The sequence below is a fragment of the Seriola dumerili genome, unplaced genomic scaffold (assembly GCF_002260705.1).
Source record: "Seriola dumerili isolate Sdu_G_001 unplaced genomic scaffold, Sdu_1.0 BDQW01000086.1, whole genome shotgun sequence".
NCBI lineage: Eukaryota > Metazoa > Chordata > Actinopteri > Carangiformes > Carangidae > Seriola > Seriola dumerili.
In genome coordinates this window covers 1,124,718-1,191,253 of record NW_019174341.1, presented here as the reverse complement: position 1 = coordinate 1,191,253, position 66,536 = coordinate 1,124,718, and the positions used below count along the sequence as shown (strand labels likewise).

The following is a 66,536-nucleotide window of genomic DNA, read 5'->3' as shown; positions in this document are numbered from 1 at the left end:
CCACAGAGACCGGACCACTGAGACCGGACCACTGAGACCGGACCACTGAGAGAGACTGGACCACTGAGACTGGACCACAGAGACCGGACCACAGAGACTGGACCACAGAAACTGGACCAAAGAGAACAGACGGTCTGGAACTTCAGGAAATCCTTGTGGNCCACACACACACACACACACACACAGTTTACAGAGTTACTGTAACCCAGTGCGACCTGATTTAGCGGCTCTTCAAAAAGTGAATATTATCTCTTTCACAGCTTCTTGAAAAGTTTCCCTAATTTAACGTCACATCGCGAGGAGGACAGGTGACACAGTGCAGACGTCATTAGTTCTTGTAATATGGGAAAAAAAAGTGAAGTCATGTTACTGACGAGATCCGGTTGATGTGTCCGGACTGACAGTAGGACTCGGTCTCAGGGGGAAGGTGCCGGTGGAGGAGAGGAGCACTGAGTCTTTAGGATGTTTTAACCAGCGTATTAAAGCCGACGTTTACATGATTTTAACATCAGTTTTTATTCATCTTCACAGATGTTTTCATTCTAACAGAACAGAATAGAGAAGCATATTTTAGAAAACAACAGAGTAGACGTCTGGTCTTACGTCTTTGGACTCCATGATGCCGAGGACGGGGAAAAGGATGGTCGGCAGCAGCGCCGTCACCGCCAGCGGCAGCACCTCAGTACACCAGTACACCGCCATGAGGACTATGACGTAAGCACAGGCTGCCTCCTGTGTTCACACACACACACACACACACACACACACACACACACACACACACACACACACACACACACGATAAAGTTTAAGTTGACCTCTATACTCTGGAATAATAATATGGAACAATATATAAAGTGTAAAAACAAAAGGGAGAAACAGGAGAAGTGTTGATACAGACTCATGTGGTGTAAACCCAGAGACTCCAGGATCCAGCTGTTAGACTGACACATCTGTGTGTGTGTGTGTGTGTGTGTGTGTGTGTGTGTGTGTGTGTGTGTGTGTGTGTGTGTGTGTGAGAGAGGATTCAGTCAGTTCACAGACTGCTGTGCACATATTGTATATTACAACAGAATTGGGACAAACTGCATGTACAGAACAAACTACACTGAATTGGTATATTCTTATTGTATTTAGAATTTCTATTTTATCTTATTTATTTTAGATTCTGTTTCTTTTCTTATTTTATTTCTTATTACATTTTTCCTTTGTGCTACTGTGTCAAATCTGAATTTCCTCTACGGGGATCAATAAAGGTTCATCTCATCTTATACTTTACTTTTCTAAAAAGACAGAATTTTATTTGATTTTTCCAGATTTCTCTGATGAGAGAAAGACGCACCTTCTGCTATAAAAGAAACAAATCATTAACTCTTTACATGGATCTTCTGTTCATCATCACCAGTCTATAAAGATAATAACCGGTTTCTAATCAGGTCTGATGTTCATTAATGTATTAGTAGACAGATTGTGAACAATGACAATAAAACAACTGGAACAATGATAGAAAATATGAACATTAATAAACCTTTTAAATGACTTCAACCTCCAAACAGCTTCATAATGTTTCTAATACGTCTAACAGCTGCAGCTTCATTTAGTTTAACCAGTTTTATAATGTTGTTGTTTAGATATTTATTATATTTATATGTTTGTTTTATATTATTTACACAAACATGATGAATGACTGAGCACATGACATCTTTAGGGTTTTTACTAAATGTTTTTCATTAGACTGTTTCCACTCTTGAAGCAGCCGTCTGAGGAAAAGATGGCCGCCGCCTCTCTACGACTGTTTGTGTTTGAAGTGACGTTGTGAAGAACTCGTGACGCGTAATAGACACACACACACACACACACACACACACACACACACACACACACACACACACACACACACACACACACACACACAGACACACACACACACACACACACACACACACACACACACACACACACAGAGACACACACACACACACACACACACACACACACACACACACACACACACACACACACACACACACACACACACACACACACACACAGACACACACACACACACACACACACACACACACACACACACACACACACACACACACACACACACACACACACACACACACACACACACATTGAAGAGTGGGATTCTGGGAAACGTTACTGGAGCCTTCAGGGACAGAGTCTGAACCAGACCAGATCCCAGTTTCAGTCCTGGAGGTAAATATATCAGTTCTCAACATGTTCTGTATTAATCTGTGGAGGTAAATACATGATACATACTCACTATGAAACCTCTGATAGGTTATTGATATGGTATTGATAGATTATTGTTACTGTGGCAACAGAGGAATCAGTGTGAGTAAAGATCAGCTGTGACGTGTTTCCACTGAATTAACTTCAACTGTGAATCTTCAAACAGCCTCAGCTCAGTTTGTCAATGACTGACAGAACACTGTGACCTGTTCCACTGAGAACCACACAGAACCAGAGAACTACAGACAACCACAAAGAACTACAGAGAACAGAGAACAACAGAGAACCACTGAGAACCAGAGAACTACAAAGAACCAGAGAACCAGAGAGAACAAGAGAACCACAGAGAACTAGAGAAAACAAGAGAACCACACAGAACTACAGAGAAAACAAGAGAACCAGAGAGAACCAGAGAACTACAGAGAACCAGAAAGAACAAGAGAACCACAGAGAACAGAGAACCACAGAAAACAAGAGAACCACAGAGAACCAGAGAGGACAAGAGAAGAACAGAGAATCACAAAGAACAAGAGAACCAAAGAGAACCACAGAACCACAGAGAACCAGAGAGAACAGAGAAGAGAACCAGAGAGAATCACAGAGAACCACAGAACAACAGACAACTAAAGAGAACTACAGAGAAGAAGAGAACCAGAGAGAATCACAGAGAACCAGAAAGAACCACAGCAAATCACACAGAACCACAGATAACAAGAGAACCAGAGAACTACGGAGAACCAGAAAGAACAAGAGAACCACAGAGAACCAGAGAACAAAGAACCAGAGAACTACAGAGAACCAGAGAACCACAGAGAACCACAGAGAACCAGAGAACCACAGAGAACCACAGTTAACAGGTATATTTCAAATGCACTGGTTCATCTAAGTGGTTGGACATTAACAGCTTGTAACTGGTTTGTGTAGCTGGTTTAATTATGATGTCATTCATCAGTAAACTGGTTATTTAACTGGTCTCACCGTGGTGCTGACAGCGAGCGGCAGCAGGAGGAACGGGCTGCACACGAGGACGACGATGCCCTTCAACCTCCAGACCTGCTGCAACATTTTCACCCGCAGAGGAAGAACCGACATGGGTGAAGATGAAGATGAAGATGATGATGAAGAATAAGTCTATATGACTGTCAGAGAACAGCTGTATCGATGAGACTCGTCTCTTCACTGCTCACACTCCGTCTGCTGCTCTCTCTCTCTCTCCAACACACTTGTGAAGCGTTTCACCGTCGACACTACATATTAACTTTACTACACACACACACACACACACACACACACACACACACACACACACACACACACACACACACACACACACACACACAGTGTCCCTGCAGACTTTATCCAAACTCTCACCAGAGTAAACACAGAAGAGGAAATCAGATCAGTTTACGTCAGACTGGACTTACCTTTTATCTTCCTGCACAGATTCATTTACCGCTCTTTATCTGCACCACGACAAACACACTTCAAACTTTAAACCTTTCTAACAAAGTCACAAGTGAGTTTCAAGCCTGGCTCTAGAAATCATGTCCTGAAGTTTTGTAGTTTTATTTAAAACAGGTCGTCACGTTCTCTTTGATCTCTCTGTGACTTCTTCTTCTGTTTTTTCCTCTCGCAGCTCCAAACAGAGCTCTGTGCAAACTGTGATACCATCATCCTAAAATCACACAGTTGATAAGTTTATATCTTTGTGCTTCAGACGTTTTATTATGACAACCTGACTGATATTATGAAAAGTTAAACATCTTCTCCTGGGGCCGTAACACTGGGCAGGAAGTCTGATTCAATCTAATCCACTCCAACTAAAGTTAAGGTGAGATTAATTAGTGCATCTTTCCCTCTCTCTTCTCCTCTCTCTCGCCCTGATGTTGCTCTTCCTCTCTCTTTCTTCTCTCTTACCTTTGCTCAGTCTCTTCTCCATGTTTGTTCTCTTCCTCCTGTTGTGTTTGGACACGACCGAGTCTCACTGCAACCAGCTGAGTCTGACAAAGTCCCTCTGTCAGAGAGCTCATCTGCAGATCCTGCAATTTGGATATTTCAGTCACAAACCAATAATAATGTGAAAATATACAGTCACTTTCATGTCTCAGGACATTTTAACAAGGCTGCGACGGCTGTGGCAGAAAAGATTCAAGTAGCTGTAGCAATTCAAGAAGAAAATGTTATAATTGTTATATAATATGTTATAAATCACTTTAAAGACAGTTTCAACCAGCCCTGTGTTTAATCCTAAGTAAAGAAAAACATAAAATACAGTTTTTTACAGTTATTAATCCCAAAGGAAATTTTTGTGCCAAAATTACTTGAAATTGTGAAATTAATACTTTATACACAGTAAAAAAAAAATACTGTCTCTACAGACAGTACATTGTTAAATGATATATAATTGAATAAATTCAAATAAACTCAAATATATTGGAATTAAATATAGTACATTAAGTAGCAACACATTAATGGAGGTGCTGGTCACAATGCTACAAATACAACTGATTACAAACGGACGCTATTGATCACTTTACTACACACATTACAAATTAAAAAGCATAAAAATATAAAGAATGAACTGAAATTGAACTGAGGGAGTGATCACACTGCAAAACAGGATAAACACAGTAACAGTGGAAGAGTTTGATAACTGTCCATGATAGTAATCCTTGTGTGTTCCCACTGTCAACACCCAGTAATAAGAGAGGAGGTTAGTAACCAGTTGTTTCTAGTTGTTAGTACAGTTTTGAGGTACTTATACTTTACTTGAGCATTTCGATTTAATGCAGCTTTACACTTCTACTCCACTGTATTTCAGACCCCTCAGATTTACCTGGTGACCCTCTGGAGGGGCCCGACCCCAGTTTGGAGAATCAGAGATCAATCACAGATACAAATAGTATTACTTTTGAAAATACTAATGTGCTTTCACGTGTATCTGCTTTTGAATGCAGTGCTTTACTTGTAGTGAAGTATTTCTAAGTTCTATTGGTACTTTTACCAAAGTAGTTTTGAGTTCTCCCACCTCTCACATACTGTAGCCTGCGCACCGACTGTGAAGACGGACTCCTGAAATCACCTGATGCTTCCTGTAGCTGCTCCGCCGACGCCATCTTGGCTAATTCAAAAACGGCTAAAGAGGTCGGGTGTGTGTGGAGCATAGACTGTAAATAAAGATGGACGTAGTCTGTGTGACGTCACCCTTAGGTTACAAAAGAGCGGATTTGAAGCTGAGAGTAGGCAGGCCATGACGTCGCCATCTTGCCGGTACCTGACTCTGCCGAACTCCCGGTTAATTCAAAAACGGCCAGAAAGGAGGGGCTTGTGTGTAGCCGGGACTTCGGCGGAAACCCGTTTGTGACAAGCATACGTCCCCGTTAGCATCGTTAGCACAGCTTAATTCCTGGGCGTCTTGCTAGAAAGGCTAACCCGAGGCTAATTCGTTTGCTGGCTAATTAGCTAGTTAACGAGCTAAGCTAACAAGCCAGGTATGGTGAGCGCAGGCACCGATAGCTGCTAATCAGTGCTAATATATAAATACAGTAAAAGAAGAATTTCACTCACCTCACCTCATCAGAGGAACTGCAGCTTTTGTGTCTTCCGGTTTGACTGTTAATCACCACGGTTTATGTATTCATTGTATGTTTTATTTACTTATATTCTCTTTATGTACCTGCTTTGACAACATGTTCTCTGATTCAAACGAAACGTCATCATCACTGAATGGATCAAAGGAAATGTACAGTAATTCAAGTAACATTAAAGCAGAACTTAAAGAAACATAAAAGGAATGAAAATGTAAAATAAATTCCATTAAAAGAAAAAAATAGCACAGGGGAACATAAACACACAAAAATGTACTTATTCAGTTGGAGGCAACAGGGAAAAAGTTTCCATAATTTTCCAAAAGCTTATTGCTCTTTTTAAATATACTTTTTAAATATAACGTATTTAATATTTTTAAATTTAATAAAATAAGTGACTTGAGAAGAGAATTTAGTTCTAGGAGAAAAGGTGATTTCTGTTATCACTGAATGGAAATGAATGAGGAGAGATACCAAAGGTGACATCACACCCTGTCAAATATGCTTTTAGTTTGTATGGAGCTCATATCAGAGAAAAGACAGTGTGTTCATTTGGGGTCAAGCTCTGAAGTCGAACTTCTCTCCTCTCATTCCTTTGATGCTTAGAATAAAAATAATTGTTTTCTTCAGTTGACATTTCAGGGATCAGTACTTGCTGTATTTATTAGTGATTGATCCATATTGACAGATGTGTTGGTTCTTCACTGACAGTCCAGTGATGTGAGACTTCAGTTTATCCTCTGCTGCCCCCCAGTGGACACTTACTCACCTGCACGCATTTCAGAATGAAGGCTGGTTAACGCTTCAGCTTTTGGTCTGATTTTTATTGATCATGTATAAAACACAGGTTGAAAATAATTGAAGTCACTATTTGATGAGCAACATACGAGTCAAACGTCACCTCAAATAAACCAAGCAGCTTCTTGAGTCTGAGTAGATGTTACAAACTGCTTAACAATGAAAACAGCTGCAACAGAAGAACCAGCCAGACTGACGAAGACACAGGAAGTGAGGGTTAAAATAAAAGTTTTAAAATTATGAGTCGTCTGGTTTCAGAGTCACTGAGTGAGAAAGAGGATCTTCTATCCCCAAATGAAAAGCACAGTGTTTTCTATTGAAGACCCACATGTAGACAGCAGTAATGGGACAGGGTTTGTTCAGTCAAAATGGTGACATCTGCTGGCAAGTCGTTGCTATTACATTGGTATGGAACTGACTCCATAATGACCTCACTGATTGTTACGCCCTCTGGCATTTATTCACAGCTGTACTTCTTTTTTTAAATTTTTTTTATTAAGACAACAAAGAGTTCATTGTTCAAAAGATGAATCCTCCTCTGGGTAGATTTTACTCCGACAGAAGATTTTAAAACTGAAGGAATGAATCCATCTTGGACAAGGCGGCTTGCTATTGGTCAAGAGCACAAAATCCTGGGTCAAAGATCAGCAAAGTTGAACTCAACATGAAAAATTCCAGATTTTCTTTTCCCCCTGAGTGACTCCATCACTTGTGATGATCTGATTGGAACTGATTGATTGAACGTGGTTGGTGTGACCAGGTCTTTATTAAACCCTTAAGACTTTTCTGCCTCTGACAATTAAACCTGAAGGTGGCTAAACGTATGTTGGTTCTCTGACTTGTCTGCTGACTCAACACTGGTTTACAGAGTGAGGGTACGTGTATGAATGTGTGTGTCTGTGTGTGCGCTGTTGGCAAAATCTGACTGTTTTTACTGGAAGTCAGGCAGCAGAGTGTGTGGGAGGAGCTGGATCTTTTTTCTTTCTTTCATTAACACTGTGAGAGCACAGCAAGTTCCCTGCTTTTACCTTAACTTTAACCACCATGTAAAACTACACATCATCATCTGGTGCGACAAAGCCAGGAGTCGAGCAGACGTGTTTAGTCCCGCAGAAGCTCTGAACTCTCGGCTCTTCTGTCTGTTGAATGTGTATTGGAACAGGACATCATCTGAGTAAATAAACAGATTCATCGTAGTGTGGACGCCGCCAGATTTCAGACTGACATGCTTCACAGTGCGTCTCAGGGACTGTTGGGGTTCTGTGTTGAAACCGGGAGGATCAAAGTGAACCAAGGTGGAGGAAGGACCCTGTTTGTGCATTGTGGGGGCGTAAAGCTGGAACCAGGCAGTCTGAACAGGACAAATACACACCCACTCTCTCTGCTGAATGTATGTGTAGAGTCCCCTGAAGGCTCAGTGCACAAAACATTTACTCACTTTCAGTCCGCTGTGAAACTGCTTTTATTTTGTTTACGTCAGCTTTGGTTTCTAGTTGAGTTTAGATTTGTTTGGTTGATTTGTTTTGTGTAGTTTCATTAGTTTTGTTATCAATCTTACTCACAGGTTTAGTGTGGAAGTTTGTGTCCAACAGTAAAACTGATGAAAAATTAACAGGGAGCACTAAGATTTCAATTTTCATACATGATTTTGTTGTATTTAAGTCGTAACTACAATCTCGAACTAGCTGGGTCAAGATTTCAAGGCATCACATCAAATGTCTGCCATAATAAACACATTCTCATTACTAAACTATATAGTGATTATAAATATAATCTAGATTAATAGATGGTCTTATAAATTATGTTACTAAATCTAATTAATAATTGTAGTTTGTAATTGAAGTAGAGATTATAAATTGTATGTTTGACTTTGTCCTGACTGAGATACAGAGGAGACTTTTTGTCTCCTAACTTGACATCAGTTTGTTTGTTTTGCTGACAGGAGTGGGCCTCTGGCTATTTGAGTAACAAGGAGACAGAGTGTTCCTTTAAGTGAGCTGACTCTGTATTTTGGGGTAAACAGTTTGGCTAAAGACAGTTTATTGTGTTGTAGTATCTGATCAGTGATGGGAGTTATAGCTAATGAATCCATTCAGTTGTAGCTAATTCTCCAATGTGGCTTCACCACCAGGTATTTAGATGGTGAAACCAAAGCCGTTGACCATAGAAACAGTCTAACAGGCAGCCTGTCTCTTTATTTTTACATTGTGTAGTGACCAGCGACACAGCCATGATCCATCCAGGGTGGATTATTAACCAGCCAACAGGGGGGCGGCGGTGGTTGAGTCCAGGCACTACGTGGTCCAGCCTAGAGAAGACTGGCCATATCTGTCTTTACTCTTATTTTTTTCATCTCCTCTTTTAATCCCTTTTGTTCCTCATCGTCTGTCACCACGTCAGACACAGGCCAGGTGAGTTTGGATCGTCTTTCATTTCAGCAAAACCTTCTTCCACCGCATTCTGAGTCTCTGCAGAGAAAATTTGCTGCCAGTCATTTGCAGCGCTGCTTAAATAATCTGTAATTTACACAAATACAGTGATTCATAGAGAAAGTTTAGAGCTGCACTCAGACAGTGATAATGCAACTCCTTCAAGCCATAGGTGCAGTACGTTTATATATATATATATATATACATATACATATATATGAGCATGAAGCTTATCTCTTGTATACAGTGGTGTTGGACTCATATAGTTCATGTAGTTCAGTGAATTGTGTGCTCTGTGTATTCAGTGTATTACAGCTCAGCCAAAAAAAGGCTCTGAAACAGTAACCTTTAGTCTCCCGGTAAACACAGCAGCCATATCTGAAACCTCAAGTGACTCTAAACCTACTGACAGACACCATTACAATGACAGATTATACAGTATTATTGTACAGAAGTCAAATATCAGCTGCTCTGGAGGTTTTTACCAGAGTGGTGGAACTGTACGTTTTGATCCAGACCAAAATATCTTGACAAATATTGGATGGATGGTCATGAAATTTGGTGTAGACACTCCTGACCCCCAGAGGAGGAATCCTACTAACAATGGCGACCAAATGACTTTTCCTCTAGCAGCACCAACAGGGGAAAATCCTACTTATTCACCATTAAAGTTCATGACGAGATACCTACTTTGAGATTAATGCTAGCATACCATGCTAACATGCTAATATAAGTGTGCTAAAATTTTAGGATGTCCTCATGTGCACGTATTGTATTGGTTCGTGTTATGTTGTTGGACTAAATTTGGGCGACTCAACCCTTATTTCCCCAAAACTTTCCAGTTAGGAAATCTAGTTGTGGCTGTCATCATGGAATACCTGTATCCAGGTGGTTGTCACTCATGAAAAGAGCCATTTTCCAATTGAATTTGAGGATAAGTCACAATCTGAGTTGCTCCAGAGTCCTCAGACACAACCAATGAAAAAGTCCCTGCAGGGTGTAGATAACAGAAGTTTGATTAAACCTAAGATTTGCACTTTGGTTGCTGGTTGCCAAAGACAAATTTCCATTATCAACCATGTAGTGGACAAAAGAGCTCCATCTCATCATTAGATAAAAACATGTAATGTGTTTCAGCCTCCATGCTACAATGGACGATGATGTCTCTCTGTGTTTTTCAGGCTGGTTGTTTGGAAATGAAGCTGTGTCTTCTTCTTCTCTTGTTTTGTCTCTGCCACCTGGGACTGACTGTAAGAAGAACCTCAGTCTAGTAAACTAACTTTTTAAGCACTAAAGGGGAATTCTTTATTTGGTCTTTCTCTTTAATGTCTCTGTGTTCTTGAGAACCTGATCCCTGTCTGTCCCTCTGTCTTCAGGAGGAGCCCAGTCCAGGAGCTCCTGATGTTTCCGATTCTGTAGATGAAGAGGAGGAAACGGTTCATGGCTGTAGCGGAGGGAAGGTGTTCAGCCGTGAGGAACACCGGGTGATAGGGGGCGCCATAGAGCGACTGGGTTTACAGCTCCTGGAAAATCTTCCAATTGGTCCAAAGCAGCCAAATGTCATCCTATCACCTCTCAGCCTGGCCTTTGCCCTCGCTCAGCTCACCTTAGGTCAGTCTGAGTTTAATTTTAGTCTTTCATCAGAATCAAGAGTTAGCGTCAAGAGTAAGCAGCTTTGATTTCCAGGTCCAAATTCAGCAGCGTCCAGGACTGAATGTGCACCTGCTGGTAGCGCTAGAGAATTGTAAGGGATCACCAAAATCATTAGGATTTGTCCTTTGGTTACCACCAATGTCTGTACCAGATTTCAGTGCAATCCATTCAATTGTTAAAACATTACAGTCTGGACCAAAATGGTGGACTGAGCAACCAACCACGGGTAGTGTGGCAAAAAACATATTAAATACGAGTTGTTGACTTGTACTGCTAGTTAGAAGCTAGTCAAAATATCTTGACAGATTAGTGTTGTCTCAAATCAAACATGGCATTACTTACCGAAAATAACAATAGCAACACATGGCCGTGCTTGTTGCCCGCTAAGATATCTGCCGGATGCCTTCTGTACGTGATTTAAAAAAAAGGTTAAAAATGTTTTACTTTCCTGTGTTTGCCTCCTGATTCGCACAACATTGAAATGACATCGGCATCACTGCCAAGTACACGTCCTCCTTCCTTGGCCACCATTTTCACAAGTTTGAAAATATGGTGGGGGTCCCTCCTCTTTCATTACATTGACAAGATGGCGACTGTTGAGGCTGAGAAGAGTCCTGTGTTTCCGTATTAATTGCTTGACTGATTATACTTAAAGTGCAATGAATGTAAAAATACGCAAATTGAGACACAGCATGTAGTCGGTCACCTTACCTTTCATCTATGACTACCAACAAGTCAACATTGCAGCATTGTAAGCTAGCTCAAGCATGGCTACAGATCTTTAGTGTCATATTACCTAATTGGAAAAGAAGCTCTACATCAAGAAATCTTTGCACATGTAAAGTCATGTGGAGCTGTTCATGTTGGTGTTTGTTCCATGTGTATTCCTGTACATTCTTCACAACCAATTTGCTCAGGTGGAATTTTTTTCTTAGGCGCTCGCAATGAGACGGAGAAGCTGCTGCTGAAGAGCCTTCATGCCCACGGTGTGCCGTGTTACCATCATATACTAGGAAGCCTTGTACCTCATTTCAGCAAGACGTCGTTGGATGTGGCAACACGCATGTACCTGAGACCAGGTGTGTGCTGACGAGTGTTGAACTTGAGACGGTTTATAAGATGTTTTGTGTAAAACTCATCTTACCCACCTTTTCTGTTTTCTCTCTTTTCTTATATCTCTTCAGGATTTGATGTGAAGTTGTCTTTTGTTGAGGATTCTCTGGCCAGGTATCAACTACAATCATGTCATAAACACTGAATGCAGAGGTAGATGTTGAAGTAGACATGTAGAGTTTGGATGTCCCAATGAATGACAATGTCAAAGGTTTATCACAGAGTTTGGTCAAAACTGTCTTTATTCATTTCAAGCAAGGGTTGGGAACTACAGATCAGAACCAAAATGGTAAACATGTGTTCAAAAGGCTAAAGGCGGGCAGCTGGTCAAACAAGCTAAGACAGGCAGATAAGATTAAAGGTTGGTTCACCACAGTTGGTAAGCAATGACAAACTAGTGAGTGAGGAAGAGCTGAGCTGTAAATACTGGGGAGATGATTGCTAAATGGACAACAGCTGTGGTGGCTTGGGTGGGAAAGCTCTGCAGTGACGGCTGCTGGTCATGTGGGGAATGGCATGGTCTGAAAAGACAGTACAGGTAGTAAGTAGCAAGTTTTTACTTCGTTTATACCAACTGATAGACTCTTTTTTGTTGTCTGATGTTTATATGTGCCATGAATGTTATGGAAGTAAAAAGGTGTGATTTTTTTTCAGGTACCGATCACAGCCCGTCCCTCTGGTCTCTGTGGAAGAAGTCAACCAATGGGTCGAGAATGTCACCAATGGTCACATCCCCAACTTCCTGGAAAGTATTCCACATGATGTGGTGCTTATGCTCATGAACGCTGTGTACTTCAAAGGTGAATCCTTCGACCCCAAAACATCTGTGTATATTGGTTCAGATTTCATAATGAAACAATCCCCATTGCAGTAAGTGTATGCTGACTGTTGAAGTCCTCCATGTGAGGAGCTTGTTGTCCACCAACTGGGCTGAGCAGTATCATTACTGGGGGAAGAACCTTGGTTTCATGCTGGGGAACAATCTTCACAGTTGCTACAAATGCTTTCATTGCGCATTGGAGACCATGGTCCAAGCCAGAAAGTCAACATCATCATGCCACTTTCATATGACCAAACCAGAGACTCTCCAGACGAGTGCAGCTCCTTCAATGAAGTGCTACTTGGCCTCTTCAAATGCAAACTCAGTGGAAGTTCGCTCATGAATTCAGGTTGTTCAAAACAAATTCCTCCTTCAACTTCCTAATGATTCCCTCTTGCTCCTCTCTGTGTTTGTCAGGTGAATGGAAGACTCGATTTGACCCCCAAGTGACCTCAAAGGGAGCGTTCTACCTGGACAGCCAGAACTCAGTGTCGGTGGACATGATGAAGTCTGTCCATTACCCTTTACGCCTGCTGGATGATCCAGAGCTGGAGGCACAGGTAACACCGGCATTCCTGGACACATCAGAGATGGTTCAGATACTGTCTGTTTTCACAAGCGGAGCGATGACCACCATCAAGGCTTTCAAACACTAATCTCCCCTACAAATCAATTTCACTTGAAAATGAGTTCATAAGCATCCTGGATTTAATCTTTTTGGACATTTTTGATCTTAAACCATTGTCACTTAACACAGACAAAAACAGAAGCTATATCGCAATTGTCAGTTGGCCTTCCAATGTTCAGACCCCCAGTTGCAGTTGTGAGCTTTGGACATTGTAAGAAAGGTACAAGCAGCCAAAATGAGTTTCCTTTGCAGGGTAGCTGGTCTCTCCCCTAGAGGAGATTTTGGGATTCTGTTGACATCAGATCAGGATCAGGTTTTCTGGTCACGTCTAACTGGGAAGAGACCTGGGGCTCTGAGAGTTTTCCTCACCCCAACTTCAGATCCCATCTTGAGAGCTAACTTACCTTACTTAGCCTGCTGCCCCTGTTAACTAGATTTCACCATACAGTCAATCATAAACAAGTGTTTTCAGTGGCCATGGTTTAAATAAGTAATGTGTCTACTTTATGACTCATACCATAATTTCTTTATTGTATTTTCATTTAATTTCTTCCTTTTCTCCTGCACCTTTTAACCACTATGTGTTCCTATTGTCAATGTGTTGAGAATTTGTCCATATGAAAGATCAAAACAAAATAAGAGAAAGTCTTTCTCTCTTGTCCAGGTTGCCAGTTTTCCGTTCAAGGGAAACACCAGTTTCTTAATTGTCCTGCCCTTGCCAGGCAGAGAAAACGTGTCGTCAGTGCTTCCCAAACTCAACATTTCCGACCTCTATAGACGTCTACCTCAAGAGAAAACAATGCAAGTCAACTTACCGAAGGTGAAGCTGCAGTACCGCCAGGAGCTCCAGGAGGCGCTGACCAGCATGGGTGAGAATATTATCTTCTTTGAGTCAGAATGGATGTCTGGAAGAAATGACATGGACGCCGTGGTGGTGATTATCTCACTTTCAAGCAGCCTAGTGCCATCATACACGATGTAGTATCATATGATTTGACCTTAGATTACCATGAATGTGCCGATCAGGGGAATGTATCTGGCACTTCAGTCTAACTCTCGCATCTCTCTGGGTCTCTCCATCAGGCCTCGGCTCTCTGTTTTCGGGTCCTGACCTCTCTGGGATTTCTGACCAGCCTCTGAGGGTGACGGGCGTCCGCCACGCCAGCACCGTAGAGCTCAGTGAGGAAGGCGTGGAGGCGTCCGCCACCACGGTTGTGACCTCCATGCGCTCCGTCTCCCTCTTCTCAGTCACCTCCCCCTTCATCTTTGCCCTTGTCGATGACGCCTCCTTGGCCCCTCTCTTCATGGGCATCGTCACAAACCCCGCCCCTGACAACGACCCCATGCTCAACGATGGTCCCCTTGGCAACAGCACCATGAGCGACCAACCTACGACAGACAGTGACAGGGAAAGAGACATAAACAGCAAACAAAGCAGCAAGACAGAGTCAGCAGAAGGCAGCAGCATGGCGTCGTGCAGCGCCCCCTTTGGTGAGAGAGAGCAGCCACACAGTCTAAATGAACTGGAGGGCGGCAACGAGCAGAAGAAGACAGAAGACAGATCCTGCTCTAAACCAGATGACTCTGTCCCTGCCTGAAGAGTGAAATCTTATTCGTTAAGGGAATAGTTTGACATTTTGGGAAATAACGTTTGTTCTCCTTCTTGTTCAGATTGATCCCACTCTCATGTCTGTGCGTGAAATACGAAGCTAAAGCCAGCAACTGATTAGCTTAGCTTAGCATAAAGACTGGAAACAGAGGCAGAGACAGCTAGCCTGGCTCTATCCAAAGGTAACAAAGCTCACTAATTAACTCGTTATATCTCATTTGTTTAGTCTCATCTAATCTCTGCGAGAAAGTGAATAAGCAAATTTCCCAAATGGTCAAACGTTTCCTGGAAAGTAAATTCAGTCGTAGGACAGAGGACGAACCCCTTGGTCTTGTGTTGCTCAGAAGGCATTGTAGTTTAAACATGGGAAAATACAAATGCACTGCAATTATAGTGATCAGTATTCAGTTTTATATGAAAGACTCAACAATTTGAAAAACTAAAACCTCGGGTTTACCAGATTGGTGATGTTTTATGAACCTATCAACTTTCTGATGTGATAAAAGTATTAATATACAGTGTTCAGTGAGTGTGTATAAAGGATATATGAGGCCTGTCAATGAATTTCAGGCTTTATGCTGATGCAAGAACTACACTGTACATATACTGAGAAAACATAAGACTGTGCCATAAACAAAAGCAGTATTCCTCCCAACAAGTTGTGTGCTATGATGTGATGATGATGTCTTTTTTTTTCTTGGAAGATGTTTTATCAACAATGTGATGATTTTAATTTCATATTCAGCCAGGGAAAATAAAGTGTTGACACAAGAGTGTGTTTGTATTGCGGGAAAGAGAGTTACAGTAATTACTTTGGATTTGTTTGGAGGACTTCAGGCTCTCATGTGGATTCACTTGGAGAAGAAAATCCAGCTCTTCTCAGAAATTAAACCCCTTTGTTTTGTATCCTTAGATACCGCTAAACTGTTCCTCTGTTCATATGAGACCTATTTCCAGACTAACATACACCAGTCAAAGGTTCAGTCAAGGTGTTACTGAGATATCGTGTCCATGAGAATGAGACGGACGTACAAATGGACGGACAACCCTAAAACAAAGCCATCATGATTGTTCTGCTACTTTAGGCTCCTTTGCCCTGAGTTTTACCTGCTCAGGCTGTGTACAAACCTTACCTCTTCTGCTAGGACGTCTCAAAATACTGTCTTAATCTAATTCTTATTACCTAAAACCTCAACCCTTTGACTGGTTGGAGCTTGTTTAGAGCCAGCACACAGTCAAGGAGGTGAGTGCTGCCTGACAGGCAAAGATCAGGGTTAACAAGTTGGATAATTTCACAAATTCTTTATTTCTGTGAAGAGGTCCTTGTGGGGGCTCAAGTTGTCCATACAGTAGATCCATGGGTCCCTCAGGGACCTCCAGAGGTCCTTAGGAGGCTACCAGCGGGAGGTTGGCATCCTAATATGTGGGATAAGCAGTTCTAACGGGTTTCCATGGGTGGTCTCAGTAGACCTTAGGAAGTCTCAGATGACACTGTACAGACTCCACAGGTCGAACAGAGGTTCCATTAGACCCACACAGAGCTCCTGGGTTCCCTGCTGTGGTTCCAGTGTTGTAGGGGTTTCTTTGGGGGTTTCTAGGGATCTCTGTGGGGTTCTGAGGCAAAACCAATTAAGGATCTTTTAGGAGGTTCCAGGGGACATTTGGGGTTCCTGGAGACCACCAGGGTACTCCAGAATTACAATGTGTCTTTAGAGGATCTTGACATGTCTTCAGGATTTCTTAGGTGGTTCCACATTAAGGACAGCTACCAGGGAAATGCACCTGGAACCTGATAAATCAGAGTTATATAGGAGGTCCAGGGGGTCCCAGGGACCCCTGTAGGGCTCCACCATCAGGACCAGTTTCTTTTAAATGTTTAAAACGCTGCAGAGGAAAAATAATGAAACGATCTCCCTGACCTGAGTCTCAGGTTTAATGTTTAATCCGCTCACATCAACCTAAATATTGACACATGGGATTAAAAATTATCAGATGAGGGGCATGTGAGCACGTGATGCTCTGCCTGGTCCAAAACCTGGGAGAAGAATCGGTAGAAGTTCTGGTTCAATTAAACCTCAAGATCAGATCAGACGAGATCAGATAAGATCAGATCAGATCAGATCAGATCAGATCAGATCAGATCTTCTGACTGTATTCAGACTATATTCAGCAGCTTCTGTCTCACTTGCGCGCTCCCGACGCTCTGCTGGCAGCAGCTGGAAGCGCGCCGCTGTGGGCGCAGAGCCAGGAGGCGTCGGCCGGGCGAAGTCTCGTCTCATCTGCAGAGAGACAGAGACACAGAGAGACAGAGACACAGAGAGACGTGGACCGTCGCGAGCAGAGGAGAGGTGAGTGACTTCCTCACTAACTTTTAACTTTTGCTTCTTGTGTTTTGTGCCAGTAACTGAATGAACGCAGCTACAGTTAGTTCAGTGCTGCAGCTCTTTGTCTCATCAGGTTGATGTGTCGCCATTAAAACCCTCACAGCTCCTGAGACACGGACTCTGTCTGTTTCTACTGTAATAAACACGTTGTGTTCGGACTGATCCCGGTTCTGGTTCCAGGCTGTGAACCAGCTTCAGTCCAGTTCAGCTCAGTCTGCGTCTCTGCGCCGAGAAGCTCGGTCCCAGCTGGAGCTTTTCCACTGAGCTTTATATAAGAGGTTTCACAGCAGCTCAGAGCTCCGTCACATTAATAACCACCACATTATTCCATTGGTGTGAAATCAACCTGGTGAACAGGTGAAGTGTGTTTGACTTTTTAACTCAGTTTCCTCTGAGGTCATTAGAGGCTGTAGAGAGTTTGGAGCCAAGATCAACAGTCTGCAGTGCTGTGGAATAATCTCAGGGTCGTGACCTCCACTTTTGATCCCTGATGTGATCTGAGAGCAGCCAATGAGAAACATTCCTGGTAGACAAGTTCCTGCAGGACACATGTGAGCTGCTCATCTGCAGGACTCTGCAGGTCTCCATCAGTCCTGTTCACTCTTTAAAACCTCACAGATGAAGAGACAGACGAGGAGTCCACATTTCACAGTCATCACTTTACCGTTACCGTGGTTACACGTTGATTTTACTGTGGCTTTTGTCTCATTTCACTTGTGTGTATTTCTTCATCTAACGTGTGTCACCTGCACCTTTGTGTGTATTTCTTCATATTTCCACACAGTGAGTGACACATGATGATGATGATGATGATGATGATGATGATGATGATGAGGAAGAGGAGGAAGCAGAATCAGAGTGAAGTCGTCATTAATCTTCATCCTCTGAACTTTCTCTTTTCAATGACGTGAAATAATCGAGACACTTTGGAAAGAAACTGAAGCTCTGAGGTTTCTGGACGACACAGTCTGGGTTTCCCATCAGGCATGTGGTGTGTGTGTGTGTGTGTGTGGTCTGGGAACCAGGTCCAGATGTGTTCAGAAGAACAAAGGAAACTTTGTGTTTCTGTGACAGTGAGTGAAGCTGCTGCTGAGGTTGTGATTCTCTCATCCTCCTCACTGTGTTTGTCTTTCAGGATGAAGCTAACCACTGTCCTGCTGGTGTTTGGAGTCGTGCTGAGCGTCTGTCAGGCTCAGGTATCCACGTCACCTGTCTCCACATGTTGTGACTGATCCACAGAGAGAGCCAGTGTTTCCTACTGAAGACGTAAATCTTCACAGATGTGAAGATTTATTTAAAGGCTCGGTAACAACACAGCTGCTCACTGCTGGTTCACCTTTGCTGCGTGTCAACAGTTAGTTAACTTCGCCTGAAGCATCTGTGCTGTTGCTATGGTTACCTGCAGGTCAATACACATTGATCTGGAACAGTGTTTGAACTGTTGACCTGGACTTTGTTTGATGTGTCCACACAGCCACTCAGAGGCATCCAGTCAGCCAATCAGAGGCCAGTATTTTTTTTTCTAGTATTTGATTTAACAGGGACAGTTTCATAAACACTATTACCCAGAATGCTATTTTCATCTGTCGTCCCTGGACAGATGTTACAAAGTGTCCTAAACAAGAAGGAGAATATGATCAAGTTATTGAAGAGAATATGATAAAAACATCATCAGACATAAAAGTGTTATGACAAGATTTACAACACACACAAACAGAAGAATAAAACAGATTAAACTGGAGAATAAAAGCTACAGTGCAGAGAATGAAATGAATTAAAAGTCACAAACTTCACTTCATGAAAAGCAGCAACTAAACATACTGAGTTGTAGAAAAGGTTTTCTGGATGTTTGTTCAGATCCCTGGAGAATAAAAACTGAAAGCTGCTTCTCCAGGTTTTACTTTGACTCTGGGAATAGTAAACAAAGCAGAACCAGACCACCTGACAGGTCTGGGTGGTTCAGGATGTAGCAGCAAATCAGAAATGTATTTTGGACCTAAACCCTGCAGGGCTTTATAAACCAGCAGCAGTATTTGACTGGTCTCACTGGTTTTCCTGACGCACAGGACTCCAGCACAGAATCACTTGATACCGGATTCAGTAAAAACAGCTGGATCTCTGTAGCTGTGCTAACACGTTTAGCGGGTCTGCTGACTGTTGTCTCTGTTGATCGGTTGCAGTCGGACACCGGAGGCGAGGAAACCGGTGGCGAGGAGGAACATGTGGAGCTCTTCACCACACCGACGGCTAAGATGGCCGCCGCCACCTCGGACTTCGGCTACAACCTGTTCCGTGCTCTGGCGAGCCGCGAGGCTGCGACCAACATCTTCCTGGCCCCCATCAGTGTGTCTGCGGCGCTGACTCAGCTGTCCATGGGTGAAGACACAAACACACGACAAACTAAAACCCAAATGGTGCTTTTGGCTTTAGCCGCCACGGTGTGTACGGGCCCCTCGGCCAAACCGGTCGAAATTTATTCCAGATTTGTTTCCTGCTCCGCAAAAGAACCCCACAGGTATCAGGTGGTCAGTGGCGTCACATTGTTAGTTGTTTCACATGTGGTGTGTGTCAGAATGACAGCAGAAGAAAATTATACACAGACTCTAAGTTTAACCCCGTTTTTCATGATTACTGACTAAAGATTCAGACTGGGTCTTTCTCAAGGGTTGGGTCCTTGCAGAAGGTGTTTAGAACGGATTTTAATGTCAGAGGTTTGTGTTTTTCCACTTCTTTTCCACTTCCACTGTGACTTCTAAGTGAAAAACTACAAAATGTATTTACATATTAGACCTGGTTCCTCAGTTTGCCTCAGCCAGAAAACAGATTTTGACTTGGAAGAAAGAAAAAATCACCATGCACATGAAAATATGTAACGGGAATTTTGCCAGAAATTTTCAGTTTATGTAATATGATCACTCCTCTCCCACAGGAGGGTCTGAGCGTGCTGAACAGCAGCTGTTCAGGGCTCTAAGGTACCACACCCTGCAGGATCCTCAGCTCCACACCACCCTGAAAAACCTGCTGGCTTCAGTCAGGACGCCTGGAAAAGGCCTGAGCACCGCCGCACGCATCTACCTGGCACGACGTGAGTTCATGTGGGTTGGGCCATGGGAAAAATCACATGTAATTATGTCTCTCAATTATAGTGAAGACTTTTTTCCAACTAAAAACATGGCTGACTTCCATTGCTTTCTCCTAGTGAAAAAAAAACAGACATATAAATAATGTTGGATATAAGAGGAAACTGAATGTATCTCGCAGTCAGCATCTGCAATAAAGGCGTTGAAGACATCGTGGAATATTTCAAGTTATTTTCTGTGGCTAATGACAAAATGATGGACAATTTAAAAAGGTCAAACATAAAGTGACACTGTTGAGAGTCAGAGTTTTTGTTTTCATTATTTTCATTAATGTTTTGATCAGCTGAACTCCAGATATAATTATTCTGTGGGTGAGAGCTGCTCCAGCTCAGAAAAACTCGAGGGCTCAGGCCGCTCACTGTGTGATACTAAGCAGTTCGTTTGATGTGTCATCCAGCTACATCGAAATGTTAAAGTATTTCCACCTGTTCCAGGCACGCTCGAAGGTCGGCTGAAAAGTCCGGTGTCATACAAAGAGGAACAAGATGCGATAATGCTATTACTTTTTTATTTACTACTAATTTGCCAAAACCTGAATCTTACTCATTAAACTATCTTTTTGTGCGGCTGTTTTCAGGACTTCGTCTGAAGCAGGACTTCTTCGGGCTCGTGGAGCAGCAGTATGGCATTCGTCCCAAGGCCCTGCAGGGAGGAACCAAAGATGTGAAAGAAATCAACGACTGGGTGACTCAGGAGACGGGCGGGAAGGTGCAGCGCCTCCTGACCAAAGCCCTCTCCCGAAACGCTGGAGTGAACGCCGTGAGCGCCGCTTACTTTAAAGGTGAGTCAAACTCTGGCTCCTGCTGGTGGACAGTGTTGAAGTTGCTTCTTGGATTAAAACTGGACTAAGGTGAGTATAGAGTTGAGGATGCATGGATGTCAGGGATGACTGAGTCTTCTGTTTGTGAACAGGGAAGTGGGTGACTCGGTTCGGTCAGAATGGAGTAATGGAGAACTTCCAGGTGGACGGCGGGGTACCTGTGCGTGTTTCCATGATGAAACAGGATAACTACCCTGTGAAGATGGGAGCCGACTCGGATTTGAGCTGCACGGTGAGTGTTTTCCACAGGTAAACTACAAGTATTGATTTGATGGAGAACGTTTTTCTGAGGTCTCTCCTGAACAACGGTTTCCTCCACCAGATCGCTCAGATCCAGATGCAGGACGACATCAGCATGTTCATCTTCCTGCCGGATGAAGTGACCGCCAACATGACCCTGCTGGAGGAGAGTCTGACTGCTGAGTTCGTCCAGGACCTCTCCATGACGCTCCTCCCTACCCAGGTGTCCCTCTCTCTGCCCACCCTGAGGCTCAGCTACTCCTCAGACCTGCTGCCGCTGCTCAGCGACCTGGGTGAGTCCTCAACCAGAACCAAATCCAGGTCTGACAAACAATGACCTTTATATTCATGCAAATATAAGCACCAACACTGAACAGATAGAGATATAATTTGTTCAAATACCAATTAAGCCTTGAGGTAGAATTCACACCTGCAGGCGGTCGAAGCTGAATCACTCCTGTTGACTCAAAGTAAAAGATTCACTCTTGTCTCTCATGAGCCTGAAGCTACAACTCATACTCGTCTCTGATTGGACAGGTACTTTCCTTGAGTCGCTTCTACACTGGTGCACAAGTAGTTGATGTCTGAAGTGATGTGTTTCCATGCATCGCTTTTCCTGTTCAAGACCTGGCAGCTTGTAAAGAAACCGATGGAGATGATCGGCTTTCGAAGTTGTTTTGTTCAGTGGAATTGGAGTAGAAAACAACTTTTTGAGTTTTTATTTTATAGAGTTGAACTTTTCTAAAATGGCCAGAGTCGACCAGAACCAAAACACTGAGGCAGAGTGATGTTTGTGTCCAGACCAGTGTCCTGGAAACACAGGAGAGGTGGGAACAACAAGCTGCTGAACTGGAAAGACTCAGAAAAGACACTTAAATAAAGCGTGCTATCATCTGCAAATGGGATCACCTCTATATGTTTGAACATGGAGGTGAAGTTAATTCTTGATCTTAGGTTCACATCTGTGATAAAATATCCTTAATGCGAAACTTTCAATTGATTTCTGTCCGTCCATTTTCAACTTCTTCATCCGGTAGTCCAGTCCAGGTGGCAAGGTAGTCTAAACGACCCTCTCCCCAGCAACTTTTTCCAGTTCCTCCAGGGGGATCCTGAGGCGTTTCCAGGCCAGATGAGATATGTAATCCGTCCATCGGGTTCTGGGTCTCCTCTCAGTTGTATGAGCCCCGAAGCTCTCCACTGGGAGGCGCCCAGGAGGCAATAGATTCAATGTGATGCAACATTTGTTTACCTTTTTATTACAGTGTGACACGTGTCTCATCACGTAACGTTATTTGGCACCTGCAAAGTCATCAGTATTTTCTTTTATTGACATATCTACATCTGTATCCTGCTCTCCCTCCCTCCCTCCCTCCCTCCCTCCCCACCTCCCTGCAGGTCTCTCTGAATGGCTAGACAACCCGGACCTGGAGAAGATCTCAGCTCAGGCCGCCAAGCTCGTCAGCCTCAATCACAAAGTTGTCATGGAGACGGCGCCCGAGGGGAACCAGTACCCCAGCGCCACCTCGGCAGCCAGTCACCTGTCATACACAGTGGACCGCCCCTTCCTCTACCTGATCCGGGACGAAGCGTCAGGGGCGCTGCTCTTCATCGGCAGGGTGGTCAACCCCAAGGACCTGAGGATATAACACACACACACACACACACACACACACACACACACACACACACACACACACTGTTAGCAGGTCCTGGGAGGGACATCAGGTATTTGCTTTGCGTTTGTGGGGGAGACGTCTGCGAGGATATTTGATTTGATTTTACATGATTTGTTACTTTTCATGTTGAAACACGTCGGCGTGATCATGTTAATCTGACGGGAAACTCAAACACACGGGTGATACTCTGACTCACCAAAGGACTGTCTTTTTAAAGAAATCAAATATTGTCATTTGTGTTCAAAGAAATAAACACGACAATGAAACCAGGTGTGTCTCAGACATGTTGTTTTCTTCCTGCCAGATGTGAAGGTTCAGAATCAGTCGTCAGCTACGAACCATTAGATCATCTGAGGATGTTCCTGCTCTCCAGAAGATCAATCCTCATACAGACGTCACGTTTCTGTAGTTTTTCATTGTGTTTTCTCTTCAGCTATGTCAAGATAACAGACGTCGTTATCCTGAGATAACGAGATATTATCAGGAGAAAACGATTCTGACTGAACCTCATTCACTTATTCACCTTAGCAACAGCCCTTAGTAACTCGTTAGCTGACGAGGACTGAAATGAAAATGATCTTGTATGAAAAGACACTGAGACTTCTCCGATGCATTGATCAATGTGTCGCCCTGACACTTTCACTTTACAGCATTTCAAGTTTCCATCTGCATCTGATCTGTAATTAACAAAGTAAATGTAATGATATAACGAGCTGTTATCTCCAGATGATGGGGTAATTATCTCGTTATCTCAGGAGAACAAGCTTTGTTGACGGAGAGCAGCAGAGAGAAGATGCGTGTTATCTCCAGCAGGGGGAGCTGCAGCTTGATCATCAGCTCGAACCCTGAAGAGAATAAACACAATTAAACCTCCGACTTTGGTTCATTCAGATTATCTAGATGTGAAGCTCTAACTTTACTGAAGTCGGTGTGACACTGGAGCAGCTGCTCTGTTCACCTTCTGATGATCTCTCCACATGTGAGACGTCATGTGATCACGTTCCACAAACCTCCTCCTGCAGGAATGAGGTGGAGCAGTGGCTGTTTTCCCAGTTTACACTGATGCCAGAGAGATTCTCCAAGAGTGATTCTCTTCTGTTTTGTGACCGAGAGTCGACAACACACTCTCATAAAACTGAATTCTGTAGAAAATATGGAAATATCTGAACAAAAGACAGATGTCCAATGCAGTCACAGCAGAACCATCCTCACCATGAGTGCTCAGGAGTTATTACTACATTATCACACACACACACACACACACAAACACACACACACACACACACACACACAAAAAACATCATAAAACTCTCATTAAATAAACAGTTTATAAAAACATTTATTAATTTGTGAATAAATCAGAGGATTTGAAAAACTATTTGAAAGGTATTTTTGAAATAAATAACTGGATTCTCTTTATAAATGAACAGTTAATCCATCAATAAATAATAAGATTTAAAAATGGATTTATGAATAAATACATTTATTAATGGAAGCTCTCTGATTGGTTGGAGAGCTAACCAGCACTGACGGTCCACAGTGTCACAGAGAGGCTAAATGACTATGCTAATCGATTAGCTAATAGGAAAAGCAGCTGTGTGTGTGTGTGTGTGTGTGTGTGTGTGTGTGTGTGTGTGTGTTGAACACATGTGGTCTTGATTTTCCACACAGGCAGATTCCTGGGGTTTCTGAACAACTTCCCAGAAGTCAGTGAGTCCCAGTCTGTGTGTGTGTGTGTGTGTGTGTGTGTGTGTGTGTGTGCGTGCGTGCGTGCGTGCGTGCGTGCGTGCGCGTGCGTGCGTGCGTGCGTGTGTGTGTGTGTGTCCTCTTGCTCTTACTGTCTGGATTAAATAAGCAGCTTCTGTGTGATGGAAACACTCACTTCATCACAGTGGAACCAGAACGTCAGACTGAAACCAGAACCTTCTGTGGAAGAAACAAGCTGAAGACAACTGATAAAGAAATGTTTAAAATGATAAATATAAATAATAAAACAAAGAAAAAAGATGTATATTATATACATTAAAGCCTTTAAATTCTGAATGCACCTTAATTTAAATCTCCACCAGAGGGCGACAAACGCTCAGGAAAAACCTCCTCAGCTTTTCAGAATAAAATCTCAACATTAATCAGATGTACAACCTTTCTCTGTGTTTAAGTTGAAATAATGACGTTTTATCTCTGTATCATGATCACATCAGTGTTTCTGAACAACTTTGTGAACTTGTTTTTTTTTTTTAAAGTGCTAAACAAATAAAGTTTATTATCATCCTTACTATAAATTATAAATATAAAGTTCCTTTTTTTTTAAAAAAATGTTTTTGGGATTCTTTAGCCATGCTAGCAGCCAGCTGTGCTAATTAGCATGTGTTAGCATGCTCTGACTAGAATCCACCTTTTACAAACTGCAGTGAGCTGTTTTGCTGTCGCTGGATCAGTATTTCACATGTTGTGGTCAGAGGTGCACAGTCAGCAGAGGCAAAACAGGCGAATGTGTGGGGCCCCCAGGGGGAAAAGGGCCCCCCGATCGGCACATTTTGCAGTGACAGTCATAAACCCCCTTAAACCTCCCATAAAGACTCTATACAGTGCACTGCTGCTGCGGGCCCCTGGTGATCTGAGCTGTAGCTAGTGTTTAACCATTGAGCTGCATGTGAGGCATTCAGGGAACATCTGTAAACTGTATCGCTCAGTTAATCTGTACAGTGTGAACATTTACACACACACACACACACACTGATCAGCTGATCAGTAAAAAAAGCAGACGCCTTCACTTCCTCTTCCTCAGCGTCTCCGGTCGTCATGATGAAACAGACCTTCAGACTCAGACTTCCTGTCACAAGACGACGACGTCTTCCATCAGTTTGTGAAAACACATCGATACAGACTCTACGTCCATCATCAGATACTATAGTGGTTTGTTTTTCTGCAATGATTTATGTATGAAACTAAACTCTGCAGCGAGACGTCCTGCTGATGGTGGATGAAGAACATCAAACAAAACTCAAACTGATATTGATGAATAATATAAAGAGCTCCTCCAGTGTAAAGGTCTCTGTCCATGTGTTTTATATAAAGCAGGTCTAGGTTCTATATTAATGCTGTGAAGACACACAGCCTGTGTTCAGAAACTGAGCTGTACAAAACACCTTAAGTTAAGATTTTCCTTAAAATCTGAGTGAAAGTTTCCTTAAAATAAAAGAAGTTGAACAAAACACCCTCAAGTTTCATCCTTAAATTGTTGGAGGCTCAGAGCCTCCTCTCTTCTGATTGGCTGACTGACCTGTTGTTACTAGAGCTGCAGAGAGAAGCCTGAGAGAGGAGATGTGAAACTACACTGAGATGGTTTTTATATCTTCTGATGGATCAACACTTCAGATAAAATACAGAAGAAAATGTGGAGATTTAAACATCATGTAAACTGTCCTTACATCTGCTCACATCTACACTGTAGTGCTGTTAAAACATGTTGGTGTTTAAATTAAATGATGCTGAAAGATTTGAGTAAAACCTCAGATCACTGCAGAGCTGAAGTGGAGCAGCTCCTCACGTCTGAACCTGCAGCAGTGACGTGGTGGAGCTGCTGTCTGGACTCGTCTGTGTGTGAAGTCTTCAGTCTAACGTTATCCGTCAGAGATGAGACCTTTTCTGATTTAAAACGCACCAGTGTCACAGTGAAAGTACCAGCAGCTATAAAACTGCGATCTCTACCTTTCATTAAATATATGGAGGCAGTTTGGTCCCAGTCAGACAGGAAGTGGAGAAAGTTATATAAAACACAGACGTCACTGAGCTGGTGTTCATTATTGATCTGCTTATTGATCAGTAAATTCATTTACCTGACGGTCGACCTGCACGATGACCCGGAGTTTTCAGCTGCAGAGGAAATTCTTTAGTTTCAAACTGATTCAGCAGATATTCTTACAAACAGATTTAACACTTTTATTTCCATTATATTCAATACCAAAGACTTTCATAGAAATATTCTGGTAATTTACAGCTAATCTTTAGGAATTTGTGAAGAAATTATGAAGAAATTTTCTGTAGAATCCAGGAGCTGTAAAATAAAGTGTTGCTGATATTTCAAAGTAAAGTCCCGACAAAAGAACGAATCACAGTTTCAGACTGTCGTCATGTCGAAGCAGCAGGAACTGAACTAAACCAAAAACAAACTTAATCAATAATGTTCAGTTTTATTAAAACTGGCTTTAAATTTCTTTCTCACAGTTTTAGATTAGAAGCATTTGTCAAAGACATGAACCAGCTCATAATATGACAGAACCAGAACCACAGAGGCTTCTCAGACCCAGACAGAACACAATGCTAATGTTATTGTTCTCCTCTCAGCATATATCCTTGACATATATACACTCCACTTCATACACTGAATACTTGTAAATAGTCAATGCAATCACGCATTGACAAAAGAAAAAAACACCCTTATATAAACAACCACATATAAAAATCATTTTAAGAAATCTCTGTAAAATGTCTTTATACATTTTCTTGGTTTAAAAATATATGATTGTGATTTTCACAGAAAAGTTTTCATGTTACAAAATTCAATAATAAAAAGTCTCATCACTGCAGAGAAAGTGTCACATTAAAGGTCAGACAGACACATTCACTCTGTTCTTAGAGAATCATAGAAATAGTGTCTGGGATGTCGCCGCAGCTTTAAAACAGACATGTTAGCATGGCTGCTAATGTGGCTGCTAACAAGCTGTTAACATGGCTGCTAATACGGTTGCTAATGTGGCTGCTAGCATGGCTGCTAACAATAAGCTGAATAACTGAAGTCACATCACAGTGTCCTGACTGTCTGTGGAGGAAGTCGGGAGTTTTCCCGTTCACTTCAACAGTCAGGTTTGTTTGAGCAGCATCCAGTGGCCGTTAGAGGAACTGCAGCTTATTAAACATCAGCAGCTGATTCCACAGCTTTAAAGTTGGAGGTGTTTGTTTGGTCTCATCATATAAAAACAGTGAATATGTCACTGGAGTTGTTAGTGAAGCCTGTAGAGTGTTTGAATGTACAAAAATACAGTATAAAAAGCCTCTTAGCCTCATTACAACGGCCGACTGAGGAACACTCCACGCTGCTCGCTCGCAGCGCAGCGAGTCCGTTACTTTCTCACATCTTAGAAAATGTCTTTTCTGGCGCCCTCTCCTTGGCCTCCTTCAGGTCTTGATGCCCTTCAGTTCTTTCTCTTTACATGAACTCTTCTCCGTGGGTTTCTGATCGTTCACCAGCTTGTAGCCTCCTTTACCGACCGGCTCTGGTTCCTGACGCCCCGCCCTCCTGCGAAGCACCACGACGGTCAGCAGGAAGCAGAGCAGGCCCCCGCACACGAAGACCACCTGCAGACCCAGAAACCTGCACACACAAACACACAGGTGGTCATGGACCTGTTATCCAGAGAACTCTTATCATTCTGCCCCTGATGTGCTGAACGAAGTTCGATGATACGTTGAATTTCATAAATACATCACAATGTTGACAATAATGTTTCCATCCATTGGCATCATTGGCCCCCCTGGTTTAAATCATATCTCTCTGGACTCACGCCATTTATCAGTGGTTCAGTTTATCAGTGGTGTTCCCCAAGGCTCTGTCTTAGGTCTCCTTTTATTAATCATCTACCTTCTTCCCCTGGGACACATTTTTAATAAATGCGGTGTTCTGTTACGCTGATGACACTCAGCTCTACATGTCTACCAAGACAAATTCCACCCTCCTCCCTCTCTGATTGGCTACTGGACATTAAATCCTGGTTGTCCACAAACTTTCTCAAACTCGACACTGATGAAACTGAGGTTCTCCTTGGTGGTACCAGAACTACTCGTGTCCACATTACCACGTTTTCCATTTAAAACGCATCTTCTTTTCCTACATTTCCTCCTGTGTCCTTCCTTACTGCTGCTAACGCAGGTGCTAACGTGTTGATTTGTAAAATACAGGTGTAACTGACATTAATAAAGGCCTGTGTGAAGTTTGGTCTGTTGAAAGTGGTGAAAGAAATATGATGAGACAACACATTATTCACAGCACATTAAGCTCTGGAGTAAAAATGTTCAGCAGATGTTCAGATAAATTAATGTCAACTGAAGTCACAATAAGTTAGATGTTTTCTGGGAAACACTGAGACGTGTTTGGATATGTTTCTGTCCCTGCTCAGGTACAACACACGTCAGTCTTTCTGAGCTCATCATGTGTCACCGCTGTGATTCTTGGCTGTTTGACATATTTTCTTTCTGGTTAATTTTTGCAGTAAAACCATCAGGAGACTGTGAACTTGTTTTTGTGAATTTATTTCCTGAGTGGCAGCAGAACGTGCGACACCGGCCTTCAGAAACCGAGTCAATAAAACAATCTAAAATCTGATTTAATCCTAATTTCTAGAGATTATCTTCTTATATTTGGGCCGATGTAATATCACATGGTCCACCTGATGGATGTGGCAGGTGAATCCGTCTCACCTCTGTCTGAAGCGGTCCAGGTTGTAGTAGAGGCAGGACGTCTGCTTGCCGCACTTCTTGCCCCACAGGATGCAGGTGGTGTCGATGACGCTGCCGTACAGCACCGGGCCGGGCATGAACGCTGCACAGAGACGGGTGAAAGGTCAAGAAAGGAACAAAAAAAAAAGGTTGTATGTGTAATTTACATATTTAGGTTTTTATTGCTCTTTATATTATATTATATTATTATTATATTTAGAAAATTCTACTAATGTGAACATTTGGAATAAAAACACTTTTAGATTTCTTACATTTTTCGTTGGTGTCAGATTATTTAATACAGAATTTTTGGTTTTATTCTTTTCCAAACATCTTTTAACCTTTTATTATTATTTTATCTGCACTACTATGATTTACTTTATTACTTTTCTTTTCATTGGTTGTATTCTGTAAAGCACTTCCTGTTACATCGTATGTATGAAAAGTGCTGTACAAATAAAGTCTGATTGATTGATAACGGTGATGAACGCTGATTGGAGCGGCCTCACCAGACTTAGATAATGTCGGTCACGGTAATGACCTGGATAAAAACAAAGATGTCCCCAACGACCACGAAACATGAGTCACAATAAAAACTTAAACTTGGCACTGAAACAGCAGCGAGACTCAGACCCACGGACCGGAGCTCAGCCAGTCACCTCACACCTGCTCGCTGCCTTGCTCAGTGTGTGTGCGAGCAGGTGACGGAGGAGTGACTCACCGAGGACTCTGAACAGCATGTACTGAACTCCCACTGCAAAAGACTTGTCCTCTGTGGGCACCGTCCTGCAGCAGAGACACACATGATCAAGGTGATGAGTGTGTGTGTGTGTGTGTGTGTGTGTGTGGTTCGCAGACGTGCTGAAACAGAGCAGGGCAGCATGAATGCAGGTGGCTGATGGGTAATAACAGTAACATGAAACACTTGGAGTCTCTGTGCAGGAGGAGAGGAGGTGTGGGAGCAGTGAGGGGAGGTGAAGAGAGACAGGTGTATGCAGGTGATGAGATACGATAAGACGAAGCTTTACTGAGGGAAAAATGTAGTAAGGAATAAAAGAAGAAACAGAATGTAAAGTAAATAAGATGAAACTCTCATCAACAGTCGGCAGCATCTGATGACGGAAAAAAATACAAAGCAAAATAAAACCTGCCCTCTCTGCAAAACTAAAAAAAATGTATAGACCCGTCCTGTTTTGGTTTTTATACGATCTCTAATTAGTTCCTTCAGTGTTCTCCTGGAGCCGGTTCTCCTGGAGCCGGTTCTCCTGGAGCTGGTTCTCCTGGAGCCGGTTCTCCTGGAGCCGGTTCTCCTCCCTGTGGAGTCTGAGTTAATGTTTCACAGCTGCTCACGCTCACTTTGTGCAACAGCAGCAAATTCAAAACAAAGATCTTCACTGACGGAGTCTGGTCACTTTCCACGGAGGAGGAAGGGGAGGAAGAGGAGGAAGAGGAGGAGGAGCAGGAGGGGGAGGGGGAGGAGCAGGAGCAGGAGGAGGAGCAGGAGGAGGAGGGGGAAGGAGGGAGGAGGAGGAGGAAGAGGAGGAGAGGAGAGGAGGCAGGAGGACGGCGGCAGAGGAGCGAGGAAGAGGAGGAGAGGAGGAGAAGGAGGAGGAGGAGGAGGAAGAGGAGGAGGAGGAGGAGGAAGAGGAGCTGTAATCAAAGATCTGGAGTGTCACAGTCTGTAGCTGCAGTTCTTCCTCTGGTCACTGAGGTTGGTAGTTTGAAAACGGTGTGTTCTCTGTGTCACCATGACGATTATATTTTATTATATTTTATTATACTTTACCCGACAAAAAGCCTGAAAATATTCTGGTTAATATTAAATATGTTACAGCTGCAATAAGACAAATCTAAAAATAGGCTCCACCTCGTCGTTATGAGTCACTGTGGCTTTAATGACCTTAATCCACTTCCTGTTTATCCAGAGTCGGATCAAATATTAAACATCTGTGGGACATTTTGTTCTGATTGCCGTGAAGTCTTGAGTAACGGCTAAAAAGTGTTTTGTGATGTCACACTGACCTTTGACCTTTGACCAACAAAATGTAATCAGTTCAGGAATCAGGAATAGAAATACAGAAGGAACTACAGCTGTCAGAGAAATGTAGAGAAGGAAGAAGTTAAATATTTCAATTTTTCAAGTGTAAAGCAGCACAAACAGGAAATACTCGCTACAGAGTCCAGCTGATCTTTATTCCCTTTGTCAGACTCAGCGTGGTGTTTTCATACCTGAGGATCATCATGTACGACGGCGTCTGGGAGAAGGACGCAACGAAGCTGGTGAGACCCAGGAGGACCACGAAGGGGCGGAGGAGGTGGCCGCATCCGCTGCCGCAGGTCCCAGGAGAGGCGAAGCCGGGACCGCCGCCGACACCGCCGACGCACCGACACGCGGTGTAGTTCTGCAGAGACAAACAGTGTCAGGATACGGGCTGAGGCTCCGCCCCCTTACTGGCCTCTCCGCACACTGATGATGATTACTCGAGAATTTACTACAATCACCAACAGGGAGGACAGAGCAGACGCTTCAGGTGAGGTGGACATCAGTTACCTGTGTGTGCTCCACTGAACCCACAGCTGACGTCTGAACACCCTCAGGTGGTGCTTTGAGGTACTGCACGTGTTTCCTTTCCTCTAAAATATCCACTCGTTGCTCCCTTTGCTCCTGAATTTAAGTTCCAGCAGGAACCAGTCAGTATTTCATGAGGACCTGATTCATACAACAGACAGTAACTCGCAGCCTGTTTCTTAATGAGTCGTCGGCTTCAAACCTGCAATAAAAGAAGTTCTCTGTACTTTTCTGATTTTCTATGTGAAAATAAAAGTTTCCCTCCAGGTGGATATTTTTATTCAGTCACTTTCTTTCATCCCTCCACGTCTACGTCAGCTCAGCTCTGGGAGTGTTTAGTGTTTCCTGGACTGAACGTGGTGAGATTTTATCCAGCTGAGTCATCAGTCACTTCTTTTGGATTTCCATCAGTATAATAATGCTGCTCTACAAAACCCCTCTCAGTTTACCAGAAAGCCTGGATATTTTATCATTCTCTGCACATCTGGCCAGTCAGTCCAAGTCCAAGAGTTTTAGGGCGACAAAAAAATTCATCTGAAATCTAAAAAAAGTTGTAATATTACAAAAAAAACTCCTAATTATTTTGTTTCAGTCTTAATTTTTAGAGAAAACAGACGTAATATTTAGAGAAAAAATTTCTATATATATATACATATATATATATAAGAAGATGATAATATAAAAAAAAATCATAATTTTTCTAGAAAATAAGTCGTAATATTAGTAAAAAAAAAGACATAATAATTTGAGAACAAAGTTGTAATATTATTAAATATTAATAAAATGATATTTGGAGAGAGAAGTTGTAATATCTTGAGAAACATTTTGAGGAATATTACATGAACCAATCAAACGTCAGTGGCAGCTGCTGTTTGTCTGTCAGTCAGTAGAATAGACTGGTGGAGAGACGTGTGTTTGGTGGTTTGAAACGTGACTTAAATGATTAATTGAACATCAAAATAGTTCCTCATTAATCTTTCTTCACTCGACTGACGGGTGCAGCTCTAAAAGAATCAGACTGTTACAGCTTTTCATTTTCACTGGAAAACAACGAGCAGTCCAACCTTGAAAATGAAATCACAATTCGTCATCGTTTCTGATGAAAATAAAGTGATCAGTGTCTTTACTCAAGACCTCTTCCACAGAAACAGATGTAGGTGGAGAAGCTAGTTGGAATGCATCAGGCGGCGAGAGAGACCATGAGACAAAACACAAGGTGTGACGTCAACCACTCCACCTAAAACACCGAGCCGAGGGAACCGGCAGCCGGTTCTCTGTCACTGCACAGAACGTCTCTTTGAATTCATGGCATGAAAGAGTGGAGAAGTGAACCTGAAGCTTCTGCGCCGCATTAGTGTGAATGTGTGATAAATGTTTTTTGTATCGAGGATTTTAAAGTAAAATGATTAAATAACTCTCACTATCACTTTGTTGCTGGCGTCCTTCTCCTCGGTGCTGCAGCCGGCGTGGCAGGGAGACCTGAACTCCACCCCGTCGGAACCACAGACCGGGTTAAAGGCCTCATGAGGACACCGACAGCTGGAGCTGCACGGCAACTCAGCACTGAAAATAAAAACCACACACATTATTAAACTTATACACCTTAACTAGTCTGAGGTTGTGAAGCGTTTCAAGGTAGAATTTGTTCTAACTGCCCTAAAATGTGACGGTGGCAGCTCTGAGAGCGGCATCAGTACATTTAGTTCCCTGTTCATCATTTTCAGTCAGTAGTAAAATCAGTTCCCTGACAACAGTGAAATGAATTCCCTGTCAATGTTGAAACTGATTCCCTGTCAGTAACATTAATGTCAATGGTGACATTAGTTTTCCTTCATAAATAAAATCAGAATGCAATAAACAGAAAAAAAAAAAAAAATTAAATCAGTTCCCCATCAGTTTTAAAAAAAGTTCCCAGTTAGTGGTGAAATTAATTCTCTGTCAGTATCACAATACATCATTTAAAACACACATATGAATAATAAAAATAGTGATGGTTAAATTCCATTTAGCTTATCGATGCTATTAGTTCCCTTTCAGGCTTGAAATGATTTCCCTGTAAATAATGACAGTAGTTCCCTGTTACTAGTGAACTCAATTAATGTCAACAGTAGAATTAGTTCCCTTTCAGTGAGTGACCTATAAGCAGTTAAATTAACCCTGATGAAATTAGTTCCCTTCCATTGGTAAAATAAGTTCCCTGTCAGTAGTTTGTGGTAGACTAGCAGTCAGTAGCAGTGAGTACTCTTCTCTTCCCTATTGCTAAGCTAACGGGGAACTAAATTTACTACTGTTCGCCACAGTACCCGGATGTCTGTATTTCAGTATCTCTCACCACTCTCTCTCGTTTCAGATGTCTACTTCCTGCCCTTGTGTGTTTCCCGCTCCTGTGATTGTCTTGCCTGGTTAGTTTTTTGACCTTGAGTTTGTTTACTTTCCTCTGCCTGCGAACTGGACCTTTACAGGTAAAAGCCTTCGGGAGCTGTTTAGTGTGGAGTGGACTGTGTCTGAGTTCTTGCCTTGAGGTTTTGTTACTGGAGGGAAAGATCCCGGCGACCGGCTGGGTGGAGCAGCCGAGGAGCAGCAGCGGCGTGGCGGAGAACATGCAGAGCAGGATGGCGATGGTGCACAGCTTGCTGGCACCGCTGACCGAAAGATTCAGTCTCCGCATCAGAACTCCACCCAGGACGGTGCCCAGCACCGCCAGCGGGATACTGACTCCCCCTGAGGGAAACACATCAAGCAAACAGATTCGACCCAAACCGTCTGTTAGCTTAGCATTAGCTTAACGTGACTTCAGCTGTAACACATGATACATTCATGCCGATTCCAGGGGATGAATCCCACAGACACACTCACCTATCATCATGGTGGCGAAGGAGACGGTCTGGCTGAACTGTCGCTCGATGAACTTGGCCATAAAGGTGGCGAGGCCGGCCAGCAGCGCCGCCAGGTTGACCTGCGCCAGGACCACCAGCAGGTAGATGGGACTCTGCAGCGTCCGCAGAGCGATGCGAGGGAAACCTGAAGGACAGTGAAGCTGATTAGGTCTCACTCGAAAAGGGTCAGTTCACCCAAATTACCCAAGACACCGCTGTGAACCACTGGGGCGACATGACACTGAAGAAATGTTCCCGGCTGTGATGTCAGTGACCCCTGCTCAGTGTCGCTGCCCTTCAGTTGCCTCTGCTGCAGCTTCAGACAGTGACAGAAAGAGACTCTTACTTTTGAGGAACTGAAGGAGGGACAGTTCCTGCGGCGGGTCTGTCTGCTGTTGCTTGCTGTCCGGTCTGGACTCGACATCGTCTGCACCGTCCTGGACAAATATGGAAACAGAACATCACAGACTGGACTTTGTGTTTTCACTGCAGGATTCGAAACCTCTCCGTCTGCAGCTGCAGCGACTTTAAGGAAGTCTGCTGGGGCCCCGCATGTTACACAGGGTCACACTGAAGACACCCTCCATAAACAAGTCCTCTGTGTGCTCAACTATTGTAGAGACTGTTTATCTTACTCATGCAACAAGGATTTATTTAGTCTACAACACTGGAGAAAAACAAAGACCTCCACTAATTCCTAACTTTGCATCAGACAGTCAGATAAACCTCTGATAGAAGGTCATCAACATATTCAGACAGAACTGGGAGCTGATTGTTGAGGTGAAGCTCCTGGTTTATCAGTTGGTCTACGTTCCAACCTCCAGCACAGATCAGGACAGGAATTCAGACTGATAGATGTTTTCTTGGCAGCATGTTTGTTGTGTTGTTCTTCTGGAACATAATGTTTGGTCCACTTGTTTTCAGCAGAAACTGCATTTACATATCATCATCTTTTAAGTTGATATATTGAACTTGTGATCAAACTGGTGCTTTTTTCCACCTCCAGCAGTTACACACTCGATTGTTCATGTGGAGTCCAGTGTTCCTTCTCTTTGAGCTCTGTGTTTGGTCTCCACCAGCTCCAGAGGGAAATATCTGACTCTTTAGCTGCTAAATGCTCCGCTATGTTCACCAGCTGCTCTCTGTCTGAGTCTGTCTGAGACTGTCCTGTAGAAAACAAACCCATAGGTCGTCTGTGCGGCAGGTTATTATCACCCATAGTTACGCTTTCTTGCTAGGCGACATCTTACAATGGCTGACGAGGACTAACGCTCTGCAACGGCCCAAAAACACTCCCATCAAATTCAGAAACGATGCAGGTTCAAAAACACGTACGAAAATACGAAAACAAATACGACATCGTGATGCAGGAAGACAAAACAAAAACACACAAACCCCCAAAACAAATGCGCTGACTCAGGAGACACTGGGTCGAATCAGAGCATCATTCAGGTTGGACTTGTTGGTTTTTACGGATGTTTCTCTGAAAACAGCTGAAACTCAGTGTAAAGCTCCATTAGTGCAGGGTTTTATAAAAACAACTCTGAACATCAGGGTTCAACCTCCTGCACACGTCCCCGCTGCCTTAGATAAGATCCTTTATCATAGTCATGTTGGGTGGCCGCGGTGCTCAATGAAGGGAAGATCATATACAAACAATTACTCATCAGATGGTTTATGTTACTTAAATCCAGTGTTCAGTTCAGAGCAGAGGAATGTGCCTCAGCTCATGGAGTTTCTGCTCCGCCACAAAAACACTTCTGCAAAGACATGGAGCTGTTGGTGCCACGACTTCCTGGGTTAAATAAACACACACACGCACGCATGCACACACGCACGCATGCACACACGCACGCACGCACACACGCACGCACACACACATACACACACACACACAGCTGCCAAAGTCCACAGTGAAGCTGAACCTCAGTGTTATTAAATCACTTCTCCTGAGAGTACTTTCACTAAAAGCGGAAACACAGTTAGAGTTAATTCAACACACTGAGATCAGCACCACACACACACACACACACACACACAGCAGGCGTTCCGCTCTCTCACTGAGGTCCGTACACGAAGGTGAATGCAGGTATTATATATCATCCACACAGAAGCACAGCCGCACTTTGAGATGGTCAATGACAGGCGCTCGTCAGCATCGAGCTGTTTAACCACGTACGACACGCCGAGCAGCAGTGCACAAGGTTTTGTTGAATGGCAGAGTGAACCACAGTCTGGGACAACAGATAGTGGGAAGAAGAAGAATGTGTGGAATGTGGAGATTCTGTCTTTATCTGATGAAAAGACTGGAAACAAAACTGCCTGCGGATCTGCAGCCGAGTGCCAGCACAGAATCTGATCCTGCAGGATTATAAGGTTACACAAGCTGGAAATCTACACATCCTGTTTCATGGAGGTCAAACCATGTGTGTGTGTGTGTGTGTGTGTGTGTGTGTGTGTGTGTGTGTGTGTGTGGGGAGAAGACACACCAGCAAACATCTGTATGTTCAGTGCACCACGGCACAAACATTTCACCTTTGACATCGTTCACAGAGAGAGAGGTGAAATCCCGGTGGAGTTTAAAAGTGAAAGTTCTGGTCTCTGGCCTCAGTTTGCTGCTGCGCCACTTCAGGGAGTCGAGTTGAGTTTCATCTGTTGAGCAACTGTTGGATCAGTCTCTTCATTTAGCTGATAAATCTGTGCTGAACTTTCCCTTTGTTCTGGGAACTGAGCCAAAACACTCCGGAGCTGTTTGAGCTTGTTGACACAAAGTGAGTTCAGCTCATGAACATGTTGTAAATTTTCATTCTCTTTGTCATTAATTACATTTCTTTCATTTAGTTTAACTTAATTCAATTTCTTGTTTCTTTATCTCATTGTTGCTGATCAAGTTTGATTTGAAAATTTCAACTTATTTTAATAAAAAAAAAAACCTGATCATGTTTACGGTGGACAGATTAACCCGTGAGCGTCCCCACTGACCCTGTGGATGCTCATCTGATTAACTCCAAAGTGACTGAGGAACATGCAGCTTGAAAAGCTCACACAGACAAGAGACGTAATAATACAGGAAGTGTCTGCAAAACAAACAAACAAACAATATTTGCAAGATCTATTTATAAAATTTAAGATAACAATGTTTATCCTTTAACTTCCGGCGTTTTTTGTGCTGCAGCAACATGTGAATGTTTCCTGCTGACAAACAGTAAAAGCTGCTTTTAAATCTGTCAGTCACTCGATGCAGATTCAAACCTAAAATTTAATCGTCTGTTTTAAAACTGATTTTCCTTCCAGATTCTTTTCCCTCCCTCTTTTGGCTGCAAGTGAAAATATTCTTAAATCAGTTCCCTCCCTCAACTGTCTGAGTGTCATTAAACATGTTGCAGTTTGACTTCAGCCGATCATTATCTCATCAGTGGGTGTGTTTGTTTGAATGAAGCAGTAAACACATAAACACAGTGTGTGCTGACTGTGAGCCGAGCTGACAACATGTCGGAGGTTCTGGTTTCATCGCAGCAGATTTAAACTTCATGTCGACATCCAAGTTGTAATCACGTCTGACAAACTGCGACATCTGCGAACTGGTGATTAAAAGTTCAGAAGCCTGGAAACCAAACAGACATGAGCGCCACACATCAGCCACTGGTCTGTTGCTCGCGGCAACCAAGTCACTGTTGATCATCCCGCACAGCGAGGACACGGCTCAGCTAAACCTGAGCAACCATCAACCCTCGGTTGTCATGGTTACGACGAGAAAAACGCGGACTGTACCGAGAGTGGCGTACTTGGCTTCGTCGCCATGGTTACTATAATAAAGGTCATGGCTTGGTTAGGGTTCAGGAAATCAACGTCATTTAGGGAAAAATAAGCACTTCCTCAACATTAGATGATCTCTGTTGTTGTCATGGTTACAACATAAACAGCTGGTTTCACGAACACACGGCTCTCCTGTGTCACATTAATCCGTCCACCACCTCCTCCTCCTGACGTGGACTCTGTCTCTCTTTAAACTACGTCACCGACACTTTCCCTTCGCTCCTGTCATCATCACTACGACCACTAGATGTCGCCTAGCAACAGAACCTATGTCATAACAACCTGCTGCTCAGACGACCTGTGGGCTCGTTTGTTTCCTCTGATGAAAACAAGACACTGTTCACCTCAGACAGAAAGACTCATGGTGCGTTCAGGAGCGTCGTGTCAACTCCAGCGTCTGATGTTAGAGTTTCCCATCTAACTTTTATGTGTGTGTTTTCAGCTGATCACCGAAGCAGCTCCACTCAGCGCCTCCTCTGTTCCTCACCTCTTTGGGCATGTCCCTGGGGAAGAAGAGGTAAGGCAGCGCAGTGAGGAAGAGGAGGCAGGACGCCACCAGGAAGCCGAGCCACCAGGCCCCCACCCAGCGCAGGTCTTTGGAGTCCAGCTTGATCTCGTCTGGAAAAAGAGCAGAGTGCAGGTCGGCCATGGAGCGCAAAGTAAACTCTCTGTATTACATGTTTATCAGTCATTGATTACATGATCCGGCTAGAACGAGCATCACTTCCTCGTGGTCGTATCCCTCCGCCACTCAAACTAGTTACAGGTTACATCGCTGTTTATCCAGTCACATGATATATTAAAAACATTTATGTGAAATTTTCTCCTGATTTCTGTGAGTAGTCTTGAGTAAAAGGTTCACTGAGGTTCATATAGATCAGAGGTTCCACATATCAGATATGTTGGCAGACCACATGTGACCTTGTAACGACACGGAGGCCTGATTATGTCTCCTCTGATGTTTTAAATGGAAATTGGAGCATATTTTTTAAACAACTTGTTTTATATCAGTGTCTTTTGAAAAAACCTCATATCCTATTTCATGTCTAGTTAATTATTTTTAAACATTTCAAATCACAATTTATATACATATATTTTATTATATCGTTACGTCTTTTCACCAAAATTACAAGTACTATTTTACAAACAGTATTTTGTTGGCCCACTTGCAGTACCTTTGCGGCCCACCAGTGGGCCCCACAAATATAGATAAATTAAACAGTTTATATGGACGTCAGAGGAAAAAAAACTTTGCTGCAGTTTTATCTCTTAAATTTTTATGGATTTCATTTTGTTTTATTTCTCACGTCTCTCTGACCATCATCATCTGCAGCGACTCACGACTCTGAAAATCCAATGTTTACTCCATGTTTTCATTCTGATCCTTTTGACTTATCTGACTCTACAATGCAGCTTTCATTCAGTTTTCATTGACAAATCTTCGTATTTCAGTTGTCATGACAACCACAGCAGCATGAAACAGTTATCATCAGCTGCTCTGATGCTTCTTTCGGATGTTTGTCTGCTTCCTGCTATTCCTCGTGTTCTTCTTCTTCTTATTCCTGTTCATGAGTCACACATCACCAACGGCAACAAATTACTGGCTTAACAATAAAATACTGGTCCATATCTGGGGCAAGAAGGAGCTCTGTGACTAATGATCCTTTAATTCCTCGTTAATGCTCAAATATGTTCATACACATGTGTTTGTAGTTCTACACTTGTGGGGACCTGCACTAGCATATGCATTACAAGGTCCCTTGTCCTAACATAAACTAGAATCACCTCCTCCTGGTCGTATCCTTCCGCCACTCAGACTAGCTTCAAGTTACATTTCTGTTTATCCAGAGTCGTAGAAAATATGAGTAATGGCTAAAAACTGATTTGTGAGGTCACACTGACCTTGACCTTTTTACCTTTGGCTGCGTTTCTTTAAGTCGTTACTGAGATATCGTGTCCATGAGAAGGGGACGGACAAACCGAAAACAATATGGCTCCGACTGTTGCTGGAGCAGAGGAAAAAAAGTCTTGATCCTCAATGTGCACACACGCACGCACGCACGCACGCACGCATGCACACACACAACCACACACACACACACACACATCTTTCTAAACATACATATTATACATACATGATTAAACACTTACAAACTCGCTTTTAAAATCCTACACAAACACACATTATGTACACACACATGATCACTTGCATCTCCTCCTTCCATTCACACACACACACACACACACACACACACACACACACACACACACACACACACACACGGAAACAGGTTTTTGTTTGAACAAGTCTCTAAAGAAAACTGAGCTCTATTAATCCTGAAGGCGTCAAACAACCAGAGTGTCTGAGGTTCACTGAGCATCAACAAACTCTCAAACTGAAACATGATGCGACCATGATACGCTCCGGCACTTTACCATTCATTTTCAGCCCCCACTAAGTTTTCACAAAACATCTGTGATTGATGTTGGAGATGTTAATAATAATAAAACAATAATCTTTTCGGTTTAAAAAAGATGGTGTTCTAAAATTATTTTATATAATATTATCTTATTATATTAAGATTATAATAAAAGATTTGAGATTTTGTAGATGATGTAAAAGTAAACACAGACGAGCAATCTTCTGCAGACTTTGATAATGTTATTATAAATGTAAAGATTTAAATTTCAATATATACAGTATATAAACTTATTTTCTCAAATTCAGTCAACTTAAAGTGTTAAGGCAGCCGGGCAGTTTATTTTTGTGGTTGTCTTTTTAACTTTTGTGTAACAGCAGCACAGAAAGAAAGGAATGAAGAAAGGCTGCAAACTTATAGGTAAGTTTCACTTTTTATATCTGTATAGCTCCTGAGTAAAACAAAATGTCAATATCAAATCCATCGAGTCAAATTCCAGCCTTGTTACGCAGAATGTGTGAATCAGTGTGATCACCCTGAGGTTCGAGCGCTGCTGCTGCACGTCTGTTTCCCACACGAGCAAAAGGAGGTCAACAGGGTGTGAAGTGACTGTTTGCTTTCAGAAAACCTGTTCAACACTCAGTGACTCAGTGCTGAGCTTTACAATCAAACCTCACTGTATCCTGAAGGAGTAAAAACCACGTTCTACCAACACACAACTCTCGGCTGTTTAATATTTCTGGTATCAACAGGGATGTTTGATAATCACACACTGGATTGAGAAAATTCAGTTTTATGGTTTTATTTGGTTTAATGGATTTGAACCTGGTCAATAGGGTTTCAGAAAATTCCTCAGTACAGAACAAACTGCTCTGACAAAAGTGGTAAATGATTTATTACTTCCTTCAGACTCCTGGACCTGATTGTCTATAAAGTTATATTGGTCTCCTGGTTTAGATCTTATTTAACTCACAGATGTCGCTCTGTTCTACACAATGACTGTGTCTGTTATGGTGTGCCACAAGGATCCGTGCTCGGCCCTGTTCTTTTCTCTATTTATACGTCACATTAATCAATCATAACAGACTAAATCTTCACTTCTATGCAGATGATACTCTGTTTTGATGTTTGATGTTTTTGATGTTCTATTTGATCCAGGTCTCTCTTTTAAAAAAACAAATATCAACGATATCACAAAGACTACAAATTTCCATTTTACGAAATGTCACCATGGTCCGTCTCATTCTTTCCATGTCTAAATCAACTGTCTAATAACTTAACACCAGATGTGCGTAAAGGTCAAAGGGGTGATAATTGCTGTTTGTCACAGTGCAGCATTAAAAGGTAATTTCCTGTATTTAACTCCATGTCAGTTATTTGTCTTGTTTTGCAGCAGCTGCTGTTTTCGGTACTCTGAAGAAATGAACCAACATTAATCCTTCACAGTTTTTACTTCACATTCAAACAGAGTAAACTCCCAGGACTCTAAGTGTCGCCATATACAGGAAGTCCTCCCTTTCCTTGTTGTAAATGAGTTTGACTTGACAGGAGCAGATACACAGTATTTAAGTCCAGCTGTGGATCATCAGCGCAGTGCGTCTCCTCACCTTTGTATAACTTGTCAAAGTCGACGTAGTAGCGCAGCATGATGGAGCCGGTGATGAAGCCCAAGGCCGGGCCGATGGAGGTCACAGCGAGGAGGATGCCTGGAAAACACGACCAAGAACAAACCTCAGAACATCAACAAACAAGCTGAGTTTTCCCCTTTGATTTAAAGTTATAAAAACACAACATCACTTTTATTCTGTATCTGTAAAAAGCGAAGTAAATACACAGTCTCCGCTGCTTTACATGTCGTGACCTCAGCGTTTCTCTAACGAAACTGTTTTAAAATCCTGTGACAGTTTATTTTCCTCCTTGTGGCTTTGTAACTAGTGCCCAACATACATAAACTGATGACAGGGATTACATTGCTGACCTACTTGTGGGTCTGTGTGAGTCGTGTTCGTGGTTTGAGGTCTTCTTTCAAATCGATGTCCAAAAAAGACTTGGACTGAACTTGGGGAAAAAGTTTTTCAGCTGCGATGCCAATTTAATATGTGTGTGACTGTAACCACTGGAATCTCAATGGGACCAGTTACTGAAAAACAATCTGACTAAACATTTCAGTATCTAAATGAACAGTTCTCTGCTCCCACTTATATTTCATTAGTAATTAAAATGTTGTTTTTTTGTGTTAAAACAAAGTAAGAAAGAAAGAAAAAAAGGTGGAAAGAATTCCAAGGTCTGAACATGTGGGAAAGTATTTGAGCATAAAAACACAGTCACAGTAAATGAACAGTGACCTGGGATCATTATGCCTGACTCCCTGTGTGTGGATCAGGTTCAGCCTCTTTCCAGGAAGCCAGTAAAAACCGGTTTGTTGTTGTGTGAGAACCTGCAGATGCCCCAGGCCGGCGCGGCTCCGCGGGACCCGCACACGCGACACGGAGGCCGCGACATTCCCGACATCAGCACGTTCACGAGAAGAAGAGCCGCGGTCCGTCTTTGTGCCGTGACACAAACGTCACTGATGCTGTTGTCGACTTCTAGCGGAGGCTGATGGGAGGCCGTCGACCTCATGAAATGTTCACGTTAGTTAAAGTTACCATCTCTTCACTCATAAGAAACCATATTACTGGCTACTCTCCGTCAGGTCCCAGTGTCCTTCAGAAGACATGTAAAGCTCTTCATGGTTTGGGACCAGCCTCCTTCACCAGCTCTCAGATCCTCTAAAGCTTTTAACAACTGTTACATACAAAGCTTTTTGTAACTATGGAAACCCTGGCTGGAGCTATAAGAGGCACTCAGGGAACGTTTTTATTATTTAACTTGGCTTTTAATTAATTCTCTCATATTCGAATATTTCTATTGGTTTCTGTTTTTATTTTTATTTACATATTTTATCATCTTCTGTCTTTTCCCATCAGGTAAAGGAGACACAGGTCGTATCAGAGGGTTGTTGCTGCTCCCAGATGAACGGAGGCGATACGAACAGGTGATGTGGAAATGCCGCAGACTGCTGATTGGTCAGAGAGATTGCGTCACTGTGCGAAACGGGACAAACCCGCCGTTTTTACACCACTCACTGTAGCTGTTAGTTACTGCTCTATTGTTTTAGTCTGGAGGCCGACAGGTGTGTCTTTACCGACCCCCTCTGGCCAATCACAGCCAGGTTTGAACCCTCATGCTGTTAGTCCCACCCTGACGACCTGACGTACCGAGGTAGAGCGGCGAGTTCCTCTTGCTGGCGTAGTCGTCGATGTAGGAGATGCCGAAGGGCTGGATGGGGACGGCGCCGATACCCAGCAGCAGCTGACCCACAAGCAGCAGAGGGTACACCCCCTGCTGGGCGGGGCTCTCCTGCTCGCTGCAGCTCTGATTGGAGGATGAGGTGATGAAGGGTCTTCCTGATTGGCAGAGACCTGAGCTGTTGTCACCGGATGCTGTTGGGAAACGGAAGTGAAGTGAGTGAGAGAAATCCTCTTCACCTGAGAGCCAGTCCGCTGTGTGTGTGTGTGTGTGTGTGTGTGTGTGTGTGTGTGTGTGTGGTCTCACAGCTGATGCGGTCAGTGTAGTCGTACGGTTCGTTCAAAAAGTGCGGCAGCGCCATCAGCAGTGAGGCGAAGCAGGCCAGCAGAGCTCCGCCCCCGATGAACCGCGGCCTGTGGACTCGACTGCCGAAGAAACTCACAAAGACGATGAGGACGGTGTTCCCCACCTGAAGACACACACACACACACACACACACACACACACACACACACACACACACACACACACACACACACGATCAAACCTCGTCAAAGGTCGGATGGATTGGTTTCAGGATAAGATGATTAAAAATGGCGTCTGCTCTGACCTCGTTGAAAGCCGCCAGGAGCCCAGACTTCTGGCTGGAGAGGCCGTAACGTCTCTCGATGGTGGAGATGGAGCTCTTCATGTAGCCCGACACCAGCAGCTGAGACAGCTGCAGCAAGCTGTGGCACAACACGAAGAACTGCAGAGGAGGAGGAGGAGGAGAGGAGGAGGAGGAGGAAGAGGAGGAGGAAGAGGAGGAGGAGGAAGAAGAGGAGGAGGAAGAGGAGGAGGAGGAAGAAGAGGAGGAGGAAGAGGAGGAGGAGGAAGAAGAGGAGGAGGAAGAGGAGGAGGAGGAAGAAGAGGAGGAGGAAGAGGAGGAGGAGGAAGAAGAGGAGGAGGAAGAGGAGGAGGAGGAAGAAGAGGAGGAGGAAGAGGAGGAGGAGGAAGAAGAGGAGGAGGAAGAGGAGGAGGAGGAAGAAGAGGAGGAGGAAGAGGAGGAGGAGGAAGAAGAGGAGGAGGAAGAGGAGGAGGAGGAAGAAGAGGAGGAGGAAGAGGAGGAGGAGGAAGAAGAGGAGGAGGAAGAGGAGGAGGAGGAAGAAGAGGAGGAGGAAGAGGAGGAGGAGGAAGAAGAGGAGGAGGAAGAGGAGGAGGAGGAAGAAGAGGAGGAGGAAGAGGAGGAGGAGGAAGAAGAGGAGGAGGAAGAGGAGGAGGAGGAAGAAGAGGAGGAGGAAGAGGAGGAGGAGGAAGAAGAGGAGGAGGAAGAGGAGGAGGAGGAAGAAGAGGAGGAGGAAGAGGAGGAGGAGGAAGAAGAGGAGGAGGAAGAGGAGGAGGAGGAAGAAGAGGAGGAGGAAGAGGAGGAGGAGGAAGAAGAGGAGGAGGAAGAGGAGGAGGAGGAAGAAGAGGAGGAGGAAGAGGAGGAGGAGGAAGAAGAGGAGGAGGAAGAGGAGGAGGAGGAAGAAGAGGAGGAGGAAGAGGAGGAGGAGGAAGAAGAGGAGGAGGAAGAGGAGGAGGAGGAAGAAGAGGAGGAGGAAGAGGAGGAGGAGGAAGAAGAGGAGGAGGAAGAGGAGGAGGAGGAAGAAGAGGAGGAGGAAGAGGAGGAGGAGGAAGAAGAGGAGGAGGAAGAGGAGGAGGAGGAAGAAGAGGAGGAGGAAGAGGAGGAGGAGGAAGAAGAGGAGGAGGAAGAGGAGGAGGAGGAAGAAGAGGAGGAGGAAGAGGAGGAGGAGGAAGAAGAGGAGGAGGAAGAGGAGGAGGAGGAAGAAGAGGAGGAGGAAGAGGAGGAGGAGGAAGAAGAGGAGGAGGAAGAGGAGGAGGAGGAAGAAGAGGAGGAGGAAGAGGAGGAGGAGGAAGAAGAGGAGGAGGAAGAGGAGGAGGAGGAAGAAGAGGAGGAGGAAGAGGAGGAGGAGGAAGAAGAGGAGGAGGAAGAGGAGGAGGAGGAAGAAGAGGAGGAGGAAGAGGAGGAGGAGGAAGAAGAGGAGGAGGAAGAGGAGGAGGAGGAAGAAGAGGAGGAGGAAGAGGAGGAGGAGGAAGAAGAGGAGGAGGAAGAGGAGGAGGAGGAAGAAGAGGAGGAGGAAGAGGAGGAGGAGGAAGAAGAGGAGGAGGAAGAGGAGGAGGAGGAAGAAGAGGAGGAGGAAGAGGAGGAGGAGGAAGAAGAGGAGGAGGAAGAGGAGGAGGAGGAAGAAGAGGAGGAGGAAGAGGAGGAGGAGGAAGAGGAAGAGGAGGAGGAGGAAGAGGAGGAGGAGGAGGAGGAAGACGATCAGATTTATCAGGTTCATAGGATCGAATCTGTAAAAACCAACCTCTTCATAATGAATAAATCTGAGTCCAGTCGCATCAACAACAAAGATGGAGGCTGGAAAGTGAAAGTCAGAGGAAATGTTTTCATGTTGTGACCTGAGAGAACAATTCCAGGACGGACGTCGGGAATCTGAAGCTCGACACAGAGTCAGTCACATGTCGTCACACAGGAGGTGATCTAACCAGAGGCCAGCTGCACTGAACACCTAAAGACTCTCTGAGTTAAAGTTTCCTTAAAATAAAGACACCCTTAAGTTGAAGGTTTTCTCCTGATCTTAGTCTTATCCTTAAGGAATCACTTAAAGTCAGTTAAAGCCCTTAGTGACCAAACCAAGGGAAGAACTAGAGGTTCCTGTGAGTCTGTGTGAAGTGTAACGTGCCTCAGCTGACGAGAGGTGACCTGGCTGTCAGACTCTGGATGTGAAGCAGAGACAAACCTTGATGCTGTTGAAGGGACTCCGGTGCCGAGCAGAGGGTCGTGACCCTGCGGGGTCAGAGTTCACGTTGAGGTCGTTGGCGCCCATGATTTAATTTCTACCACAGGGAGACTGAAGAGCAGAACACGGTCTGTAAGACACACAGTATGTGGCAGGTTAGACCTACACTGAACTGCACACACACACACACACACACACACACACACACACACACACACACACACACACACACACACACACACACACACACACACACACACACACACACACACACACAGTGGTATGTTAAAAACATGACAGTAACAAAGCGTGAACACAAACACACACTCCTGCTGTCACCTGTCTGCACAAACACGGCTGCAGTTTTCTAGAATCACTGAGAACATAAAGAATGTGTGTGTGTGTGTGTGTGTGTGTGTGTGTGTGTGTGTGTGTGTGTGTGTGTGTGTGTGTGTTTAAACAAAGAGAGAGAGGAGGAGTGAAAGCTGTTGGCAGTGGACGGAGGTCTGGATCGAGGCCAACAGGAAAGTCAGTGCAGCAGAAAAACAAGACGTGAAGAGAGAGAATGATAAACGAGTGTTTGTTTCCTTTCTTCACCTTCCTCTCCCGGATCCTTCACTCACTTTACATTATTATCAACATTTTAACTCTGAGGGAAAAAATCTGAACTTTGAGAATAAAGTCACAATTTACAAGAAAAAAAAGTCAAAATATTCTGAGAATGAAGTTGTAACTTTCTGTTCTGTGTTTGAGACGGAAACATCAGAGGCTTTAGAAGGAGGGAGGCGGAGCATCCTGTGAAGTTTGACTTTACACCTGGATGTGAAAACAATGGAGCTTAATCAACCTGACAGAAACAGGAAGGAGGCGGCTTCTTATCAGCAGAGGAAGGTCGAGACAATCAAAGCAGCCGCTGATTGTTTCATCATCTCAGAGTCCAAACAACCGCTGACCGACACACACACACACACACACACACACACACACACTGAGGCGTGTTTAACACACACGCTCTCCGCTGGTAAGGTGCGCCTCCGAGAGTCATGAAGAAGAAGCTCACCCAGTGGTCACTGCCGTCAGTGTGTGTGTGTGTGTGTGTGTGTGTGTGTGTGTGTGTGTGTGAGTGTGTGTGTGAGTGTGTGTGTGTGAGTGTGTGTGTGAGTGTGTGAGTGTGTGTGTGAGAGTGTGTGTGTGTGAGTGTGTGTGTGTGTGTGTGTGTGAGTGTGTGTGTGTGAGTGTGTGTGTGAGTGTGTGAGTGTGTGTGTGAGTGTGTGAGAGTGTGTGTGTGTGTGTGTGAGTGTGTGTGTGAGTGTGTGAGTGTGTGAGTGAGTGTGTGTGTGTGTGTGAGTGTGTGAGTGTGTGAGTGTGTGTGTGTGTGTGTGTGTGTGTGTGTGTGTGTGTGTGTGTGTGTGTGTGTGTGTGGATAGCAGCTCTGTCGTCAGCGTGTCATAAAGGAGACGACCATGACTCCTACAGACGTTATTACACAACTACAATAAAACATCGAATGTGTTTAATGAATAAAGTTGAAACAGTTTCACAATCATCAGATATTTTGGCAGAAAACAAATATTTTACGTAAATATAAACACGTTACATTACGTTGATAGAAAACATGATCAGGTGTATTTACAAAACATATTTCCCGCTGCAGTGGAGTTGTGTATAAATGTCGTGTTTGTTTAGACGCAGCTTTTATTTAACTGATGGTTTTTAGTTTTGCTAGTTTGATAATTACGGTTCACGGAGGATTAATCCAGATCACTTTTCATCAGGTCGTCGTTTGAATGTTTCCACTTGGTTTATGGTTAAATATTGCGTGGGGGTCGTTCAGGTGGAGAGGGAGGCGAGAGAGACCAGGAAGTGCGCCTGTCGTATTCAGTGTCACTGGTTGCTAATAACAACGGTGATATTTACAGGTGTAAAAGTTTAATTAACAACAGCTGCACCTGCAAAACTAAAAACATTACCGTGAGCCTCAATTAGCAAATGTTAGCATGCTAACGGCTTAAAGCAAGAAGCGGAACATGCTAACGTCAGCACATTAGCACCGTGTCTAAATGTCACTGCTCATTTCTTCTGTTTGTCGCCACAGAGTTTTTTCTTCCTCGGGACAAACAAAGATTAAACTACAAACTGAGTCTCATGTGCATCCGATGTAGAACTGGAGAAAGAAGAAATGTCAGAAAAAACAAAGGCTGGAACAGAAACAGAAATCTGTCTCTGCAGCTGTTGTGCAAGGCCACATCACAGAGGAGCAATAAACCGGAGCCTCTCAGCCACACTCAGGTCAGAGCGGCACAGAGCTCAGACCACAGAGTCAAATACTGACTTCCCCCAACCCTGACTGTGAGTCTGTGACTGCTGCATCACTGACCTCAGCTCAGATTCACAAACCAACGAGGTCATAGTTCAGAGTGACACACTGACTGAAGGCTGAACAAATCACAGGCATTAAATCAGATCAAAGCTTCAGTTTTGTCTGATATTATGTTTTGAGCAGTTTCCAGTACAGAGGATTAAATTACATTAATACTTCAGTAAAGCACATTAAACTTTCTACTGATGACGTGTGTGTGATCTGCAGACATCACAGCAGCAGGACTGTGAACAAGCAGCATTACAATCATTCATCTTCTTTCTCCTTCAGTTTTTCATCAGATTTTCTGTAGTTTTGAGTTTGTAAAGTTTTAGAAACAGAAACTTTCCTGCTTTAACACAGCTGCTCTAATGAAGCAGAAACATCTCATGAGTTAAGAGCCAGAGAGAAGAGACAGACGTGATTCAGTCAGACTCACCGTGACAGCAGCAGTTCTCTGCTTCTTCCTTTCACTTTGCTGCAGCTCTGATTTTCTCCGTTGGTGTTAAGCAAACCGTCCGGTAAGACTCAGTGCGGTGACACTCCTCCAGCCCCACGCTCTGCAGCCGAGGAGGGAGGGAACAACTGGAATTTGACCCTGGTGCTGAAGGAAGGGCTGACGAAAAGCAGAGGAGGAAGAGATTGCAGACCCATGTATCTAAACTTACAACCTGCAAATGGGAAAAACAGGTTTTTCTTTCACAGACTGAATGAATCTGCTTCAACAAGACAAACTCTTCTCTCACTCTTTGGCTTGATTATTTATTTTACACTCTGTACACACACTACCAAGGATTGTGGGTTTTTAAAGCCACTGCATTACAGACTGGAACATCTCCTGTCATGAAACATGTTCATGGTCGCCAGAGGATGATTCGTAGTAACACTGGAGATCCTCTGAGTTTTAAATATGTTGTTTAAAATGAAACTTTCAGATATCAAACAACAAAACACAAAAAGGAAGAATACTAAAAAGAGGAAGAACAATATGAAGAACTATACGAAGAAGAATAATAAAAAGAATACTCATAAAATGTGGAAAAAGAAGAAGAAGAATATGAAGAATTCTGATAAGAAGACGAAGAGGAGGAAGAGGAAGAAGAGTATAAAGATGAATATGACGAAGCAGGATGATGATCAGCCAGGACAACAGAAGACTCAGTCTTGATAATGTTGTTCATCATGTGACCAGCAGGTGGAGCCAAAGTCAAATCTAATGTTCTTTAACCTGCTGTTCCTCTTTACCTGTGGAACACCTGGTGACAAGAGGTGGGAGGTAACTAAGTACATTTACTCTAGTACCTGAACATCTTTAATTTTACTTCTTTTTTTGTTTATTGTGAGAGAGAGAGATAGAGAGAGAGAGAGAGAGAGAGAGAGAGAGAGAGAGAGAGANGAGAGAGAGAGAGAGAGAGAGAGAGAGAGAGAGAGACCCCAGGCTGCTGCCAGGTGAGCTTCCAGGACGCACCTGTTCAGTAGTTTTAACAAACTTTATATTTCTGCTCCACATTTCAGGGGCCATTTTTACCTGCACTGCATTTATCTGACATACGGAGTTATTTAACTATTTAAGGTTTATCAAATACAGCAGCTGGTTAAAGCTGAGAGAGTGGAGGGCAACAGACCAGGAACAGAGGTGCATCCAGGTGTGCCACTGAAACTGAAGGTGAGCTCAGACGAACTTTCCTCCTTCAGCCCATGAAAGTGAAAATAAACTCTGTACAGATGTCAGTATGAGTAGTGAAGGAGTCCAGTGGGCGACTGGAACTGAAACCTCTAATATCTGCTGTTACTGGGAAACTGGGTCTTGAACCATCAGCGGTAATAATCAGGAAGTGACGCAGCTGTGAGGAAATATGTTACTGTTTCTCCTTGAGTCAGAACGAGACGCAGCAAGTGAAAGAAACTGTTTGGCACTCAACCTTTCAGACATTAGACTGTCCCACGGGACAACAACAACCACAGTGTCCAGTTTATCAGGAACGCTGGAATAAATCTCCTTCATGTTCAGTTTGTGTTGAAACTGATTCACACAGGTGTTGATTTGACTGCAGGTAGGTTACCTGACAAATATCTCTCTGTATAAGGCGACACAGCTCAACAGCAGCACACTCTGCAGCAGAGTCCTGAACATCGCAACCTTCAGGATCAGACTGAATTAGTTTTAGCTAGGTGTTCCTAATAAAGTGGACACTGAGGTCTGTCTGAATACGTCTGAGTGACCGTGGAGCCTGGTCCTGAGGGTTGCATGTGTGTTGTGTTCAATATTAAATCAACTCGTGTGTGAATTCAAACATTATTTTACTGTATTTTACAGTGTAGTTGGACTTCGCTGTAACCGCGGCCTCCTCACGGAGCTTCGCCAGTTTACACTTTGTTTCACTGTTAATGTTAAAAACGATCAATGTGCATTCCAGTAATTGAGCCTGTTAACTATGAAACACAGAGAGCCGATAGGATCACGGACCGGAGCATTTACACTGAGTCAGCTGACGGAAAATCAAATGAAACCTCTGACGTAACGCACAGAACAGGAAGTGTTTAAGAGATGAGGTTAGGTAGTAATTTACTCATCACGACTGAGACTCATGGTGCGTTTGATGACATAATTTTCTCGTGTGTGTGAATATTTTGATGTTACACATAACAACACATTCCCTGACAATCAAACCAGATGGCAGAATGGTTGAATCACTCACGACTGCACATTTTCTGATTAAGGAAAGGAAAAAATAAAAAATAAATCCTAGTTGCTGTGTGAAGTTAATTTCAGTGGTTAAGTTCCTTGGTCTGAAAAGGTTTGAGAAACACTGGACCAAACACCTGTAGGAGGTGTGGGCACCACAGACAGATGGAAGGAAACTGATTCTAGCTTCAATGGTGCAGAAGATAAATCATAACCTCCACCGTAACCCAGCGTGAATCATCTGCAGGGTAACGACTGTGTCAGAGTGTGTGTGTGTGACATGACGGAGGGTCAACATGAAAATGCTGCAGTAGAGCTTCTGCTGTTTACACTGTCCATTTCTACCCGGGGTTTTCTGCAGAAAAACACGAACTGAAGAATTTTACTGGCTCGACATCTGCTGACACATCTGGAAACTGTTCAGCACAGACTAATGATGGGGAGGTGAGGCTTCATGAACAGTTGAGCCAGTTGCTCAAGAGAAGCTTCATTTCCTGATGCTTCATGAGCGACATCTACTGGTCAGTTTGTATATTACAAATAAAATATCAGAGAAACCACGACTTTATTTTTTATTCTGAGCAGAACTTTATATCCGTGATCAATGTGGACCAGACTAAAACAGACAGCAGCAGCAGCAAATCTCTCAAACTCAGGGTCTGTCTTTCCTGTGTGAAAGTCTCTGTCTGGACGTCTTCTCCTTTCTCCTTCCTGTCTGAAGTATTAGGATTATTTGTTGTGTCAAATATCTATAAAATCACTTCTATGATAATCTTTTAAATATTGACCATTAACTGACTCCTGTATTTACCTGCCTCAGTGTTGTTCATCTTCTAGGCTCTGAGTCTGGACTGTAGTCTAAGCTCAGGATATAAGATACTTATGATTTAAAAAAGAACTTGACACTGACTTTGAGAACAATGTTTCACAGATGAGGTTAAAACCCCATTAAAATATCACACGTCACATGAATTTCACATGTGTGCTCAGCTTGTAAGAACCTTTTATTTTGTCCTTATATAAATAACTTTTGTTAAATGACTGGGTGTGGACTGCTTTATGTTTTAGGACTTTAAAGACTCAACATTTATGCAGAAGATGACAGAAGGTTAAACGTACTAATCTACATATGTGGTTTGCACAACTATAACTAGCAATGCTGGTGTTTTGTCATGTGGCTACGCTGCTAGAGCAAGATAAGTTTTTTCCAGCAGGCGTTGGTGTGGGTCGGTGTTTCACACACTGCTGAAGACATAACACACAAAAGTTAAAACTTAAGTGACCTCTTCCTGTTTATTCTGTGCAGACCCTGAAGGGCCCCCACTGTGTTTGTTTATGGTTAGAAGCTCAGTTCGTTTCAGCTGTTGCATGCTGGGAGCTCAGGGGACTGCACTGCCTCCTAATGGTCCACCCGTTCCATCACTTGTGTCCCAGTTACCACAGCAGCCAGTAATGAGTGCTAATGATTCAGAAACAAAGGCGATCATTAATGAGGTCCACTGTGAGCCGCTTCCTAACAAAACACTTATCAACAGTTTCTGATGGTAATTAGCCCCGTGGGGGCAAAGAGACGGGCGCGGTAATAGATGTTGATCAGAGCTCAGTGGAGGCAGCAATGAAAGCTCCTGGGACCAACAGGGACTCACTTCACTCACTATGAACCATGAACCTGTGGCTGCTGAGAGAGCGGCCTGCATCACATCAAACAGGAGAAAGAGCCAGAAACAGAGGAGTCGAAGAAAACATCACAAACACTGATGAAACACACTGAAACAGGTTCTATCATCCATGTTTTGATGAGAGGACATCAGGGAGTCCAGTTTCCTTCTGCTTCCAGTCTTTGTGCTAAGCTAGGCTAAACACTTTCTGGGCACACTTTGGTAGAAGGCATATAGGATCAAAGGAAAGTGTGAAGGTACAGTCAGCAGGTCGGTCTGCAGGCTGGAGTCTCTCCAGAGAGAGTGAGCGGCTCCCTGTCCGCCGCCCCCTGAACACCTCACTGCAGCTTTTAATTCTATTAACCTGCTGGTCACTGAGACACCTGGGAGCTCTGAGGCCTCCAGGACACTCATTACAGCCCAGGTACAACACAGCTACACAAGAGCCACAACACACGTGCACAAGGCAGCATGGACTTCAACATAAAACACGGATCCTCATTTCTTTAGATGAAGTCATCACTTTTTAACCTGAACAGGTGACCCGAATACGCAGCGTAATCACCTGCTGGCAAATTCCCAGACTATGCCCAATGCCAGTCATGCTACACGTCCATCCACGACCACGACCTCTGCAGCTTCACCAGTGCACGACTCACTGCTTCTTGCAATGTTAGCATCTGATCTCAACTACAGAAGTTGCCAATGTGAACATAATTCCCAGGGTCCTGCTGACCCCCAAACCGCTCCCTGCACTCTGTTCATGGCACCATGTAGCTTCTGAGTTCCCATTAACTATGACACAGAAAACTGTACCTGGCCCCAGGTTTTCCATGAGTCAGTTTGTTGGGTGCTTCTAAAAGATAGGGCCACAACATTAGCTAATAATACAGGACCTGTCTATTTGATATTGTACTTTAGTGGTGCAAATTCATGATAAATTTACAATTAATCAGATTATCAAAATTTACTGATTTGTATTCAATCTATTATTTGTATTCAAGGGCCTTGAGCCTTGGGGCAGTTTTCCTCTTTGCCAGTTGGTAATCTAGACTTTTGTGGATTGTCTATGGTACAAATATAATATATTATTAAATATATAAAAACACATAGTATAAAGACATAAGTAGGAGAAAAACCATGTAAAAAGAGAATCCATCCACATTTTTTGTACGTACTTACTCCTTCTCTGGGTCAAAGGTTGTGGAAGAGGTTTAAAATGTTTACCAAATGGAAAACTTCATTTAGACAACTACTTAACTGTTGTGTCATTCCTTGAAGTTTCTTGATGATGTTGTGGGAAAAGTCATGATACAAGAGTTTGATCTTCAGAGTATTAATGTTGTTTCAATGCCAAAAACCCTCTGGGGTGACGAAACCTGTACGAGCTAGCTGGTGTCAGCTGGTGCTGGGGAGGGAGGTCGGGTCTGCTGAGGCTTCGCTGCAGAGTTCCTGCTGCCTCATGGTACTAATTAACAAACTATCATTGTAACAACAGCAAAACAACAAAAACAGTGTTGGTGAAACAGTGAGGTCATTCACATGGCATTACTCAGCCGGGGGTGGAGGGTGGGGGGGTTATTGTTACAACATCCTTTTGTCCTGTCATCCAAACCAAGTTCATTTTCTGTTTCTGTGTTATGGGATGTCTCAGAAGCACAAAACTGTAATTTCAGATCAAACCTTGAATTTAATTACAGACCTTTAATCGTTCTCTATGCCAGAGAAATAGAGTAACTTTGAGGTAATGGTCCTCCCTTACAGTCCTCCATCTGACTAACCCCCTCGAGGCTCTGACTTTGCACCATAACAAAGCTTGATCTGCCAACCTACTCTCCAGGAGGGACACTGCCTCAGACAAATTATTGGACCATTCACCCATCACCACATACTTCAAGTTTTACAATAAAACAGCACTTTTACCAATCAATGACCTTAACATTGTGACAGGTCTAGCAAAGACTCCATCCTGTAGCTGAGGTCACATGGACACAAAGAAACAGCCAAATGGAAGCATATTCCTTGAAAGGTAAAACAAAGATACGGTGGAATAAGGACATCAGAACATTCCTCTGTCAGGTTCATGAATGAGGTTCAATCCAGTGAAAGAGTCAATCTTTAGCCAACCATGTGAATTCAAGGCCCTAAGATTCAGGATGGGCCAAAAGTCTTTATTATGTAGGGGAAATAAAATGGTTCATGGGGTTCCAGTTAAAGCCAGTGGAAGCCCGCTGTCCCCACAACAAATCAGATATTTACAGAAGAACAATCCAGACTCCAACAAAGGTGCAGGAGACAGAGGGTCAAGATCGGGTTGATGAACAATGAGTCATACCGAGGACATTCAGAATCAAAAGAGACTGATGGACAGATCGCTCTGAGTACCAGGCTTTGACAGAGACAAAGATTCAGGCAAGAAGAGATTAGACCAGACAGACTCTGGGACGGTGATACAGGCAGAGAAGAAAGACATGAGAAGACATGTTCAAGATGGGTTTAAGAGAGACAGACCACAACCTCAAGAAAAGGAAACAGAAGAAAGAAGAATGCAGGCTTTGACTGACAACTGTCAGTAACAGAGGACAGACCCAGGAAGAATCAAGAAGAGGTACGACAGAGATTGTACACACAGCAAGACTCAACAGGTGATGACCAGATAGACTGATGTAGAAGAAGCTTTTCATTCTCTGATGCAGTCTGAACTGTCCTTATAAGAACAGGAAGAGGTTGAGATGCAGTAAGGTCAACTACCACAGCTGGAGTGTCAGAGAAATCAAGTAGTTCAGTCTGCCACACCAGTGCTAGCAAGCTACTGTGTGAGGCGCTGACGTAGTGCTGTACCTCTGTCTCTGATTCTTGGGTAGCTGGTCCTCAAGACACCACAACTGTCAGTGTCCACAAGGTACAACAAGCGTACAATGAATTAATGCATCATCATTAATCATGATCATATTTTGGACAAAGTTGCATCAGTTGTTCATAGTCTCTATGGCCATCAACTTGATGTCTTGGCGTTGCATCATGCATCACCTCCCCAGATGACTAGATCTGTTATTAAAGACTGACAGGTTGTGGTCTTCTGGCAGAAGTTTGGCTGGTGGCTTCACATGCACAGTGAGAGAAACAAAAGGTAATATTTCAATCCTTTGATATATACTGATATTTAATAACTGAACAGTTTCAAAGCCAGGCAGCAAATGCTCTTCAAGTTTGAATGATTTTGAACCATTTTCTTAAACTCTTTCTTCTGTTTACATTTGCAAAAACCTCTATCATAGAAGATGTAATTAGTCACTGATATCATCCATATTAAGAAGATCTGACACGTGAAAAATGAGGATTAAACCTTTTGTTTCTTTTGTTTCAGGTTGATGGAAAACTACACATTCAACAGCTTCACCCTGCAGCTGGAGGGGTTAAAAGTCACACAGGTTTCTGTGTACCCTGTCTTTTTCTTTTTCTTTTTCTCCTACCTACTTATCATATTAGTTAATGTTGGCATTGTAGTTCTGGTATTCATTGACAAGAACCTTCACCAGCCGATGTATCTCCTGTTTTGCAACCTGCCAGTCAATGACATTGTTGGGAATTCGATCATGGTGCCCCGGCTGCTGTCAGATATCTTGCTGCCTCCCTCTGAACGTCTCATCAGTTATTACGAGTGTGTGGTCCAAGCTTTCACCACACACATGTTCGGCACCACTTCTCACACTGTGCTCATGATTATGGCTTTTGACAGATATGTGGCCATCTGCAATCCCCTGCGTTACGCTGCCATAATGACCAACAAAATGTTGGTGAAGCTGACAGTTTCTGCCTGGGGAGTGGCCTTTGTTCTGGTCGGGATTTTGCTCGGTCTGACCTTAAGACTGAACCGATGCAGGACTATGATTACAAACCCCTTCTGTGACAATGCCTCACTCTTTAAACTCTCCTGTGAGAGTGTGTTCATCAATAATGTGTATGGCCTCACTTTTACTGTAGTCCTGTTTACAGCTTCTATTGGCAGCATAGTTCTCACCTATACTAAGATTACTGTCGTCTGTCTGACCAGTAAAAACAAGTCTCTGAACAGTAAAGCTTTGAAGACCTGCAGCACTCATCTCTTTGTATATCTAATTATGTTTTTATGTGGAATGCTCATCATCATCCTGCATCGCTTCCCTCAGTACTCAGACTACAGGAAACTATCTGCCATCTTGTTTCATATCATCCCCGGCAGCCTCAACCCCATTATTTACGGGGTTCAGTCAAAAGAGATAAAAAAGTTCCTGTCAAATTTGTTACAGTCCAGGAAGAGTTTGCCATCATTATAACGTAAATACAAATGTAAAAATACATTTTTTTTTCCAGATTTTTCCATTTTTCTTCATCCTTACTTTTCATTAACAGCCTTTTTCTTAAATTTAATTTTTTAAGTTTATTTATCTATTTAGTAGGGACGATGCAATTTAACATAGTTCCAATACAAAGCAGGAAACTGTGTTGCACAGACGGTTTATAGGTATTGCTAATTTACAACTCTTTAGATTCATGTGCAAGTGTCTTTTAATTGTTCCCATGGTGGAACTCTGTTTTGTGCATGTTCCTGCATAGATAATAATAAATATATAGAAATAACAGGAAAATTTCTTCTTCTTCTCATTATAATTATTATTTTATAAAGTATTTAAGTTGGAACCAACATGATCCTCCATAAATGTGGTAATAAAAGAGTAATAATAATAAAATGTTTGATCACTGAAACAAATAGCTGTGTAGGACTGTAGCAGACTGTACTTGTTTTCGAAGTGTTGTTGGTAAATTTATTTGTACAAATCAACTCCAAATTCTAAATCATCTGAGCCAAGAGCAGGTGAGCCCAGTAACCAAGGTAAGAGGGTGCCACACCTACGTAGAAAACAAGCTGAGAAAATGACCCAGCAATTATATCCTTAGGATCTGTGGGTAAAAAGGTGGAGGTGAAGAGGACTGACATTTCCCTTCTGAAATAAGAACTTCCTTTAATAGGAAGTTGACATCTATACTCGAAAACCTGTTTTTAGTTGTCAACATGCCCAAGACGTCAGATGTGGACAGGTCATATGACCTGCTGATGGAATCATGGCGCCCAAAACACCCTGAGGCAAGACAAGAACCTTTGGCCTCATGGACAACCTGTTCCATATAATTCATACTGAAACGTGGCGTACACAACAAACAATATATACAGATGATCCCGTCATCATACAGCCGGCATGGCTCAAGGACGACCGGCACAGTCCTTAGTGGTCAGCCAGTTTCCTCTGGAATGCCCTGTTACCAAGAAACCCAGTGTGGTAAGCACGGGCCGTGTCCTTCCCCAAAGCCAAACCCAAGTCGGACCCAAATCCTAAAGCTCTAGGTATCTTGATACAGAGTCACAGTGAGTCACAATGTTCGTACAGGAGGCCCCTGCTCATGCCCTTCTGCAGGGATGGCTTCCTGTTTGACAGATTCTCTCCCACAGCCGAACACGTAGAGGATGTATCCATGTGGAACTCAGGGTCACTACTTGAGTCAGGCCGTGGTTGGATCTTTAACTGGTCACTTACCCATCACCACCATTCAGTTCAGATCAGGACAGCCTGCTACACAAAGACCAACAGCCAGTGTGTCCCATCACCGTCCTAAGACAAAAGTGGTCCCTGACATTCAAGAGGCCAATAAAAGTGTTTTTTGAGGTCACAGTGACCTTGACCTTTGACCACCAAAATCTCAGTTCATGCTTAAGTCCAAAGGGACATATGAGCCAAAGTTGAAGGGATTCCCCTGGAGGAGTTCCCAAAATATTGCATTCACAAGGCCAAAACTGTTTTTTGTTCAAATTAATTTATGTGCCAGAAATTCCCTCAAGGCCGTCTTGAAATATCACATTCAAGAGGCTAATAAAGTAGTTTGTGAGGTCACAGTGACCTTGCCCTTTGACCACCAAAATCTAATCAGTTCATCCTTGAGTCCAAATTATTGTTTTTGCCAAATTGTAAGAAATTCCCTCAAGATATCTGAGATATCACATTCATAGGAATGGGACGTACGGCTGACTTGGTTGAACTGAACTGATTGTGTGGTCTCTCACTCCCCTTTATGGATGCAAGCATCAGTTGCTCTGTATGTCCGAGTCTCAGTGCTACATCAGAGGTGGAGCTGACAGAACTCAAACAGCATCTCTAGGAGGGCAAACGGATACAATTCATGTGGTGTTGCAAAATTTGGATGCAGATACCTCCATGTGATCCAAGTAGCACCATCCCAGCTTCAGGCTGCACTGACAGGTCCAGTTCTGTCCCCCCACAGTGACACTGCACGAGTGTGAAAGTTACACATCAAAGTCTTTTAAAGCAGGAAGAAGGAAACAATGTTCTGATGGATGTTTCTGCACCACGTCATACTGTATATATGTATATATATATATTTTTTTATCACATATTGTATCAATGTGATAATTTCATAATAGATATGAATGTAAATAATTCCCTCACATTATGTTTGAAATTATGTCACAATCATGAATGAACCTAAGAGGGACCCAGATATGATGCTGGGTAACAAGTTGCCAAGCAACAGTTGACCTGTCAGCGTGTGACGCTGCAGCTCATGGCCACTGATGCACCAAATAAAAGTCTCTGCAGTTTCACATCTGGTCTGGGTGGAGGACGGCTCGTGCTGCAGAAGGTGACGCTGACAAACACAAACTGTGTCATCACCTGTGTTCATGTAAGTTGAACTGAGAGGACTGAAAGCTGACTGGTGTTTACTCAAGATGCTCACTGAACTGGGAGATAGTTTGTTGTTCAGAAATCAAACTGTAAGACTGACTACTACATGTTGAAGACCTTCTCCACCAGTTTACACACTTTTATTCAAATTCTTGTTCTTAAAAATGTTGAAAAACCAAAACAACTGTGACTTAATAAATTTGATCCCCTTTTAAAATATTCAAAAATGACAATGTATTTTACAATTAGCCAAAACTTGTGAATATTTAGATTGACTGTCATCAACTCATTCATTGATGTGTATCATCATAAAGTTCTTCTGTATGAGCACAGTTCTCATCTCCATAAGTCTTCACTGTTAATTATGGAGAACCAGAGTTTTATTTCAGATATCCTAATCCTGGAGGGGTTAAAGGTCACCCCTCAGTCTTCTAGCACTGCCTTCATCCTCCTCCTCCTTGTCTACGTCTTCATCATGGTGTCTAACCTCGGCCTGGTGATCCTGATCTTCAGCAGCAGGAGCCTCCACCAGCCCATGTACCTGCTGTTCTGCAACTTGAGTATTAACGACGTGTTCGGAGCCACGATAATCCTCCCTCGTTTCCTCAGGGATCTTTTGTTATCGCACTCAGAGCGCTACATTCATTACATCAGCTGCGTCACTCAGGCCTTCTGCGTTCACCTCTATGGAAGCACCTCCCACACGGTGCTCATGATCATGGCCTTCGACCGGTACGTGGCCATCTGCAGTCCGCTGCGTTACTCCACCATCATGACCAACAGGATGGTGGTGAATCTGTCGGTTGCCGCCTGGACAGTGGCTCTTGTCATGGTGTCGATCCTGCTGGGCCTCACTATCCGCCTGTCGCGCTGCAGGTCGGTTATATCCAACCCGTTCTGTGACAACGCCTCCTTGTTCAAGCTCTCCTGCGAGAGCCTCCTCATCAACCAGGTGTACGGCCTCGGCTACACCGTGGTCCTGCTGGGCTCCTCCCTCGGCAGCGTCACGCTCACCTACCTGAAGATCGCTGCGGTGTGTCTGAGCAGCAAGAACAAGGCGCTGAACAGCAAAGCTCTGCAGACCTGCGCCACACACCTGACTGTGTATGTCCTCCTGCTGATGTCGGCCTTCATCATCGTCATCCTGCACCGTTTCCCTCAGCTGTCCGACCACAGGAAGGTGGCGGCCATTCTAGGCGAAGTGGTTCTTCCTGCTCTGAACGCTGTGATCTACGGGCTGCAGATCAAAGAGATCAGACAGAGGATTATCTCTGTGTTTCAAAATAAAGCTGCGCTGATGCTTTTGAAGTGATGCACTCTTCGATCAGGTAGCTGAGCAAGATTTACACAACCATAAAAACGATATGTTAATACTATTTGCTTCAGTGAAAGGAGTCTATAAATAACACAAAACCACATATTCACATAAATATTTATGCCTTTCAGTATAATTTATTTTATGTATTTGTACATACAATTTTAAGAACTGGTTTTAACTCAAATTACATTGTATTTGTTATTTTATTTCTTAACAACAAGTATTAAAAGTCTTATAAACATAATTTCATGTCAGTAATACTGTTATAAATTTAAAGATTGTGTAAATAACTTAGGGACGGTGTCGCCTCACAGTAAGAAAGTTTCATTTATAAAAATAATGTGATATTCGTGCAGTTGAAAGTACGAAGTCTGTAAATATCCGTTTACTCTGCAAAGCACTTTTCTTTTTCTTTTAAAGTATTTATTAAATTTTAAGAGAAATATTCTTTGTCCTTGTGTCTGTCTTAACTCATCATTAGTAGCACACTGAATTACTTTGTATATTTTGTACAGAGACAATAAAGGCTTTCTATTCTGTTCTATTCTAAATACTCTTTACTGTATGTAAGGTGTTAATGGGCCACTGTTTTAAAAAGTCATAATCATACATCAACTGACATCAATACCTGTATGATGAACCGTAACAGTTCAACACAGGTTAGCACATCAGCAGTGAGACAGTTTGTTGGGCTGAACACAAACTGACAGATTTACATTATGTCACAATCTTTATCAAACACAACTTCAGGCTCAGTGAACACAAAGAGCAGAATACACACCAAACATGTGAGATTTCACTGCTCTTTTATTTATTGCTAATAATGAAACTAATAGGACAAATAACAAATTTAACTATCGTTGTTTATAATACGAGTGACACTGTGACAAATGAATGTCATGAAGTGAAAACATGAAAATTATATTAAATGTCCAATTCTTCATATTTCTGACATAGAACGGAAATAAACTGCTTTTGTTTCATACATCATCATCATCATCATCAGTTACTGGAGCATATCAAATTTTCATGTGTTGTGACATATTGTATCATAACTTGGTGGTTTACAATATGTATTATAAAATGTTGTATCATATATTTATGATGACTACCACTATTAACTCCTATTAGTAGCTACTTTATCATAACATGGTTTCGTCTATGGCAAAGGTCTGATGTTAGTGGGCCTTAGCGGGTTTTATGACCAGTGGAAAAGAGGCTTTAGGTGTAAGAGTTCAGGATTTCTTTAGTTTGTTCATCCAAGTTCAGTTTTGTTTCTTTGTTGCGATCAGTGCAGCTAAATTCAGTCACATAGATTGATGTCAAGTCTGTTTCAGCTCCAAGGTGCAAAAGTCAAGTAGTGAGATGTTGGCCTTTAATAGTCCTACCACACTGGTGTACTCGAGTGATGAGATTGAAGGAATGAAGGGATGAAGGGTCTCGTCTTCAGGCAAAAGGTGATCTCTGTCCAACTCCTTGGGTTAAGAAGGAAATCCGATTCGACGGTGGCTCGCCATCTCCCTCGTCAGGGAGAATCCAAAATCCATATCCTAGGCCATTTCCAGGGACTCTCAAAACCTAGCCTGTGTAAAACAAGTCAATGAACCAATATTGAGTCATCAAGTTCTAAATCTCTCTGACCAAAACAATATCAGTTCATATTACACAAAATACTACTCTAACCCAATAGTAAATAATTGAATGAATTATGAATTATTTTTAACTGCACAGCATTTCCATATGTGGGATATTTAATCCCCTTTTCTGTCAAACAGGAATTATTTTTTAACTATTAAACCATGAATTATGATGATTTCCATTTTCACAGTGTAAATGTTACGAGCTTCATTTTACATCTCATTCACATCCTCATATTCAACACTGTAATTCTTAGTGCACACACTGCAGTCTTTTTAAATCATAACCCACACTATCATCGACACTGGTATTGCATAACAAAACAGACAAGTTACAAGTGAATGTATGACACTAGCAAAGGTACAAAAGTAAACAAATGTAGCATCAAAGCTAAATAATTGAGCTACAACTCATATTCTATATTCCTCATCAGATTAACGATGCAGAAATATAATGCTTTCACACAAACTTGAACACTCCTAAAATCACAGCACTAAATATGAAGTCAAATTTGTATATCGGCAAGGAAACACGGCTTTATTATGGCGCCTCTTGTCACAAACAACAAAGGCTGCTAATGCTAGCTACACTAGCTCAACTCGGTCAAACTCACCAAGACGCGGCCAAACGCGATTAACTCCTGGCGCACAGGTTCTCAGGTCACCTCTTTCACAGCACGCAGGTGTCGGCTAATGTTACACTTAGCACTTAGCACTTATGGAGACATTATTTACTACTGCTAGCTTAAGTTGACCAGTTGCTAACGTGTCGGCTCGTCTGTGTCGTCTCTCTCGCGCTGCACCTGGAGGGGGTGGGACTTATTCTCTCGCTCTCTCTCCAATCATGAGCCTTCATTTCCTGACAGAGCCAATAAGAACCTGTCTGAGCAAAATAACTTCCCGGCTCTTAATAAGCACAATAAGCACCGAGTCTGTAAATAACTCTTACACACAAATAACAATATTGGCAATAATATTACAGAACCCAGTTCTCTACTGGGTTACAGTAGCATGAAAGAGAAACACGTTAAGTATAAGTAACTCAAAATTGTACTTGTACAATTCTTAAAAAAGCTAATATCAAAAAGGTAAAAGACTAATTAAGTGGAACTATAATGATGTCAAAGTGTAAACAAACAATTCCTCATTGTCTCAGTGCTAATGAGCACCAGTGTTTGCTAACATTAGATTATATATGACATCTTATATTGGTAATGAAATGACAAGCTTACACTGGAAATGAAAGTGCGTGCTATCAGCCATCTGACATTGGTTAGCTAAACTGTAAATTAAGGCTAAAGTTACAAACTAGCTATCATTAGTTAGTTAAACTGTAACATAATGCTAAAGTTTGAAACTAGCTAACAAACTTTATTAGCTAAACTGCAGTTGTTAATGTTTTTATGTCTGGAACAACCTGTGGGCTCTGGTTTCAGCTCATCTCTAGTCTGCTCACATTGGTTCCCATACTGTTACTGTATTGTATTGTATAATGTTAGCTAGCATAACATAGCATATCATGAGGCATACAATATACTGTATCATATGTATCAAATTAAATTTTTTTGGGCTTTTTTATGCCTTTATTCAATAGCACACAGTAGAGAGACAGGAAATGGGGAGGCAGAGAGAGGGGGAATGACATGCAGTAAAGGGCCGTCCGATGAGGGACTCGAACCAGGGCCGACTGTAGTGAGGACTGTAGCCTCTACACATGGGGCGCCTGCTTAGACCACTACGCCACACGATGCCCCCAAATTAAAATTTTATTTAATATATCATGATGTTTTTCCATAACACATCATAATGTATCTTATGATTTAGTAAAGGATCATCATCATTATTTGGAGGGGTACTCCAAGCACTATAACAGGAGACATGGTTCTTGCGTGAGTGAGTCAGTGGTTGCCAAGCAACAGCTGACCTGTCAGCATATGACGCTGCAGCTGATGGCCACCAAATAAAAGTGTGAGCTGTTGGCTGATGTCTGGTCTTGTGTGGAGGGCGGTTCACGTTGAAGAAGGTATTTCTAACAAAGACACACACACACACACACACACACACTGTACCATCGGCAGCTGGAAATTGTGTTTGTGTAAATGTACCTTGGCTTTAATGTGACTATATTTTGTAAACAGCAGAAACATTAATGCTACAGATGGCTCCTTCCTTTACTCCAGCATCTGACGAGGTGCTCAGGGTTAAATCTGCTCTCGAGAAATCAAATGTCACATCTGAACTTTTACTTTGTGGAAAAGTTAAAAAGCCTTATTTAAACTTTTGCTCTCAATCATTATAAATCCATTTTCTGAAATGTTTCTGAACTAGTCTGTAACTGGGGGTGAACCATTCTGACTTTCCTTTGACTCTGAAGCCCACACTCAGGGTTTGTGTGACATGGAGCCCTGATCATATCGCACTGTGGATCTGTATCTCCCTGTATGTAAATGACTGGGATCATTGACACAGCATGTATTTGTCATAGGTCAGTCAGATCTGGTGGTTACGGAGCAGGGGGGTATGAATCAGTGCTTCCCTGTCTGTATCTGTGCAGTGCTGTAGTCACATATGTTATATCACAGATGTTTGCAGTGGCATATTTTCTTTATTTCTCATTTTCATGCATTTCATTTTACACAGATATGAGAAACCAGACTTTAAGAGAGGATGTCTTGCTCATAGAGGGCATAAAGATCTCCCCCCAGTTCTTATTCCCCACCTTCATCCTCCTCCTC

The 66,536-nt window shown here is 43.0% G+C and overlaps 6 protein-coding genes across 6 annotated transcripts in view; 4 read left to right on the top strand and 2 right to left on the bottom strand.

Moving 5' to 3' along the window:
* Positions 1 to 3,498, bottom strand: part of LOC111221363 (solute carrier family 13 member 5-like) — a 14,730-nt gene extending 11,232 nt beyond the window's left edge. Inside the window, exons 1-2 of the mRNA XM_022744724.1 lie at positions 3,241 to 3,498; positions 604 to 732 (exon numbers count right to left, since the gene is read on the bottom strand). Of these exons, the coding sequence (XP_022600445.1) occupies positions 604 to 732; positions 3,241 to 3,354 (243 nt within the window). The 5' untranslated portion in view covers positions 3,355 to 3,498. The remainder of the gene's footprint in view (positions 1 to 603; positions 733 to 3,240) is intronic.
* Positions 3,499 to 8,765: 5,267 nt separating this feature from the next.
* On the top strand, positions 8,766 to 15,090 carry LOC111221390 (alpha-2-antiplasmin-like). The gene is made up of 9 exons (XM_022744761.1): positions 8,766 to 9,058; positions 10,258 to 10,326; positions 10,453 to 10,687; positions 11,665 to 11,808; positions 11,914 to 11,956; positions 12,497 to 12,642; positions 13,080 to 13,222; positions 13,955 to 14,159; positions 14,374 to 15,090. The coding sequence occupies exons 2-9, from the start codon at positions 10,273 to 10,275 to the stop codon at positions 14,886 to 14,888; spliced, it is 1,485 nt and encodes a 494-aa protein (XP_022600482.1). The 5' UTR covers positions 8,766 to 9,058; positions 10,258 to 10,272; the 3' UTR covers positions 14,889 to 15,090.
* A 2,121-nt stretch (positions 15,091 to 17,211) lies between these two features.
* Positions 17,212 to 23,129, top strand: serpinf1 (serpin family F member 1). The gene is made up of 8 exons (XM_022744721.1): positions 17,212 to 17,247; positions 18,419 to 18,479; positions 19,464 to 19,659; positions 20,213 to 20,368; positions 21,001 to 21,204; positions 21,336 to 21,475; positions 21,566 to 21,776; positions 22,879 to 23,129. The coding sequence occupies exons 2-8, from the start codon at positions 18,420 to 18,422 to the stop codon at positions 23,127 to 23,129; spliced, it is 1,218 nt and encodes a 405-aa protein (XP_022600442.1). The 5' UTR covers positions 17,212 to 17,247; position 18,419.
* Positions 23,130 to 27,087: 3,958 nt separating this feature from the next.
* On the bottom strand, positions 27,088 to 50,309 carry LOC111221379 (solute carrier organic anion transporter family member 2B1-like). The gene is made up of 15 exons (XM_022744747.1): positions 50,205 to 50,309; positions 47,407 to 47,536; positions 45,237 to 45,374; positions 44,933 to 45,095; positions 44,596 to 44,820; positions 42,943 to 43,041; positions 39,403 to 39,533; positions 35,446 to 35,536; positions 35,080 to 35,244; positions 34,740 to 34,944; positions 33,645 to 33,786; positions 31,884 to 32,056; positions 30,376 to 30,440; positions 29,637 to 29,757; positions 27,088 to 28,533 (listed from the first exon to the last, which is right to left on the bottom strand). Exons 2-15 carry the CDS (start codon positions 47,491 to 47,493, stop codon positions 28,338 to 28,340), a joined length of 2,001 nt encoding a protein of 666 aa, XP_022600468.1. The 5' UTR covers positions 47,494 to 47,536; positions 50,205 to 50,309; the 3' UTR covers positions 27,088 to 28,337.
* Positions 50,310 to 57,477: 7,168 nt separating this feature from the next.
* On the top strand, positions 57,478 to 58,425 carry LOC111221344 (olfactory receptor 146-like). The gene has a single exon (XM_022744704.1). The coding sequence runs from the start codon at positions 57,481 to 57,483 to the stop codon at positions 58,423 to 58,425; it is 945 nt and encodes a 314-aa protein (XP_022600425.1). The 5' UTR covers positions 57,478 to 57,480.
* Positions 58,426 to 61,207: 2,782 nt separating this feature from the next.
* On the top strand, positions 61,208 to 62,158 carry LOC111221343 (olfactory receptor 52N5-like). The gene has a single exon (XM_022744703.1). The coding sequence runs from the start codon at positions 61,211 to 61,213 to the stop codon at positions 62,156 to 62,158; it is 948 nt and encodes a 315-aa protein (XP_022600424.1). The 5' UTR covers positions 61,208 to 61,210.
* Positions 62,159 to 66,536: the final 4,378 nt, after the last annotated feature.

What these genes read in the sequence shown, in the direction of transcription:
- LOC111221390 (XM_022744761.1), top strand. Translation starts at nt 10,273, where the DNA reads ATGAAGCTGTGTCTTCTTCTTCTCTTGTTTTGTCTCTGCCACCTGGGA. An exon ending in TCTGCCACCTGGGACTGACT is followed by an intron (nt 10,327 to 10,452) that starts GTAAGAAGAACC and finishes CTCTGTCTTCAG; the next exon opens with GAGGAGCCCAGTCCAGGAGC. An exon ending in ACGCATGTACCTGAGACCAG is followed by an intron (nt 11,809 to 11,913) that starts GTGTGTGCTGAC and finishes ATATCTCTTCAG; the next exon opens with GATTTGATGTGAAGTTGTCT.
- serpinf1 (XM_022744721.1), top strand. Translation starts at nt 18,420, where the DNA reads ATGAAGCTAACCACTGTCCTGCTGGTGTTTGGAGTCGTGCTGAGCGTC. An exon ending in TGAGCGTCTGTCAGGCTCAG is followed by an intron (nt 18,480 to 19,463) that starts GTATCCACGTCA and finishes GATCGGTTGCAG; the next exon opens with TCGGACACCGGAGGCGAGGA. An exon ending in GCTGACTCAGCTGTCCATGG is followed by an intron (nt 19,660 to 20,212) that starts GTGAAGACACAA and finishes CCTCTCCCACAG; the next exon opens with GAGGGTCTGAGCGTGCTGAA.
- LOC111221379 (XM_022744747.1), bottom strand. Translation starts at nt 47,493, where the DNA reads ATGGGCGCCAACGACCTCAACGTGAACTCTGACCCCGCAGGGTCACGA. An exon ending in CCAGGGACATGCCCAAAGAG is followed by an intron (nt 35,537 to 39,402) that starts GTGAGGAACAGA and finishes ATATTTGTCCAG; the next exon opens with GACGGTGCAGACGATGTCGA. An exon ending in ACGCCAGCAACAAAGTGATA is followed by an intron (nt 32,057 to 33,644) that starts GTGAGAGTTATT and finishes TTGTCTCTGCAG; the next exon opens with AACTACACCGCGTGTCGGTG.
- LOC111221344 (XM_022744704.1), top strand. Translation starts at nt 57,481, where the DNA reads ATGGAAAACTACACATTCAACAGCTTCACCCTGCAGCTGGAGGGGTTA.
- LOC111221343 (XM_022744703.1), top strand. Translation starts at nt 61,211, where the DNA reads ATGGAGAACCAGAGTTTTATTTCAGATATCCTAATCCTGGAGGGGTTA.